The sequence below is a fragment of the Ochotona princeps genome, chromosome 2 (genome assembly GCF_030435755.1).
Source record: "Ochotona princeps isolate mOchPri1 chromosome 2, mOchPri1.hap1, whole genome shotgun sequence".
Taxonomy (NCBI): domain Eukaryota; kingdom Metazoa; phylum Chordata; class Mammalia; order Lagomorpha; family Ochotonidae; genus Ochotona; species Ochotona princeps.
Window position 1 is genome coordinate 125890861 of NC_080833.1, and position 71741 is coordinate 125962601.

The 71741-nt window shown below is 49.7% G+C and overlaps 2 pseudogenes; both read left to right on the forward strand.

The window, feature by feature from the left end:
- The first annotated feature begins 10534 nt into the window (after window positions 1-10534).
- LOC131479530 (SH2 domain-containing protein 5-like) lies at window positions 10535-15423 on the forward strand (annotated as a pseudogene).
- Window positions 15424-23048: 7625 nt separating this feature from the next.
- LOC131478222 (kinesin-like protein KIF17) lies at window positions 23049-41138 on the forward strand (annotated as a pseudogene).
- Window positions 41139-71741: the final 30603 nt, after the last annotated feature.

Genomic DNA, 71741 nt, shown 5'->3' on the forward strand with positions numbered 1-71741 from the left:
GCTGTGCCAATCCGATGCCGGGAACCAGGAACCTCCTCCAGGTCTCCCACACGGGTGCAGGGTTCCAAAGCTTTGGGCCATCCTCAACTGCTCTCCCAGGCCACAAGCAGAGAGCTGGATGGGAAGTGGAGCTGCCGGCATTAGAACTGGTGTCCATATGGGATCCCGGGGCACATTCAAGTCGAGGACTCTAGCCGCTAGGCCATGCCACCGGGCCCACTCTGCAGGGAATCTTACTCATCCAGTCTTTGAAGCTGTCCAGCAGCAGCAGAAACCATGCTTTCCTGAGGCCCAGGCTGCGTCATCCTCATGCGTCCATTTTCCTGATGGAGAGCTTTAGTTCCAATGAGGTCGCTTGCATAGCAGCATGACTCCTTTAGGTAACTTGGTGTGACTCAACCTCACTGAAATAGTGTGTCGAGTGAAAGCATTTTAAATTATGCAGAGACAGAATGAGTCCCTTTGCAGTGTTCACTCATCAGATACCTGCAGCAGCTGGGATGGGCTGCGTGGAAGCTGGCCCTGGGGACACAATCCAGGTCACCTTGTGGTGACATTAGATGGCAAGATGGAGCCAGGAGTTGGAGCTGAGAATTGAATCGATTTGAGTGTGTTACGAGTGTGTCCTACCTACTGGACCCCTAAAAGAGCAGCTTCCCATCAATTCCCACGTTACAGTTGACTTAATTGTGGTACACCACTCAGCCCAGTATCCTAACATCTCTGGTTGTGTGTGGTCCTACATGGTGGTCCATGGGATGTGTCATTCACCATCTGTGTAACTTTGGCTATCCACTTCATCACCCCAAGTCTTCACTTCCACATTTGAAAACAGTGGGCTCAAAATCCACAACCCTTGTTTGTTTGTTTTTTCAGAATGATCACTTAGAAGCATTGTGATTATTTCAAGGAAAATTGAACTGTATTGGTAACATTGCAGTTACTAACACACTGTAGAATCCTAGCAAAGACTTAACTTGCTCCTTAAATCATCGGTGTTTTGGGCCAGCATGTTGGGTCAACTGGCCAATCCTCCAGCTCCAAGCAGAATCCCATATGGGTGCTATTTTGTGTCCTGGCTGATCCGTTTCTGATCCAGCTCCCTGCTTGTGGTCTGGGAAAAGCATTAGAGGATGACCCAAAACTGGGACCTTGCATCTGCATGGGAGACCTGGAAGAAGCTCCTGACTCCTGGCTTTGCATCAGCTCCTCTCCAGCTATTGCAGCCATTTTGGAAGTAAACCAACGGATGGAAGATCTTTCTGTCTCTTCTCTCTGTAAATCTGCCTTTCCAGTAAAGTAAAATAATTCAGACAAAAAAAGCAAGGTTCAGAGAGCATTCCCATAAGAAAAAACATTTCTCTGAAAGACTGAGTGGCAGAAACCTCCTGTGAGCTGGCTGGTGCCCCAGGTGGCCACAACAGCTGGGCCCTGTTGGAGCCAGGAGCTCAGACCTCCAACCTGGTCTCCCACATGGGTGACAGAAATCAAGTCGCCATCCCCTGCTGCCTCTCAGGGTGTGTGTTCGTGGGATGACAGGATCCTAAGCAGTGTGGGGACGAACCCCCAGGCATTCAAATGGGGAACACAGGTACCAACTAGCAGGGTCTTAGCCTCCAAACCACAGAGCTTTTGTTGTTATAGTTTCTTAATGCTACATGCTTTAAAGCATCTTATCAAATTCTCAAAGCTACCTCAGAGTTCAGCAGCAAGTGAATTTAGCTAAACTGTCCCACAGTTAAAAGTAATAAGTCATGGACAAACCCAGACCTGGCTAAAACTTAGTTACTGCTCATCTGTCATTCACTCGTCTACCAGTTCTGTACACTAACAGTTAAAGCAATAAAACCTGGCAACAAAATACAAGAGGGCTGAGAGTTTTTTTATTCGGCGTGTTAAAAAATATTTTTTAAGGGAGGGGGCAGTGTATATCCTAGAGGCTAAAGTCCTCGCCTTGAACATGCCGGGATCCCATATGGGCGCCAGTTCTAATCCCCTCAGCTCCACTTCCCATCCAACTCCCTGCTTGTGGCCTGGGAAAGCAGTCAAGGATGGCCCAAAGCCTTGGGACCCTACACCCACATGGGAGACCTGGAGGAAGTTGCTGCATCCTGATTTCAGATGGGCTCAGCACCGGCCGTTGTGCTCACTAGGGGAGTGAATCATCAGATGGAAGATCTTCCTCTCTGTCTCTCCTCTCCTCTCTGTATATCTGACTTTGTAATGAAAATAAATAAATCTTTAATAATATTAATAATTTGTTTTTGCTTGAAAGAACCAGGGAGGACCCGGCAGCGTGGCCTAGCAGCTAAAGTCCTCGCCTTGAATGCCCCAGGATCCCATATGGGCACCGGTTCTAATCCCGGCAGCTCCACTTCCCATGCAGCTCCCTGCTTTTGGCCTGGGAGAGCAGTCGAGGACGGCCCAAAGCATTGGAACACTGCACCCGCGTGGGAGACCTGGAAGGGGTTCCTGGTTCCCGGCTTCGGATCGGTGTGCACCGGGCCGTTGCAGTCACTTGGGGAGTGAATCATCGGACGGAAGATCTTCCTCTCAATCTCCTCCTCTTTGTATATCTGACTTTGTAATAAAAATAAATCTTTAAAAAAAGAAAGAAAGAAAGAAAGAACCAGGGAGAGATGTTCATCCACTTTCACTCCTCAAATGACCGCAACAGCCAGAACTAAGCAAGAGAGGAGCAGGAGCTGCTTCCGGGTTGCCCAGATGGGTGGCAGAGACCCAAGCACTTTGGACCATCTTCCACTGCCTTCCCAGGGCATTGCAAGGAGCTGGTTGGGGGTAGAACAATTGGGAGTCTAACTGGGGCCCATTTGGAATGCTGGCTTCCTGGTATGCTGTGCAACTTTGCAAACCCCTACTCAGCATATTTTAAAATTAGATTTTTTTAATGATTTATTTGTTTATGATTACAAAGTCAGATATACACAGAGGAGGAGAGACAGAGAGGAAGATCTTCCGTCCGATGATTCACTCCCAAGTGAGCGCAACGGCCGGTGCACACTGATCCGAAGCCGGGAACCAGGAACCTCTTCTAGTCTCCCACATGGGTGCAGGTTCCCAGTGCATTGGGCTGTCCTCGACTGCTTTCCCAGGCCACAAGCAGGGAGCTGGATGGGAAGTGGAGCTGCCGGGATTAGAACCGGTGCCCACGTGGGATCTCAGGGCGTTCAAGGCAAGGACTTCAGCTGCTAGGCCATGCCGCCGGGCCCAAAAATTAGATTTTTTAAAGATTTTTATTTCAAAGGTAAAAGTAACAGAGATCTTCCATCCATGGTTCACTCCCCAAAATGGCCACAACGGCCAGATGTGAGCTGATCTGAAGCTGGAAGCTTCTTCTAGCTCTCCCATGGGGGTGCAGGGTCCTAAAGCCATAGCCCGTCCTCCACTGCTTTCCCAGGCCATAAGCAGGGAGCTGGATCAGAGGTGGAGCAGCCCAGGCTCTCTAGCTGTCAGGGAGATACAAATGAAACCCACATGGAGGTTTCACCTAATTCCAGTGAGATTGGCCTATATTCACAACTCTACTAATAACACCTGCTGGTGTGGATGTGGGGAGAATGGTACCCTCCTCCACTGTTGAGTGTAGATTAGTACAACCACTATGGAAGTCAGTATGGACTGAAATAAACCTGCCGTATGACCCAGCTGTCCTAGGAATATAACCAAAGGAAATGAACTCTGCATATGCGAACAGGATCTGTGATTCTGTATTCACAGCAGCACAGTCTGCAATAGCAAAGACATGGAAGCAACCCAGATGTGCGTCCAAAGAAGAGAGATAAAGAAACTGGTACATCTACTTGGTGGAATATCACTCAACCATTAAAAAGAATGAAATTCTACTATTCACAACCAAATTGTTCCAACTAGAGACCACTATGCTCAGTGAGATAAGTCAGTCCCAAAAGGACAAACATCGTATGTTCTCTGATATAAGGCAACTTTCATGCAAATTGTAAGATCAATAGCCTTTTTCAGTACTGTTTTTGCTGCAACCCATGTTTTGATATTTTTATTTTTCTTCAAAATAGTTCTTTTTATTAAATTCTTCACTGACTCATAGATCATACAGTAGCACCATTTTCTCCAAGAAGGGTTTTTTTTTTTTTTTTTGCATTTCTTCATCTACATATTGGTTATTCAGTGGCATGTTATTGGACTCCATGGTGTTGTAAATTTTTTTTTAACTTTATTCCTGTTGTTGATTTTGTTTTGTGGCTTTTCATTTATGTAACTATGTAATAGAAACTATCATATCCAGATGTGAAGATACAATGCAGTGTGCATCTCTACTTTCAAATCACAGATGGACTTCTAATAAAACTATTAAATATATCTTGACAATAGGATGGTGCACCTTTTGCCATTGTCCATGCCTGCAATACCAGGATACACTTAAATAGCAGAATAATGAACTTATGACTATATATGAAAAGCTGTAGTATTCTAATAATAGAAGGGCAAGCAGTGGAATGGGACAATATGAGGATACACTTAAACAGCAGAATGACGGACTATGACCTATTGCAAAGGACTATACTATTATAATAATATAGGAGAAACCATTGGGGGCAGGGAGAGGGATATTGGGAAGGGGCAAGGGAAATCCCAGGGCCTATAAAATTGTATCCTAAAATAAAATAGCATCATAAAAAAAGAGGAGTAGCCAGGACATGAACTGGCCCCCTTATGGAATGCCAGAGCTGTGGGCAGCTGATTAGCTTGCTATGTCACCACACTGACCCGTAAAATGAGGCTTTATGTTTTGTTTTGTTTTAATTGTTAAGGGCTTATTTGTTAAGAGAGGAGTGGAGAAAAAAAAAGGAAATAGACCATCTTGAGTTTCCAAAGCCAGGCCCCAGAGAAGAGAAGCCAGGAGGGTAAGAGGTGTGGACGAAGAGCCAGGCTGCAGAGAGACGGAAGGCACTTGATGGGTGGTTTTGTTTTGTTTCCAGTCTTCATTCAAGTGCCAGGGGCCATTCTCTATTCCTCTGCCTCAGCTGGATTGCAGGCAGCAAGAGGCCACCTTCTGGGCCTTCAACTGTACAGATAGGGTGGGGCTTGGCATGCCATTCTGTGATGGTAAAGATGGGCACCCAGAAAGAGCACTAGGGCACAAGGGCTGGTCCGAGGAAGCCCTGGGACGCTATCACCTGATCTCAGAGAGGGCACGTTCACTTGCAGAATGGGAGACGGTGCCCTTGGCCCTGACCCTTATGCAGGGAGAGGCCCCTGCGGTCTGTGTCCCTGCTGAAAGTGGCACTAATGGTGTGACCTTGGATAAGCACATAGTCTGTTGGCCCACCGGGAAAGGCAGAGAGTTGAACTAGAGTCTGTGGCCTGCCCTCTGGCTTGGACACTTGTTGACACTAACACGTATCTTGCGCCCACCCGTCTTTCAGGCTTGTTTATTGCAGATCAGATGTGTGCAGGCGCACAGCAAACCCTCACAAACGATCTCATTTGAATTTACCTCTTCAGGGGTGGACATTTAGACTGGCAGCTAAGACACCGGTCTGGATCATCTGCAGCCCACAGCGCCATGCCTGGGTTCGATTCCCAGCTCTGGCTCCGGACTGCAGTTTCCTGCTAATGACGTTGTGGGGGGCAGCAGTGACGGTTCCAGTACCTGAGCTTCCATGTTGGGGGCACTTCAAGCTGCCAGCTTTGGCTGCAGCTCAGCCCTGGCCATTGTGAGCTGGGGGTGTGAAGCAGCAGACTGCAAAGACCCCCTGCAATTCTGGTTATGTTACAACGTTAGGATCCTAATGGGAAGGATTTCAAAACAGATTTGGTGAGGTGATGACACAATCCAGTCTGTAACACTGACAATTTTTTAAAATCTCCATTCTAGGTCACTTATTGTGGGGGAGAGTGCTGGATGGATTGTAGGGACATCCATGAGCACACTTATGAGGGATCAGCAAGGGGTGCTCAGGGACCGGATGGGGTGGGGCCGCAGGGGAAAAGGAGATGCCAGCGTGTGCGTGTGCGTGAGGAGCTGCTCGCGTGCCAGGCCTGCCTGAGCTCACCCCCTCGGCTCCAGGTTCAGCGCTCCACCGGTGTCGCTGCCCACTCACCGCTCAGCTGGCAACAACAGAGCCAGATTCTGGGATTTGGGAGAAAGGATGTGACAGCAGGCTGACACCTGTGCAATTCAGTAATTGTCACTGACTCACCGGCCGCGCCTGCCTCCGCTGCCATCCCTTCCCTGGCGGAACAAGGGCGGTTCCTTGGGGCTGCCTACGCAAGTGAGTCATGAACCCCACAGCTGGCCGACCCTGCTCCCGGTGGCTCCTGAGGGCTGCTTTGGCATGGACAGGGGATAGGCATTGGGCAGCAGCTGCCAGGAGCTGGCTGACCCCCAAGGGCGGTGTGTACCTCCAATGAACTGTGAATGGGGCCACAGTCATGGTAGGGACTTGGAGTCACTGTGTGCCCCAGGAATTAGGTCCGCTGACTTCAGTCAGCCCAGGTAGTGGTAACATTGACACCTAAGTGACAATGAAGGAGTGAGCTTCAAAATGTCTACATGCACTTGGCTTGGAGATACTGTATTTCCAAGGAGGGGTGAAGGCCAGTGGAAGAAGCCCAGGGGTGGCAGCAAGGTCAGGGGGCAAGGTCACGTACTTGACCTCACACACAGTGCTCCAGATGTGGTTTGGAAGGCACTGTGTGTGTGTGTAGATTTCAATGTCTCTGAACCCCAGTGCATGCCCCCCTTGCAAGGTGGTCCTCTCTCCTTCAACCCATTGCAACAGAGGCACAGTGCCCCCTCTCAGCCTTCTCCGTCACATGCAAGTCCTTGGGCTTTTCTTATGTTGACCTGAAATTCCTGTCACTGTTTTAAAATTCTATCAGAAATGTGTTCGAGTCAGTATTTAAGTTTAATATTTGCTTGTTTGAAGATTTACGTATTTGATTCCTGTCACTGTTTTAAAATTCTATCAGAAATGTGTTCGAGTCAGTATTTAAGTTTAATATTTGCTTGTTTGAAGATTTACGTATTTGAAAGGGTGAGTGACAGCGCAAGAGACAAAGCTTTCATCTGCTGGTTCATTCCCCCCAAGGACCCCAACGGCCCTGGCTGGGGCCAAGCCGAGGGTCCGAAAACTCCGCCTGGCAGTTCTAGCATCAGCTAGCATGTGGGCGCTTGGAGCCAGGCCTCGCGTGGCAGGTAAGACTCCCAAAGAAGTGGGGCGCAGGGCGACTGCCCCACGCGGCCCTAGCCACACACACCCCAGGCCCTTGGCCCCCTTGCCCCTCGGCCCCGCACTTGCCTCTTGTGTGCTGGGCAGGTGCACGGGCAATCTGCTGGTTTCATCCACATGAGCAGCTTGGCCCACTCGGGTTTACTGTGTCATTTCTAGGCTCCCCCAGGGCACCTGGCTCACAGCACTGGTCTCCACTCCTACTACCTCTGCATTTTCAGGGAGGTGGGGCGGCACTGTCACCCCTCCTGCACAGAGCAGGCCCTGTGCTAGGAGCGGCTGCAAGAGATGAGGATGGGTCCAAACAGCATCGCTGAACGACCAGGGAGCTATAGGATGAGATGGGTAGCAAGCGAGGAGTCACAAGGGTTCCACAGAGTGGTGGTACGGGAAGGCTTCGTGGAAGAGGCGCTGCGGAAGCCAACGCTTGCAGGACCAGAAGACCCTAAGCAAGGGGGAGGAAGGAGTCAGAGTTCCTCAGGAGTGCCCTGGGAATGAGTCCTTGGGGGACTCAGGGCGCGCAGTCCAGCAACAGACTACCCATTAGGCCCTTTAAGCGGGAGTGTGGGGTGCAGTGGATGGGGATGGGCGGTGTCCAGGCCCCCAGCGGCCGCTGATTGGGCGGCGCGGGCGAGCGCGGCTCCACGGGCTCCGATTGGCTAGCGGCACTGGACACCGCCGCCCGCTGATGCCGGGGTCGCCTCTCTGGGGCACGTGGGACGCGCGGTGCTCGGGACACGGCGGACGCGCGTGAGTGCAGGCGGCGAGGGGGGCCGGGGTACGCGAGGGCCGCGAGGAGCGCCCGGTCAGCGCCGGGGTCGCCGCTTCGGGCGTTCTGCTCGCCCTCGGCGGTGACGCTGGGCTCCCCGGGCCCGCGCTCGGCGGGCTGCTGGACAGAGGCGCGGGCAGCCCACGCTGGGGAACCCGTGCGGCTCGGGCCGGGCCGGGCCTGGCGAGCGTCCCACCCCCGCAGCTCCGCGCACGCAACCCGCGCTCTTTTCTCCCTTGCGCGTTTTCTCCATCACTAACTCCGTCCCCCTCGCCCTCGACTCCAGCTTGGGTGCCCCGCGGAAGCGGGCACTTTGTGTTAGGGAGCAACCACAAGGCTGGCTGCTGCCACCCCAAGATCAGCGCATGGCAGAGAAACTGAGGCAGGGGGAGTGACTCGCCTGGGGGGGTCCCACCTTGTCAGACTCCACCTCCAACTGCTGCGCCCGGCTGCGTGGACCTCGGTCTCCCAGCAGCTGCAGGTCCGCTGGCGAGGGAGGCGCCGGGACCAGGCCGGGACGCAGCCCACTGCCACGGAGGACCCCTGTCCACAGGAGGAGAGCGCCAGCCAAGGTGCCCGGCCCTCAGGGAAGGGCCCCAGGGCGCTGGTTTTACTGCCTGCTGCACCCCATCATCCCCACATTTTGCTGCCAGCAGGTGCCTTCCCATACCTGAGTCCCACCCCACCCTTGGCCCTAGGCTCAGCTGTGTGCAGCAGAGGGGCCTCCGTGCCTGACCCTGGAGGGGCGCCCATCTGTCTCTGAGCTGGACCATCTGGCAAAGCCCAACCCTGTCCAAGTGGTCCCAGCCTGTCCCAGCCGCCCCTCCCCTCCAACTCCCCCGCCCCCAACCCCCCGTGGAGCCATGGAAGAGAAGGGGTAAGGGGGAGGAAGAGCATCTAATTTCAGAGAAGGCTGAGGACCAGAGCTTCTGCAGGTGGGGAGCTAGGATCAGGTGAGGGTGCAGGGGGAGGGTGAGCCCGCCCCCCCCTCCTGCCGCCTGGACGCTGGAGCCACCCAGAGCTCCCACTTGAGCCTGCGAACAGGGGCTGGTGGAGAGCAAGCCTACCAGTGTGCCTGGCTGGCTTGCACCCCCTTGCCCTCTCAGTGCCGGGGGTGGAGAGGGGTGTCAGCCTGAGGGTGGGGTTGGGAACCCTCCTGCTCTCCTCCCCACTTGGCTTCCCACCATCTCTCCCTTGTTCTCTGCTCCTTGTCTCTTTGGTGGTCTTGGCCTCTTTCGCCCATCCCAGCCCCCAGATGGGACTCAAGCCAGGGGGAGCCTGAAGCCCTAAGCCCCTTTTGTGCCAGCTGCACAGCTAACCAGTGCAGAAAGTGGGGGCACACTGGGATCTACATCAAAGGTGCCAGAGAGCAGGGGGAGGCCTTGGGCTGGGAGGGCCCCCCAGAGCGCTTCCTGTCGCTGGGCAGTGTAGTTCCTACCGTGACCCTGGCTGCCAAGACCCCAAGCAGCTGCCGCTCTTTGAAAGGCCCATGTACCTGCACAAGCTCCCAGGCCGGCTAGTGTCATGGAGGGTCCCTGTCAGATGCAGCTAAGGAGACCTGGGGAGAGACTGAGGGGAGGTGATTCCTGGGCCGCTGGGAAGACGCACTGTGCCCCTCGCTGATGGGTAGCCCACTGGTGTGAACACATTGGTTGCCCTGCCCTGACTCAGTGCTGGGGTGGCTGGAGGATGCTTGCGGAGGCCGCTTCTCTGCCCACAAGCGAATGTGTGTGAGGTTGACCACCTTCTCCTTACCCGGACACTGGGTGACTGTAAGTTCAGTTGGGTTCAGATTTTATGGTCTGCATTGGGTTCTGGGAAGGGCCGGAGCCAGGCCACGCCAAATAAGCCAGGGTGCCTAAATCAGGCTCTCAGCCTTAGCTCTCCCATCCAGCTCATGGCCACCCCATGGGCTGCCCTACCCCAGAACCTGCTTTGGCTCCCCACTGCCCACAAAGCAGAGCTCCCCAGTTTGGCACTGAAGACTGATTACATACCAGATCAGACTGCCACAGGGGCGGCTCTGCCTCAACCCAGCTGCCCACCTGCCGCCTGCCTTTACAGGCCAAGCCCGAGGCCCTCACACCCCTCGGATGCCTACAGTCTGCCCACCACCACCACCACAGCCACCACCCCCCGCGCTGGGAACAGAGGCCATGTGGCATTAGGCTCTGAGCTCTGTGCAGGTTGGAGTTGCTGAACAAAGTGAGCAATTGGCCCGTCCTCGCTCTGCTCCTGGCAGGGCCGGGCACGGCGCAGCCTGTCATATCACGAGGTGTGTAATTTGGTGTCTTTCTCCTCATCGTGATGTGAAATAGAGCGATCACTGCCTGCTAGTCTGTGTCCCCAGCGCCTGTGGCCTGGGGTATTGTTGGATGAGTGGACAAAGGACTGGGAAGGAGCAGAGGAGCTCCTGGGGGCCTCAGCAGGAGCTGCGCGGCTTGCCTGCCTGGAACCCACACTCCTCCCCTTCCCTCCCTCGCCCCCTACAGCCTTCATTCATGGGCATCTTGAAGCTGGGCATCCCAAGGCCATGCAGAGGGTGGAGGCAGGGGGCCGGAGGGCCTCTGACTGTGGGCCTGCCCTGTACCAACCCAGGTGCATCATCAAGTTTGCCCAGATGGGTGGGACTGCCCAGCCTGGGTGCCCTGGCATGTGGGTGGCCCTGTCTGGGTAGGGGAGGCTAAGGGTCAAGGAACTACTTCCGAGTCTCCCCTCAGTGGCTTTGGAGTGGGATGCGTGTGTGTGTGTGTGTGTGTGTGTGTGTGTGTACAGGTGAGGGAGGGGATCCACAGGGACATGGCAGAGCCCATAGCTTGCCTGACTGAGCAGAGAGTATCTCTGGGTCGGGGAGAATTGGAGAAGGGTGGCCAGGGGCTTGCGTCTGACCCCTGCCACCTTCCTTGCTCCCTGCCACGCCACCACTGAGCAGTACGTGGGCTCCTTCCCAGTGGACGACCTGGACACCCAGGAGAGTGTGTGGCTGGTGCAGCAACAACTGTGGCTACTGAAGGTGGAGGCGCTGGGGGTGCCCCCAGTGGGGGCCACGACTGGTGGGAGGATGAGCCCCTTCCGAGGCCAGCTGTCCCCTGGGAATATAGCTCCTTTGGCCCGGGAGCCCCTCCCTCGGGGCTGTGCGGGATCCCGCAGCTGGGAGACCACGGGAGATTCTCAGTGTGGCCCTGATGGGGATGGTCAGCGAGGAGCCACCCACTCTCCCCTGGCCCCTGGGGGTGGCAGAGCGGGTTCACGACACCCCGAGGCTGGGCTGGGCAGGTGATGCTAACTCCTGCCAACTCTCCACCCAGGACTGTCCCCACCGCCGGGCTGTCATCCTCAAGTTCAGGCTCCAGGGACTCAAGATCTACAGTGGGGAGTGTGAGGTAGGAGCTTCAGGGGCTCTGGGAGGGGCATCTACCCTGGGGCTGTCCTCAAGCTCTGCCTCCTGGGGTGCACATGGGGGTGGGTACAGGGAGGTGCTCCCCCAGCCCTGCTGAGCCTGGGGCCGGAGATGCCCACTCCTCCTCCTGGCACCCAGGGGCTGGAGACGGCCCACTCTTTCTCCTGGTACAGAATGGACTCTGACCATGGGTCACACTGTGCTGTGCTCCCCGTGACTGAGGGCCTCCATCACCTAAGGTCCAGGCACGTCATGGGGCTCTGCCTTCAAGCACTGAGCTGCCGGCATGAGGTGTCACCCACCACCTGTTTGAGAGGGACTAGTGTCTCCACACTTGAGCCATGTCACGCCAAGGCATGTGGAGGAGGTATGGCAGGGCTAGGACTTGAACCCTTGGCATGTGCCTCAGAGACCAGGCTGCAAGCCCGGGCCTGCGCCACTGTCTGTCTCTGACCCAGTGGTCCGTGCAAGTTCTGCCCTTGGGTCACAACCCCACCCACAGGCTGGCACATCCCAAGGCCATGGCCCCGAGCAAGATCCAGGTGGCTGGAACTGGTTGATGGAGGCCATGAGCACCCCTGCCCCCCAACCCGCAGGTGCTTCTGATGGCGCACGCCCTGAGGCACATCCTCTACTCCACCTGGTGCCCAGCTGACTGCCAGTTTGCCTTCATCGCCCAGAACCCACGGAGCCCGGCCAGCAAGCTGTTCTGCCAGCTCTTCGTGGGCAGGCAGCCAGGATAGGTGCCTGGGCCATAAGGCCGGCAGGTGGGGAGGTCATGCTAAGGATGGAGAAGGGGATGGGCCAGGCATCAGGTGGCCTTTCGGGCATGGCTGCCTGCAGGCACAGTGCCCCTGTCCACATGTCACCTTGGAGGCTCTGGAGAGCAGGTCCGTGGCCTCAGTGGTCCCTGGCGGCCTGCAGGCCAGAGCCTGTGCTTGGCTTCGAGGAGTGCAGCCAGCACCAGGCCTCTGCTTGTGCCGTGGCCTCTGTCCTGTCTCTACACTGTCTGCCCTTGAGGCTCAGCCTCCATGTTCCTGAGGCTCCTGCGGCGCCCTCCCCATCCCCATCCCTCTATCCATTTGCCCCTAATGATGGTTGCCTGAGTTCTTGGAGAGCAGAGGCCGGACCAGGCTGGGCTGCGTGTGCTCCACTGGGGTGGTGGGGACAGGGCCATCTGAGAAGCTCTAGGCGAGACAGCTGCAGAGCCCCAGGACCCCGGGGTCGGCAGGCAGAAGCTGAGGCTGTTGCTCACTGCTGCCGTGTGCGTGCAGCTCCATGCTGGATCCAGGCTGGCCCCTGCCCGCGAGCTGGTGCTTAGTCTTCCAGTGTGTGGCATGTCTTGCAGTCGGCACACAAGTCTGGGGCCTCTGCTGGGCCGCTTCATGAACTCCTCAAAGGATCATAGAGAAGGCCATGGTCACCCAGCTGTTCCTGAGGAATGGGGCCAGGCTTGGAACCCAGGGCCTGAACTCTTGGCGCCCTCTCCAGGGTGAAGGCAGGATCCCCAGGGCAGCCGCCTCTGTTCCTGCTGAGTGAGGGAGGCTGGGGTGGGAGCCTGGTGGTGAGGTTCCCGGGGCTGAGTGAGACAGCACTCCTGGTTGAGAGGCTGTGCACAACCGTGGTGATAACCGAGTGCCCCGTCCAATGGGAGCTGCTTCTGCCTGTCCTACATCCACATCCTGCACCTGTTACTCTGCCGCTTCTTCGAGCTCACCTATCTCCTGCAGCACCCTGAAGAGAGGGCATGACCTGAGCCCTGACAGGCCCCCACAGGGGATGAGCCCCGAAAGCCCGCAGTGGGCCCACCGGCCCTAGTGTGGGAACCCTTCGGCCGGGATCAGCTGTCACAGAACGTCCATACCTTAATCTCCTTCTGGCAGCTGCCAGCAGAGGGCCGGTGGGCAGTGGGGTATGCAGTGCCCCTAGCCAGGGGCGGGCAGGAGGAGGGCAGAGAACTGGGGGAGGGTTGGGGGCTGCACCCGGGTAGCTGGGGCCGAGTCTGCCTTCCCACAGCCTCTCCCTGCTTGTCCTAGAAGGAGCTGTCAGATTTGGAGGGCCGAGGGGGCACCCGCCACGGCCGCCTGGGGAATCCCTACTGCTCCCCAACGCTGATCCACAAGAAGGCTATCCGTAGCAAGGTGATCCTCTGTGGGGCCTACTGGGCCTGCACACATGAGGCTCAGCTGCAGCTGTCGGCACGTGAGGCCTGTGAGTTGCCCCAGCGCACTGGTGCCCATCGCAGGGCATGGCCAGCAAGGGTTGTGCTGCAGGGCAGTGGCTGCACCTCAAGACAGGTGCCTCTGTGCAAATGTGGAAGTACCTGTGCCTGTGTACCCAGTCTGAGTGCCTGGGGCTTGCACAGGTGCCGCTGCACAGCGGGGTGTGCCTGTGAGGCAGGGCAGGGAGGCTCTGGGAGGAGACCCATCTGGGATTCTGGGGCCTTCATGGAGGGTGGGCTTAGCGCAGGAAGGGGGAGACCCTAATTCCTCTGACCCTGAATGGTATCTCCACAGTTCCTGCCGCATGGGAGGCATGGCCCCAGGGTCCTGGAGGCTCCTTGTGCCTGGTGGAAAGCGAGGGCAGCCTGACGGAGAACATCTGGGCCTTCTCAGGCATCTCCAGGTTTGGGGGAGGGGCATGGGGTTTGGCCTAGTCTGATGCTTAGTTCTGTTGTGGGGATAGGGTGAGGGGACGGACTCCCCACCCTGGTGCTCTTACCAGCCCCATCTCTGTGCACGGACAAAGCTCCCCAGCCCCGCAGACCTTGGGCCCCCTGAGTCTTCTTAAATGTGAAATGAGATAATGAGACCTCCTTGGTGGCAGGGCTGTGGGGAGCTCCAATGACGGATCCCGGGAACATGGCCCGCTGCTGGCCCTCTTCATGGCTCCCTCCTTCTGCTGGGGTCCTGAGGCTAGCAGCAAAGGACAGTTAACCCCAGTGCCACTCCAAGCCCAGGACCCGTCTATTGCTCAGGGAGACTGCCCAAGGCTACCCCAAACTAGGGGTCCTGCCCACAGCCTCTCCCGCCCTCCATCCCCCAGGCCCAGTGCCCTGGCCCTGCTGTGGAGAGACGTGCTTGGAGCCTTCCTGCTGTGGCCAGAGCCAGGCACCAGTGGCCAGTGGTGCCTGTCGGTGCTAACACAGTACGGCGTGGTGCCCTACCAGGTCTTCCGCAACCGTGTGGGCCGCTACTGCCTGGAGGTAAGTGCAGGAGGGGCCTGGCTCTGCCCCATTGGTGGCCTAACCCTCATCACAGCGCAAGCTGGCCCTGCCCCTTATCTTGCCTCCCTTACCCTGCTCCCGATCCTTCCTTATTGGTCCAGGCCTGAGCAAAGCGCTCTTGGAGGAAAAGTTGAAGGCTTTGTGGTCACTGAGGGTCCCCAATCTAGAGGGTGCTCCCAGAGGGCACCCTGCATAGAGCTGGGCTGAGTGACACTTCACATTTCTGCTGGGATGTTGACTCTTAGAAATCCTGCTTCCCCATACCCTAGCCGGTGGGTAGCCAAGCGGAGAACCCACACAGAGGGGCATGACCTTGCCTAAGCCCGCACAACCAGAGTCTCCCTTTGGGTGTCAGCCAGGGTCAGACTGGAATGTCGGGGCTTTTCTGGACAGGTAGTGAGGGCAAGAGGAAGTGGTTTCTGGCCCTGCCCAATAGCACATGCCGCCTGAGCCCTAGGGTGCTGCGCTGGGTGCAAGCCACAGGAAGGTACCCCCATGCTGAAACCCCTTCCTTTGCCAGCACCTGCCGGCTGACTTCCCCAGCCTGGAGGCCCTGGTGGAGAGCCACTCAGGAGCCGAGCGCAGACTCTTCTGCCCCCTGGACATGGGCCACCTGAACCCCACCTATGAGGAACAGGACTTGGCCATGAGGGCAGGCCACCTCGGACTCTCCGGCCCCTCAGCCATGCCAAGTCGGAGGCAGAACTGCAGGGCCTGGGCTAGGAGGCTGCGGGGTCCAGGGCTGCTCCTCATTTGGGCTGCAACCTCCGCAGCCTTCTGCCCTTCTCATCTACACTGGCCAGCGGGTCCTGTGGTTGTTGTGTCCCTTGCGTGGGTCTTCTGTCACTTCCCAGCCCGTGGTCTGTGTCCTGCTGACATGCTTCTGTGAGGGGGCGGAACGCAGCACCCAGCCCTAGGGGCTTTGTCATCTTGTTGCCTCCGGCGTCCTGCTTGACTCCTGGCTTAGGAGCTTGCCAGGGTGGGTGGGGGGCCCTCCCTGACTGGGGTTTCCAGAATCCAGAATGTTCCTGACCAAGGCCTCCCTTCCCAGCTCACCCTGCTGTTGGAGAGGCATAGGCCGACCCATGCCTATGATTTGTGGCTGGCACAGCTGTCAGGACTCAGCACAGCTCACCAGGCCGGCCCCATGAGGTGAAGGAGATGGGTCTAGGTAGTGGTCCTGCTGACAACTGACAAATCTAGGTTACCCCCCTTTCTGCTTTGAGTGAACTTGGCAGGCCAGCACGGGTGTGCTGGTGAAGTTATGGAATACTTGGTTCCCGAGGCAGAGGCCCCACCACGCTAGCAAGCAGCAGGTGTGTCACCCTTCGGTGGCAGAGACAGCCACCACTCCCGCTCCGCTCAGGGCAGTCCTGGTCAGTGGCCTTGTCACTGTCTCACCAATCTAGTAACAAAAGGGAGCTGTCCACTGGGGTGTCCTCTGTTGGGACAGGCCATCCTGATCTGTGTCAAATGGGAGTGGGCAACTGGGCCTCTCTCCCAGCATCTCAACTGCAACTGCTCCCCTCCCTGGGCATGGGCAGTGGAGGACACCCTGTCCCCCTCCCCTCCCTCCCTCCCTCACTCCTTCCGCAGTCTCACATGCCTTTAGCAGGGAGAGGGTTTTGCGCTTTCCTGTGCCTGGGAAGACAGTCCATGAAACCTTGGAGTTGGCCCAAGCACCCCCGTGGGAGGAATGGGACTGGCTGCATGCTGGCAAGGTCTGGGGCCAGGTGCCCAGATGCCCTCCTGACAGCTTTTATTGGTTAGAAGTTACACCTAGGGCAAGAGTTTTGGCCCACAGGTGCTGACTTCTCAGTGTCCTAACATCAGAGCACAGCTGTGTGTGTGTGTGTGTGTGTGTGTGTGTGTGTGTGTGTGTGTTTCCAGCCTACATGATGTGGGCAGCCTAGCTGTGTGGACACAAATAAAGTGCATTTCCTCCCCTCTTCCGATACAGGCTCCTTTGAAAGGTGGGGCCTCTGTCCAGCCACTTGGTGCTGAATGGGCTCAGGATCTCTGGAAGGAATTGGGTAGGGGGTGTGATCAGCCAGGTCCAACTCCTTCATACCTTCAGGGGAAGGTGCTGTAGGAACAATGCTTGGTGCCTTGAGCGCTGGCTACTGGAGCTTGCTCTCTGCTCCTGTAACATGCCACAGGGCCTTGGCACAGCCCGGGTGGCCGCTGGGGCCTCCCCTTCCTCCTGGGCGGCCCTCATCCTCAGCCTTGGTGTTTCAACTTGGTCCCAGGGTGCCTGTGGCCCCTCTCCCGGAGTGGGAGTGCGAGCCTCCCTCTGCGGGTCCAGGTAGGTGTACTGGGTCTGTGCCGCTAACCGCTTTGGAGGATGTTGGCTTCCAGGGACAGTCTCCTTTGCTGGGCTGCGGGTTGCAGGGGTATCGTCCAGCGGCTCCCCTGGCCAGCCCTTAGGGATGGGCCAGACTGCCTCTGCCTGCCCAAAGGGTTTGACTCCTAAAGCTTTGAAAAGTGATGAGGTTTAGGAAAAACGAGGTGACATCTGGGGAAGGAGGGCCCGGGCTCTGGGCTGCCCCACACTGACTGATGCACACCAGAGCTGAGCTGTGGGTAAAGGACAGCGGGCACTATCAGCGTCTGGAAAAGGAATTGGAGTCCAGTCTGCGGGTCCCTTGGTGGCGGGGCATCCTGGAGTCAGGTGCTGGACCTGGACCATTCCAGGCAACGACGGACTGCGGGTGGGGGGCTCAGGTCGCAGAGAACACATGGCCTTTGCGCTGCATCCTCCTGTGACGCCACGGCCGTTGCCAGGCAACCGCGAACGCCTTGGCGATGTGTGCTGGCGCGCACGAGCCAGTGACTCCGGGGCTCTGGTCCTGTGGTGGCGCCAGCAGCTCGGATCTCCCCCCGTCCCCGCACCCCCTTTCCCCGCTGGGGCCCAGGCCCAGGCACGGGCGAGCCCGGGCTCCGGAGGAGGCGGCGGTGGTGCCAGCTGGGACCCTGGGAGTGTCCCAAGCGCCCCCTCCTCCCGCCGCGGCCCCGTCCCCGCCACAAGCCCCTGCCCCCCGCGGGCGCCAGCCAACCATGGCCGCGGAGGAGGTGAAGGTGGTCATGCGCTGCCGGCCCATGAACCTGCGCGGCCATTGCTTCATCCAGAACCCGGGCGCCGCCGAGGAGCCCCTCAAGCAGTTCACCTTCGACAGCGCCTGCCACACGGACCACGTCACCGAGCAGATCTACAAGGAGATCACCTACCCGCTGGTGGAGGTGCGCCTAGGGACGGCCCTGCCCCCAGGCGCTCGGGGTGGGCGAGGGGCTGGCAGCTGGGCACAGATGGACAGCAACCAACTTGTGTGCAGACAGGAGATGGCGTCCTGGGCTCCGCCATGCCCAATGCCCCTTCCTGTTCCTGCAGACTGAGAACTCCGCCCAAGGGTACCCCTGCCTCGTGGGATCCATGAAAGACCCATATGCTCCGTGTCCAGCCTCCTGTGTCCCTCCTCCTGCCCTTGGCCAGCCTCACCTTTGCCACTCTCCACCTCAGACTGTAGTGTGAGTGCAGCTGGCTCCTGGAGGCCCCGGCCCTAGCTCGGGGGCAGCCCCAAGGCTGTGAACAGGGGCTCTGCCTCTTGCTGCAAGGACCCTGGTGTCTCACTCCTGGGGACAGCGTGGCCAGGCTCTCCCAGTGAGCTTGACTGGAGCTAACCTGCTTCCTACCCTGTCCTCTGTTAAACACTGGCTCAGGTATTTGAAAGAGAGAGGGTAGGAGAGATGGTTTGCTCCAGTGGAGTAGCCAGGGCTGGGTCGGGACCAGCGCTCTGACATGGAATGCTGGTGTTGCCTGCAGCAGTTCCCTTGGCTCCCCATCTCTTGTGCCAGGAGTCAGTCCAAGCCTGGAATGAGCTGATATGGTCTGAAGCTCCCCCAGCCAGAGATGATGCCCCAGGCATGAGGGCCAGCTTCCTCCAGGCTTTGAGACTTAGCAAGGTTGTGCCTTGGCCCAACTCCACTCTCCAACTGGAAGGGCCCCAGGGGCTCACCTGACCCAGTTGTTGTTCCCTATTGGGTTCTCAAAGGCCACCAAAGTGAGGACCAGCTCTCCCCAGCACATCTGCTCCACAGGTGCTCAGGCTTCCCAAAGCAGCCCCTTCTGCCTTGTGGGAACTTGGGTCCCCTCCTTGGCCTGGAGCATGGCCCTGGGCCAGCCATTTGTGGGGGCCCAGGGAGCCCCAGCCCATAGAGGGAGGCAGACAGGACAGCCCTTCAGTTCCCTCCTGCAGCTCCTGGGCAAGGGGCAGCGTCTCTGTTCTTAGCAAGTTAATGAGGAACAGCAGCAAGCTAACAGTTGAGATCCAGGGTGATGAGTTGGCAGGGGAAACCCTGGGGACTGGCAACACGGGGATGCTCCCAAGCCTGGATCTAGGTGGGGAGAGGTGTGGATGGGAGGAGCAGGAGGACTTCCTGGGAGAGGTGTCACAGAGGCTGTGAGCTGAAGGCTGAGTGGAGTCAGCCAGTTCCCAGAGCGGTCCTCTGCGTGGAATCAGGCTGGAGCCGGGCGGGTTTAGTCTTCAAAAGAGCTGGGGACCCTGAAGACTGAAGAAATATGGAAGGAATTAGGGCTGGTACTGAGCCTGGCGCCAACATTCCCTGCCCCGTCCGGCTGCCTCCTGTTAGCAGGGCAGCCAGCAAGCACTTACAGCCTAGGAGCAGTGGTACTGGGCAGGCCGGGCTGGCAGTCTTGGTGGCTCCGGGGTCCTGTGACAGCCTGGACAACCTCTGCCCAGGACACTCCCTCTGGGTCCTCCGTGCTCCTCCCCTCCTTCAGATAGAGGCTCCCTTCCTGACCTTGTCACTGGGTGATATGTCACCTCAACTGGAAGCTGCCCACCCAGGACCCTCCTTCCAGCTGATCCATCTCCCCACCACACCCCATCACCACCTGGTCAGCTCAAGGAGCCCAGTCCCAGGACAGCCCCGAGTTAAAGAGTTGGTTAACCCTTGATCTCCCGGAAACTGTTTGGCCCTTAACTTCAGGGCTGTGGAGGAATGCTAGGTCTGACATGCGGACCTGCTCCATGGATGTACTTGTCCCATGGAGGTCTGTGAGGCCAGCTGGTGGGAGAGACGCTGTCTCCATGGAGATCTGGAGCTGAGCTGAGGGACCTTCTGTGACAGTGGTCGTGCTCCGTGGCTGCACTGTCCTGTGATAGCCATGAACTACATGGTGCAAGTGAGATGCCACTGAGTGTCACCCGGGGGCTGTATGTTAATTGTTCTTTTTAATGTGTTTATTTGAAAGGCAGAGGGACAGAGAAGGAAGGAGAGAGGGAAGTTGGGGGAGGGTGGGCAGAGAAGATTTTCTCCATTCTCTGATTCAATGCCCCAAATAGCCCCAACTGCCGGGACTGAGCCAGGCTGAAGCCAGCATCCTGGAGATCTACCCACGTCTCCTACATGGGTGGGAGGGGTGCAGGTGCTTGGGCCGTCTGCTGCTGCCTTCCCAGGCCAAGCTAGCAGGGAGCTGGATAGGAAGTGGAGCAGCTGGCACTTGCACTGACATTGCAGGCAGCGGTTTAATGCACTGTGCTGTGATGATGGCCCTCTGAATGCTAATTTAACTAGAAGTTTTGGTTTCTGAAAGATCAAGTTTTTAAAATTAATTAATTTATGTTTTATTGATTACATTGCATTATGTGACACAGTTTTATAGTCACTGAGTGCCCCCCCCCATGGTGGATTCCTCCACCTTGTTGCATTACCACAGTTCAAATTCAGTTGAGATTCTTTCTTTGCAAGTATCTACCAAGTGCAAAGTCCAGCATCTTGCTGTCCAGATAAGTTCAATGGTTTCTTGGGGAGACCATCTCTGGTCTGAAGGTAGAGCTGGCAGAGTATCATCCCATTCAATTAAAAGCCCCGACATTACATCAGTAACAATTTATAATGTTATGGAATTAGTTGACATGGTATTGAGTAACCAATATGTTAAAAGAGAAAAAAAAAGAATGCAAGTTCTGAACCACATCCTGTCACTTCTACATTGACATTTCTTTTTTTTTTTTTTTTTTTTTTTTTTTTTTTACATTGACATTTCAATTATTAGTTTATATACAGCCGGGTGCTATAACCTTAAAATAGGTATAGATTACTATTCAGCTGTCTCGCGCTGTTTTAATTTTAGTATTTAGCAGTTCATAGCGTTGAAGCATGATTTTGCTGAACCTGGCTGTTTTTCGGGTAGTCTAACTCCATAACTCTAACAAGACATATGTCAACAGTTTAGGTGAACAGTTTTAGGAGGGGTGTGCAGAGAAATCTTCAATACCCCAGTGAGGAGTGACTAATCTTTGTGTCCCACCCAGTGAGTTCTAAGTGCATCCCCGCTGACCATTTCCTATCTGTTTCTAAGCTGAAAGATCAAATTTAACTAAACCCTTGTGGCTAGCAGCTGCTGTGCTGCCTGGCACAGCTCTCGAGCCAAGTCTTCCTGTACGAATACCAAGTGAGCCACATTTTGTGAAGTGAAAGGAAACAGATTCGACTATTCCAGCTCATATTAACAACATATTGCTTCCCTAAGATGTAAATGGGTATTATCTTCATTGCATAATGTTAGTGAAATCTCTTACATCCTTTGTTCATACTATGTAAAATCCAGTGTATGTTTTATGCTAATGTCCCAGCAGTTGAATTGCAGGTGGGCGTTTGGTGTAGTAGTGAGGGTGCTGCTTGGGGTCACCATGCCCGGTATTGGCACTCCTTCCTGTTCCACTGTCTGCCGACGTGCATTCTGGAAGGAACAGGTGCCAGCCATCCTTTGTTAAGTTTCTGGATCCTGGCTGTTGTGGCCCTCTGGGGAGCGAAGCAATGGAGGGGAACTTGTCTGATGTCTAACCCCCTTCAGCTGAATTGAATACATTAACACAGCAGTGAAACTGTGGCTCCTGGAAGGCTATTTTATAGTGCTTAGGCTTTAAAATCTAAATTAATTGGAAGTTCAGTTTCTTAGTAACATGGGTGTCCCCTAGTGGGGGCTGGGAGCTGCTTGAGTGGGTGGGGCAGCCTGGCAGTGCCACTAGGATCCCTCCCCGTATGTGGGTGAGGCCACAGTCCTCCAGCTAAGTGTCAGGGCCACACGAGTTTCCTGGGATGAGGCTCCTGAGCTTCCAGTGCACCTGCTCTGGCCACAGGGCTTTAGAAGTGTGCTTGTGGACTGGTGGTCTCCTGCTCCTGCCCTGCAGCTGTCCACTCCCGAGTCCCAGCTTCTGCGGGTAAGAGTGCATGCTTACCCATCCTGTGGACAGCTGGGAACGGTGACCTTAGTCTCCTTGGGATGGCCACACCCCATTCTGTCCACCTGATGGGCCTGGGGTGTCATACAGGGCCCTGGGGCATGGCAGCAGCCCTCCAGGTCCACATTCCAACACTCTGTTCCATGGTAAATTCTAGAACGTGTGACCTCACGTGCTGTGTGTATGGTGGGTAGACAGATGCTGGCTAAGTAAAGAAAGTCCAGGAGATGGGCTGGTTCGCCCCCATTTTCCTGGGCAGCCTTGTCCCCTCTCCATCCTTCCCACACCTGCTCTCAGTTCGCACCTCTCCATCCGTGCTCAGCTCCCCTGTGACCTGCTGTGAGTCTTGTACCTGCAGCCCTGTGGGAACCGATACCTCCCTTTTGGTTCCTGATGCCCCTGGGAGACTTTGTCGAGTTCTTGCCTCCCCTCCCCACCCCCTTTCCCTCTTGGCCACCTCTCTTTGTGCAGTGCCTATCATTACTTGCAGCCACACTGCCTGCTACAGGTGTCAGTGGTGCTTGTCCTGCCCCCACAGTCCAGGGGGACACTGAGCAAGCGCCCTGTGTGCCTGCTCTCGGGTGCTGCTGCAGTGTGACTCAGTATGGTAGGCCCAACAGCAGGTGTTCTCTGTCCTTATTACAGATGGGCACACTGGGGCAGACCTGGCCATGGGCACAGGGCCAAAAGTGCAGATGGGACATGAATGCCCTGGGCCATATCCCCCAGCAGGCTTGTCACCCTCCACAGGGTCAGTTCCTCCCTCTCCTTCCCAGCACACCCCTGGCAGGGTAGAGCCCAAATGCTTGCTTGCTTTTTTTTTTTTTTTTTTTTTTTTTTTAAGATTTATTTGATTTATTTGAAAGGCAGAGTGAAAGAAACAAAGAGATCTTCCATGCACTGGTTCACTCCCCAGATGGTGAGCACGGCAAGGGCTGGGCTGTGTGCATTAGCAGGTAGGGGAGCCTCAGGCTTCAACTCTCTGAGCTCTCCTAGTCCCTACTGCAGCCAGGGCTGTTGTGCAGGAGGCCCAGGAAGGGCCCCAGTCTAGTGGGGGGAGCCTCACCGTCCACCTTGACCCTGCCCTGGACCCCTGCTGAGCACTGACTTGGGTTTCCTCCCACGCAGGGTGTCACCAAGGGCTACAATGGCATCATCTTTGCCTATGGCCAGATGGGGCAACAGAAAGTCCCTCACTATGCAGGGCCTGCCGGACCCGCCCTCCCAGCGGGGCATCATTCCCAGGGCCTTTGAGCACCTGTTTGAGAGTGTGCAGGTACAGCCTTGGGTGAAGGGTTTGGGAGGCTGCCCTGTTAGAGGCCCGCCTTGCAGGCCCACAGCTGCAGGGTTGGCACTGTTTTCTGGCCAGCTGGTAGAGACAAGCTCACCCTAGGATATTGGTGATGTTGGTGCCAAACACCCAGTGGCCCTGGCTTGGACCTGTCTTGAGCTTCAGTTTGGATTAAGCCATTGCTGCTGTCCAAGCCTGTGTGGGGAGCTCTTTGCCTAATGATGTCACCAAGCTTCGAGACAGACCCAGGGGGTAACTTAGAGCCCATTTCTGAGATGGGGGAGGCTGAGACTTGGAGACCCCAACGGCTGAGACAAGTCCTTCCCAGTGCCCGGGCTGTGGGGGGCCATGGGTGGCACTGGGTGGAAAGGCCCCCAATGGGAGATGGCAGAGCCTGGCCTGAGAGGGAGCAGCTGGGGGCTGGGGCTGGCTCGAGTCTCACCTGACCCCAGGGAGGACTTTATTCTTGTCCCTGAGGCATATGGCTGGCACCTTGGGCATAGCAGGTGGATAGAATGCAGCTTGGAGAGGCCTGGAGTCCCCGGGCTGGAGTGGCAAGGAGGGAGAGGCAGGGTAGGCCTCCTCCCAGCCTGGCCTCTCCCGCTCCCTGGCTGCAGAGGACTGTAGTCCAGGGCGGGCTGGGCAGCCAGTGGCTTGGAGTTCAGTCCTGTCTGTGCTTCCCAACCCTGCAGTGTGCAGAGAACACCAAGTTCCTGGTGCGGGCCTCCTACCTGGAGATCTACAATGAGGACGTGCGGGATCTGCTGGGGGCAGACACCAAGCAGAAGCTGGAGGTGGGTGCAGGGGTGGCTGAAGGGGGGATGCTGCTCCTGCCCCAGGGCTCTCGTGCCAGTTCACATTAGGTGGGGACTTTGAACTTGGGCTTTGGAGTGTTCTCAGTCAGGTTTCACTGTGCAGGGGAAGTATAATGGGCCTCCCCGATCATTGGGCGACGGAGAGAAGACTGGATGTCTCCCAGGTGCACCTGCTCAAATACGGAGTTGGTGATAGGCGTCATTTGACTAAAGCCTTTCTCTGCTACACAGGAGTGTCAGGGAATCTCCAAAGGCCCCCTGTGCTGAACAAAAGGCCATAGCAATGGTCACCTGTTAAGCACTTCCTGTCTACCGGCTGTTGGCAGCACATCCTCCTGCCTCCTGCTCAGTCACCTGGTTGGTGGCTGAGATTCCACGCTGCCAGCATGGGGAGGGGCTACAGAAACCTCCAGACTGCCAGCATGGGGAGGGGACGCGGAGATCCGGAACGTCACACACCCCATTTTATAGAAGGGTTCAGATGTGGGACCTTATCCCTCTGAGCAGGAGTCCCGCGTGGTCCCAGCTCTAGTGGCGGTGGCTGCGTTGAGAGTAGGCTGGAGATCTGTGATGGGGTGGCACTGCAGAGTGGAGCCTCAAGAGCACAGATCACTCAGAGCAGCCAAGCTTAGGGCTGGCTCTGTGGGAGGTCACTACACACTGCCTGTCGTTTGTCCCTGGCCTCTAAGTGGCCAGATGTAGGGGGCAGCAGAGGGATGTGTGTTACCTTCTTCCTGTCACCATACCTGGACCAGGCTGGTCCCTTGGGAACTCCAGTGAACTTGAAAGACCTGGCAGGACTGGGCAGCCAGTGAGTGGCCAGGCTGGCTCTGCTTGGGGTTGTTTGGCCTGCACTTTGGTGAGCAGCCTTGGTTGTGTCTCTTATATGGGGTGAGCCTGAAAGAACAGACCAGCAGTGGTGGGGGGAGGGGTGCTGATACAAATCCATGGCCAGAATTCTGGTGGGCTGTCCCTTTCCTGCAGCTCTGATGCTGCTTGTCTGGCCAGGCAACCGGGGCCCCCAGAGGCCTGTGGGTGGCCTAGGGCCAGCCCACCTCCGTGGGGAATCCTTAGTCCTCTAGGAGTAGCCAGCTGGGAGGGTGCTATGGAGACACTGGCTTTACCCAAGGGGAACAGACTCAGAAAGAGGAGGCGGCTTGCTGCGGCCACAGGGCTGGGAGCTAGACTCCATGCTGGACCTTGGCCATGATGCCCAGGCCATGCCCCGTCACTGCTGTGGGCTGGGGAGCCTGACTGGGGGTCCTGACTGGGAGGGTTCCCCACTCTGAAGTGACCCTCAGGGCCGTTCATGTCCTGCTCAGCTCACTCCTTGCTGCCTGCGCCCTGGGTTTTGTGGGGGAAGGTCTGTGAGTCCCGGGAATGGGTGACAACTGTGTGGCCAACTGAGCAGCCCAGGCCCAAGGAGGAGCTAGACAAATCCTCACAACGTGGAGCCACGCAGGCCCTTCAGGAACGTTCGTCTACCTGCTCCTGCCATCTGCACGACCCAAACCAGGACCCAGAGCAGGACCCAGGCCCTGCCTTACCCTGGCTGGCTTGTTGCTAGGCAGCAGTGCTCTGCCCTGTCTGTGTGAGATCCTTGGCCGCCCACCTGGAGCTGTGCCCTCCTTCTGGCTCTGGGTGCATCTGTCGCATGGCTCAGCCCCCAGGAAGGTGGGCAGGCACATCGGCTGCTGCTGTGTCAGACAGAGGGGTCTGGTTGCCCTGCCCACTTGGGAAACTTCTGTTACCCCGACTGCTCTTCCCTGCCAACCCAGACCATCCATGCCCTCACCCACCTCCTGCGGACCCAGGGCTGGGTGAGCTGGGCTGCCAGGAACTGCCCATGACCACACCCCAGGGGGCACCATGAGTCTGGCCCATGCCTTGTGGAGGACATGCAGGGGGACACAAAGGCACGGGTACTTTCTCATCCTTTGCCACAGAGAGGGGAACAGAGGTTCCATGCATGGCCTATACACGGCCAGCCGCTGCATAGCTGGTAGAGCAAGGCTGTGCCTTTTGGGCCGTGTGCTCTCGGCGTGGGCCCTGAACCTGCTTGGCACAGATCTGCCTGCAAGAGATCGGGGAAGCAGAGTCTCATGTCTGCTGCAGCCGCTAAAAACCTCCATCATACAACTCATGTCAAGGGCCTGCCTGCTCCCCCAACCTACAGATGTGGATCATGGTCCATCTCTGTCCCTGCCACTTCCCAGCTGGTTGTCATAGCAACCCTGCTGTGGCCTCAGCACAGCTGGGATGAGCAGTCACTGAGGAGCTGTGCACTGTGGGTGGCCACTTCTCAGTGGAGCCCTGCCTGGGGGGTGGGGTTGGGAGTTGCTGGGCAGGCCACTCCTTGGGGTCCCCTCAGGTGTGGGGGTGAGGAACAGAACCTCCTGCACCAATGATAGAGCATTGAGGGCCCCACATCCCTGTACAGGGCTGCATCTTCTGGGGCTTCCCAGGCCCATGTGACCTACCCCGACACAGGTGCGCCGAACTGCTGTTTAGACCCACTGTTGGCCTCATGCGCAGGACAGTCTCATGCAAGTAGAATGTGTCATTCCCATTTCACAGGCAAGGAGACTGAGGCATAGAGAGGCAGGTGGCATCACCAGGTTTCCAGTCTGAGTCTAAAACAGGGAACTGGTGCAGCTGGGAGCCGCTCTCACTGGACCTCTGTGCCAGGTGGGGTCCCAGCTTCTGGGTGTGGCAGGGATCACACCAACCACCCCTCCAGCAGCCCTTGAATGGTGTGGTTGCAGTTGGAGGGGCTGCCCTGCCCCCCACAACCCTGCCTCCTGCTTCTGTTGCCTATGCATCTCCTCCCAGGTCAAGGTCAGCCTTTTGTCTTGCTGAGGCTTCAGCCTGTCTCCGCCCAGCCCCTGAAGTCTCCCACTGCTAGGTCCCCACCATAGCTATGACCTTCAGCAAGCTGTTCAGCCTTGTGCCTCCTTGTGCCCCAGGTTCACTCCCTGGACTGGGCCCCTCAGATGGGAGGCCCTGAAGTGCCTGGAGCGAAGCATTGGCGTCTTCTGTGCTCAGGTTGGCACAGCTGTTGGCATCCCTGGCACTGTGGGCTGTGGCAGCAAATGGCCAGTCACCTGCTAGGGTCCCAGGAGTGAGGGCAGCTGCCAGGCTAAAACCCACCTTTCCAGTGGGGACACTGCAGCTTCGGAATGGCAGCTGGCATTTAGGGGACACTTGTCCTATGCCAGAGGCACCATGCCAAACCAGCAACACCCCTTATTTCATTGGGTTCTCACCATGTCTGGATGAGATGGTTCTCTCACACCTATTGTACAAATGTGGAAACTGAGGCCCACGCTGAGTCACAGACCCAACGTCCCACAAGAAGGAGGCAGGGATAGGGCAGTCTGGAATGACTGCCCAGGGACATGGGACGAGCCCACCGAGGCTGCAGGTGTGGTCTGGGTGGAGCTGGGTGCAACTGCACCCCCCAGGCTGGAGGCCCCACTCCTGAACAGTCCCTCCCGCCCGCAGCTGAAGGAGCACCCGGAGAAGGGCGTGTATGTGAAGGGGCTGTCCATGCACACGGTGCACAGCGTGGCACAGTGCGAGCGCATCATGGAGAGGGGCTGGAAGAACCGCTCGGTGGGCTACACCCTCATGAACAAGGACTCCTCGCGCTCCCACTCCATCTTCACCATCAGCATGGAGATCTACGCTGTGGGTATGTGGCAGGGCAGGCCCTGAGCCAGTCCCACTCCTGGGGGTGGGTATGAGTGCAGTCAGGAGCTAGGAGGGGGACCGCCAGAGGGCGCCCCCACGGCCATCACAGCAGCAGTCCCCTGGCTACTGTGAGCCCTCAGTCTGTGGTCATTGCCCAGGGACATGACATTCGCCCCACTCCCTAAGGCAGACCACTGTCCACATCTTCCAGGGTGGAGTCGAGGTTGCACAGCCAGGGGGTGTCCAAGCTGGGCTTCCATCTGGGGGCTTCCCGGGCGTGTATCACTGAGACCCTACCCTTAGGCTGCCCCAGGCTAGAGTTGTGGGAACCTCAGTGAAAGGAAGGCTGATCTGGGGCCACCCGCAGGTGCAGGTGCTGTGCCCTGGGTCCCACCCCGCAGCCCTGGGCTGGGCAGGCCCCATCCATCTGCTTTTACAGTGGAGAAGCTGAGGCTCACAGCCACCCGGTGCACTGCTTGTCTCAGCTCCTCTAGCCCAGGTGGAGCCCACGTCTTCCTGACACCCCAGCTCCCCTGTGACCCCTGCTGCTGCTGTCCCCAAGGTGGCGGGAGACCCAGAGAGTTGGGAGCAGACACCTAGCAGAGTCAGCACCTGGGGCCCAGGTCACCCCCCCTCCCTACACCTGCTGCTGGCTGAATGCTCCCCAGGGGTGTGCCTCTGGGGAGGGAAGGATCAACCTCAGCCTGTGAGGTGGCTGGGGGAGGGACAGGGACGGAAGTGGGCAGGTGGGAGGGTGGTGTCCCTCTGGAGGTTTGTAGGAGAGGGTGACAGACCATTAACAGATGTAAAAGCGATTACTGTTTATTTTTAATTGGAAAGGCAGATATACAGAGAGTAGGAGAGACAGAGAGAAAGATCTTCCATCCGCTGGTTCACTCCCCAAGTGACTACAACAGCCAGAGCTGAGCCGATCCAAAGCCAGGAGCCAGGAGCCTCCTCCAGGTCTCCCACACAGATGCAGGGTCCCAAGGCTTTGAACTGTCCTCTACCACTTTCCCAGGCCACAAGCAGTGAGCTGGATAGGAACTGGAACAACCCTGACAGGAACTGGCACCCATATGAGATCCTGGCACAGGCAAGGCGAGGATTTAGCCACTAGGCTATTGCGCCGGGCCCAGCGACTGTTTTCATTATAAAATATCCAAGCTCCACAAAGATAGAAATCGGAGGGGAAATGAACCGGCACAGCCAGCTCTCACATCAGAGCACACTCTGCTTTGCTCTTTTTTTTTTTTTTAAGGTTTATGTATTTGAAAGACAGAGTCACAAACAGGGAGAGACAGAGAGACACTGAGGGAGAGACACGGAGCTCATCCATCTGCTAGTGTACTCCCCAAATGGTTCCAGCCAGCGGGAGACCCTGCCCCTGCCTCTCTGCCCCCACAGCTGGGGCTTTGGGCCTTGTTTGCTGAGTGGGACATGGGCGCTGTTGCCCTCCTTCACGTGGGGGCAGTTATAGGGCTGCCCAGGGACAGGGAGCGACAGAGCACTCTCCAGGTGGGCACGGGCCCTGGGCAGGTCCAGACCTGGGCTCGGGGCACCTGTGCTGAGAGGAAGAGAGCAGGCTTTGAATCCAGTGGAGTTGTCCCCCCCAAGTGTCACAGCTACTGAGGGACAGGGTCAGCATGGGACCCTTTAAGTCCACAGCCCCCAGGCTACCTGGTGCAGCCCACCACGGCTGCTGTGCTACCGCTCTGCACGCCAGGGCTGTTGCACCCTGTGAATGTGCTGCTGCCCTAGCTGCTCCCATCCCAGCCGCTGACCCTCGGGGGGAGCTAGAGCTGCTCTCCTTGGCTTGGTGTGCAGAACTGAGGACCAAAGAGGTAGCCCGGCTACCTCCTCACCCTCTACCTCAGGCCTGGAGGAGGATGAAGGAGCTGCTGGGGGAGCCAGAAAGAACCTCTATCCCGAGAACAGCCTGTGCTCTGGGCCCTGTTCCCCGGGATTGGGCCACCTTGCGTTTGATCTTGACCCTAGTAGATCATGTGGATTTGACTTTGGTGAATCATGTGTTCTCTCTAGGCCCGGTGTCCTCCTTTGTCACTTGGGCACCATGGTGGCACCTCCCAGGGACTCCTCTCTCACTGAGTGATGACCCCACCGCACCTGGCCACTCTGTCTGCAGATGAGCGGGGCAAGGACCACCTCCGCCCTGGCAAGCTGAATCTGGTGGACTTGGTGGGCAGCGAGTGGAAGTCCAAGATGGGAGCCACCAGGGAGTGGCTCAAGGAGGCCACCAAGATCAACCTGTCGCTCTCAGTGCTAGGCAACGTCATCTCGACGCTGGTGGACGGGCGCTGCAAGCACATCCGTACCACAACTGGAAGCTCACCCGGCTGCTACAGGACTCGCTGGGCGGCAACACCAAGACGCTGATGGTGGCCTGCCTGTCGCCTGCTGACAACAACTACGACGAGTCCCTGAGCATGCTGCGCTATGCCAACCGGGCCAAGAACATCAAGAACAAGTCACGCATCAATGAGGACCCCCAAGGACGCGTTCCTTCGCGAGTACCAGGAGGAAATCAAGAAGCTCAAGGCCATCTTGGCCCAGCAGATGGGCCCTGGCGGCCAGACAGGTAGGCTGCCGGGCGGTGGCAGCCGGCAGAGGAGGCGGGAGCTTGCCCCTGATTTCCTGCCCCCACTTCTCCTGATTCCATGTGGGCACAGCTTTCCCTGTTTGGTTGTTTTGTTCATTTTATTTGAAAGAGAGATCTTCCATCCACTGGTTTACTCCCCAAATGTCAGCGACAGCTGGGCTTGGGTCAGGCCAAAGGGAGGAGCCCGGAACACAGTCTGGTTCTCCCTGCATAAGTACTTGAGCCATCACCTACTGTCTCCCGGGGCAAGCATTAGCAGGAAGCTGGCATTGGGAAGATAACCAGAGCTGGACCCAGGCACTCCAATACTGATGCAGGCTTCCCAAGCTCCCACTGTCTTACCTGCTGTCCCAGAGGCTCACTCCTGGGCACAGCTTGGCAAGAGTCAGATGCCGCCCTGGCTGGAACAGTCACGTGGAATGTGTCAGTGATCTAAGGAAGTGGCCCTGCTCTGGTATGTCCCACCAGCCACAGGCCCTGTCACCCGCTGCCTGCCCCACTGCACCTCCGTCATTCCCTCTGTGCTGGCTGTCCCCAGGGCAGTGTCATGGTGCTGGGCTGCATGGGTGCTGGCTGGCTGGCTGACTCCCCCACGTCCCACCTTGCTCTGAGTAAGGAGGATGTTGCTGCCATGTGCACCCCAGGTGCGTGGGCTGCCATTGGACAGAGGGATATCAGGCCATTGTGCTGAGCCGGGCCTGCCAAATGCACATGATCCACTAGGGTCAAGATCAGACGCAAGGTGGCCCAATCCCGCGGTACAGGGCCCAGAGTACAGGGCCCAGAGCACTGCCGGATCTGCTTCTCTGTCTCGGGGAAGCGAGTGTGCGAGAGCCGGGTCTGTCTGCCCATCTGTCAAGCCCCGTGCCATCTCCATCAGCTGATCTGCTCACGTGTTCTCCTGCCTGCCTTCTCATCCACGCCATGGTTTGTCCATTTCCTTCCTTCACCACACACCCACCTGCTCCTCATTTGTTCCACCCATGCAGTTACCAGACCCCACTGCCCTCCCAGCCCACCCTGCAGTCCATATATCCAGTCCAACCTCCTCACTCCAGTCCAACCTCCTCCCCCTTTCATTCATTCATCTATTCCCAGTTCCTGAGCTAAATGTTTTAGCAGGCCCTAGGGCAGACCCCCGCAGTGGGCAGAAAGGGGTGGGTGGCCAGGTCTGTGCGGGGTGGGGTGTGGTTAGCCCCAGCTGGCTTCACGGAGGAGACAGTGACTAAGCCTGTGAGGACGTGGGGCTGTGAGTAGCCGGTGTGCGTGCTTAGGGCTTCGAGGTTCCTCTGGGAAGACCCACAGGCTGCTAACTTTGGGCGGAGGGGGGGACTGGCAGAGTGTGGAGAGGGGAGGGCCTTGAACCCTCCAGGAGGAATTCCACTCTGGCCACCTGCCTCCCTCTTCTTTCCTTTCTCCCCTTTGCCCAGCCGCTCCCCGCAAGGGCAGTAAGTTGGAATGCTGAGAGGTCCCAGGAGTGGCTGGGGAGGCTGTGTCACTGGGTCCGCTAACACTGAGGCCTTCCAGGGTCGCTGCTCCGCGGCTACAGCGAGCATGGCAGTGAGGGCAGGTGGTGAGTGAGATAGCCAACACCAGCTCACCACCCCCCACCGGCTCCGCAGGCCCCTGGGGCCCCAGTCCCCACTGTGAAGCAGTGGAAAGCACTGCCCCAGGATGGCCGAGGCTCATGCTGCCCCAGTGTCCTGTTGCTATCCGCACCTGCTGATGGCGTTGCATGCCCATGGTTCTGGCACCTGTGGCTCTGGCACCCACCCTGTGTCCTGTCTGCGATGACCTCAGCCCTCATGGGCATATCCAAGCGAGCATGTGGTGACCCTTGCATGAGATCCTGCAAGCTGTGTGTGCCTCCCTCTCAGCTGCTCTCCCCTGTTCTCCCAGCCCTACTGTCTGGCCAGGAGCCCCAGAGTCGTGGCCAGGGTGAGGAGAAGCTGATCCCATCTGTGAACCAGCATGACGCTGAGGCTGAGAAACAGCTCATCCGGGAGGTGAGGCCCGAGCAGGCACAGTGGGGAGAGGGATGGGGATTGGGAGACGCCGCCTCCTCTCCATAGGTAGCATTCCTCCTTCACTGCTGTCGCTATCCTCTGCACCTGCAGGCCCACTGTGTGGATGAAGTTTCGAGATGCCATGACTTGTCCAAGCTCACGTGGCTACGGAGGGCAGGTCCCAGGATTTGAACTTGGGGTCCTGAGTCCAGCCTGCAGGCCATGCCACTTCAGAGCCTGCATGGGAGAGAACAGCAGGGTGCGAGGCTCCTCCAGGAGCCCTGGGGATGGAAGCAGAGAGGGCCTCCTAGCTGTGGGAGAGGCCTGTGCACAGGCTGGGGCGTCCAACAGAGCAGCCTCTGGCCAGTGGATGAGGGCAGACTTAGCCTCTGGGGACCCAAGGGCCTCCCAGCCTCCCTGGGGAGCTGCGGGGCAGGGGTCACTGCCACAGCCTCTCGTCTCTGGCTTTCTGGACACCCCTCCCTTTCGAGGGCTGCCCCTGAGACCTTCATGTGGGGAACTGGGCACCACCCCTCCCCTGAGCACCCTGACTCTTGCAGGGACAGTTTGGTTCCTGCCACTCAACATGACCTCAGTTGGGGTTAACCCTCAGACCCTGAAGTCTTTCAGGCTGTAGGGGCCAGGGGCCCCCGGTTGGGGGAAGCACAGTAGGTGATGCTTAGGGGAGCTTGAGGTTCTGGGAGGCTGGCTCCTGGGGAGGGCTCCCAAGGAGGAGGCATGATGAGTGGCAGAAGTCCACAGACAGGAGAGGCGGGGCATGGTAGCAGCAGCCACTGTGGGACCTTGTTCAGCCTTTTCCATGTAGAGTGGCTGGCGCCATCTCGTGGTCAACCTGGAGAACAGCGCTGCTGCCAGTCCACTGCTTAGGAGAGATGGGGCAGGAGGCCAGAGAGGGGAGGGTCTCGTGCCTTGGGCATGAACCAGGCTGCCTGCCATCCTCCAGCACAGCACGTTGATAGCAAGAGCCCCCCCGCCATTGCTGCCTCGCCACCGGGATTCAGTTGACTGCCCCAGGGGTCTCTCCTGGGAGCCCTACTTGGAAGAGTTGGCGATGGGACTTACTGGGGGCTGGGCTTTCCTGTCCATTACAATGTAAGCAGGAAGCACAGTCCTAGAAGGCACAGGTCCAGGGAGGAGGCGCAGGCCCAGGGAGGAGGCCTCTCGGCAGGGAATGGTGTGGTCAGGAACGAGTCAGCTATGAGTTCGTGTGAGGGGTGCTCTGACCTGTATGGACAGGATGGGGGAAGGGCAATGAGAGTTGACCAGAATATTCCCATCTTGCTGTCTTGTTTTGTGGCCTGGCCCTGGCAGGCTCTGAGACCCTGGGCAGGCTGCTGGTGGGCATGGCGCCTCTGGGCCCTCACCTGTAGCACACACAGGTGCCCGGCAGCTGTCCCACAGCTGCATGGGGTGGGCAATGCGACATGTGGGACATCTCTTTTTGGGATGTGCAGTGAGGACCAAGCAAGAGGAGGGGGAGGTGTGCTGCAGCCCCTTCATCCTTAGCGTGTTCTGAGCCTGCTTGGCATGAGGCCTGGAGGGGCGCATGGAGCCAGGAAGTTGAGGTTTTGGTGCTGGAAGTGAGAAGTGGGCAGGTGGACGTGGTCTCAGGGAGAGAGGTTGAGGCGTGGGAGGCAGGTGGGAGAGCATCTTGCCTTTGAGGCAGGCTGGACGCCAGACGGCTCATCCAAGGGGAGCGTGCGGGCGGTGGAGCTGCAGGTGGAGCTGAGGGGCTGTTATCTGTGCAGTAGCACACAGGAAATGTGAGGCAGTGAAGGTGCCAAGGCAGAGGAGGGGGTGAGGGCTGGGGGTGGGTCCTGTGATGGGAGCCCTGCCTGCAATCTGGGGCCTACGGTTAAAGGTGAGGAAGGATAGTGGTGCTGCTGTGTGTGCATGAATACATGTGTATTCGTGAGTATATGTGCATGTATGTTTGCATGCTAGCACGTGTTAGCATGCATTGCACACTTACTAGCATATGCGCACCATGCATGCATACACACATTGCCATAAGCATCGTGTGCTGATTACGTGTGTATGCGCAGGTGTTGTTCTGTATGCATCTGTGTCCATGTGTGCACCTGCCAGTATGCATGTGCAAGTGTGCATTTCTGTGAGTACTGATACATAAGTGTGTGGTCTTGCATGAATATGTGCTGACAGCCACATACACCTCTGGGTCTTGCTAGGGTGCAGGTTGGGGTGGCTGAGCCTGGGTTACATGGGCTCACGGATTGAGGGGTGCCAGATCTTGCTGGGACAGGCAGGAAGTGAGGGGAGAGGCTTGGTGAGCCACCTGGGCCTCTGTGATGTGGCAGGTGTGACCACGAGGCTCAGATATGCCCGGTTATGGCGTCCACCTCTCTGTCCCCTCTCTCCCTCCTGAGAACACAGCCATGCGGCCCGCTTGCTGAGGCTGTCCCCTCGGGAGGTGTGTCAGAGCCCATGTCTATGGCTCACCCCCTTCCTGGGCTGGGCATAGGACTGCCCTTGCCTGGGTGGGGCCTGGGTGTTGCGTTGGGGAGCCATTGATGGGCCTTAGGTAGGGAAGTGGTGGGGAGGGGACACGGTCTGCTGGACATGCAGGGCGGCTGTGGGGAGAAGGGTCTGGGGCAACAGCAGAGGCGGAAGCAGGGGCCCCAAAGGACTCCCTGGGCGAGAGCTGGTGATGGCGCAGTGGTGTGGAGGAAAGCAGGTGGACAAGAGCTGGTTTTGTCATGATGGGCTGAGTACCTTTGACCACAGCGTGCTCCTGTTCGTGTGGAAAGGCGCTCAAGGTGTGTTGGCAGGTGGGGAAGATGGTGAACCCGTCCCTGGACGGGGGGTTGTTCAGTGTTGGGTGGGGGATTGTAGCCTCCTGCTTGTGGCTGAGGGACAGGAGGGAGCACCGAGGGCTGCTCACAAGTCATCCACCCCCAGGAGTACGAGCAGCGCCTGGCCCAGCTAAAGGCCGACTACGAGGCAGAGCAGGAGTCCCAGGTCCGGCTGGAGGAGGACATCACGGCCATGCGCAACTCGTATGACATGAAGCTGTCAATGCTGGAGGAGAACCTGCGCAAGGAGACAGGTGGGTGCCCAGGGCCGGGCGGGGGGCTGACTGCACAGAGCCCTCCCTGGCCCAGGCCTCATCCTGCTGAAGCCTCGTGGCAGCCTGCCAGGTGGGTGCCATGGTGACCATGGCACAGACAGGGTGAGTGGCTCATGCAGGTCACACGGCGCCCTGGCCACCTGTTCCAGCGCCACAGTCTCACCCACAGTGCTGGTCCTGGCCCCCACTGGGCCTTGCTTGAGGCTGACATCAGGGTACAAAGTGTCACCTCCTTTCAGAGGCCAGTCCCAACCCGGGGTTTGCAAAGTCTCCTCTTGCTGCTTTGTTGTGACTTGAGAGGCAGGCAGACAGGTGGAATTCTCATCCTTGGGTTCTCTCCCCAAGTGCTTGCAATGACTGGCCCCTGTGTGGGTAGCAGGGGCTCAGTTACTCAAACTACCAACTGTGCCCTCCCCCCCCACCAAGATTTGCACTGGCAGGAAATGAGTCAGGAGCCGGTCCCGGGACTCGAACCCAGACATCTTAACTACTAGGCCAAATTCCCACCCCTCCGCTCCTGTCTGTTACCAAAGCAACCACGTCCCATCATAAGGCTGTCAGCCCTGGTGAGAACTTGCACCTGGGTCCTCACACATCTGGTTAGTGCACCTTTGCCGCTAGGACACTGTCCGCCGGCTCTTGCCCACCTGCATTGAGCCTGGGGTGGTGGTGGTGACCCAGCCGCTCATGCTGTGCCACCCTCTGCTGGCACTGCTCAGTGCCTGGCACTGTGGGTGCTTTATATGCACCCGCTGCCCAGGGAGGTCAGACTCGGGGGTAGGGAGGAAAGGTCTCGGCGTGCAACCTGTTGACCAGGAGCTTCCAGCCTGGGAGGCGCTTGGACCCATGGGAGCCTGTAAGGTGGAAGAGTGGTCCCTAGTCAAGGCGGCTGGGGAAGTCCTGGGCTTGGAGGAACCTTGGGGCTGGTGGAAGGAAGGCTTCCTGGTGGAGGTGGCAGGTGACAGGCTGAGCTGGGATCGGGGAAAGGGCAATGGGGCAGGTGAGCAGGCCAGTCTTCTGGCCTGAGTGGCCTCTTGGGGGCAGTGAGCATGGGCCCCCTTTTAGCTTTCGCCTTCCCTTGGCCTGACGGGGACTCTTGGTTGCACAGAGGCCATGCTGAAGGCAGAAGTCCTCCACAAGGCTGAGGTCATGTCCAGGGCCGAGTTTGCCAGCCGGGCAGACTTCACTCCCGCCTTCCAGTATGAGCTGGTGGGCAGGCCCAAGGTGTTTTGCATGCCCTGTGAGCCGCCCCGGATGCCCACGCCACGGTGGAAGGCTCCGCCTCCTTCGAGGAGCTGCCCAAGGCGGAGGCCTCCAGGTCCGAGATGTCCTTCTGGTCCAACTAGTTGTCCACGTTTGAGGAAGAGGTCCTTCCTGGGCCCGTGGAGCCTGTGCACGGGGTGGAGTTCCCACCCGAGATGGAGCCTGGGAGCGAGTACTTCTCTCCCCAAAGACTAGGGGCTGGGCCATGCTCTGGTTGGAGGACGCTGGCTTCCAGGAGGAGGAGCTGCCGCTCCTGTCCCTGCAGATGCTGCCTGACCCCTTTGCTGAGGTGGAAGCCAAGCTGGCCTGGCTCTCCTCGTTCACGGCCAGGACGGATGAGCCCCGGAGCACAGGGGCCCAGGTCCTTTCGCAGGTAGTGGCTGTTGGGCACCTGCTGAGTGGGCAGGCATGCTGGGGCAGCGGGGGCAGAGGCTGCCGTGCGCATGCGCAGAACTCGTGGCCTCTGCTGTCCAGCTGCACTGCCCCCGTGAATGCTGTGGCTTTGGCATTGCTTTCCGCCTCAGGGGCCCTGGCTTGGGCATGGTGGGGGTTGGGGGGAGCTGTTTCCTCTGCTGCTGTGTCAGTCAGCAGGGCAGGTGGGTGGAGACACCCGATCTGCCCGGAGGAGGGGCCTGCGTCCCCTCAGCCATCCTGCACCTCTGGACTGGAGAGAACGAGGAGGGAGGCAGTGAGCTAGGTGGGCTCTGTGGGATCCAGCCCTTGCCAGGGACCCCGGCCCTGACCCGCTGCTCCCCCAGCCTGTCCTCGTCCAAGGGCCTCTCCCTTGGCCACCTTCTTTCCTTTTGTGTCCTCTGCTGCCCTTTGCTTCCCTGGGTTCTTGTGTGTGCACATCTGCTCATGCATGTGCACGTGTGTGTGTGTGTGTGTGTGTGTGTGTGTGTGCGCGTGTGTGTGTGAATGCAGGAGCAGTGGCTTTTGTATCATACCTGTGTGGATTCTGTCCCGCTCTGGCACTCACCTAGCTGTATGGCCTTGGACATGGCCCCCTGGGTTCCCCTCTCCCGCTCTCCCACTGCAGCTGTTGCTTCTCTGGACGGTGGCAGGTGACAGGAGGCTGAGCAGCCTTGGGGAGCTGAGGCACGGGCAGGTCAGGGGATGGAGGCCGATTCTGACTCAGGCCACCCCTCCCAACTCCTTCCCACCCTCCCCCAGCTCCCCTCTCCAACAGAAGTGCCTGAGCCCAGTGACACCAGCTCCGAGCTGGCCAAGGACCCCCCGCCCAGGATGGTGAGTACCCCCAGGGCTAACCTCTGGGTGGGTGGCTCTGTGGGCAGTGACCTGGGCTTTCTCATCCTGGAGCGAGCCCAGACCCCTAGTCTGCCCGCACAGCCGCACAGCCGCACAGCCGCACAGTGCACATCCGGGCATCTGTCGCTCCCCTGAGGGCTGACATGGCCTAAGCCCCACTGTGCCCGAGTCCCAGTTTGAGCAATGTGGCCATGGGACCCACGCTTCCACTTCTGTTGGAGACAGCACAGCAGGCCACAGGGAGGGCAAGGAAAGCGGCGATGGTCTCATTTCTGGAGAAGGAAGTCTGCCAGCCTCTGGACTGCAGCCTAGTGTGTAGTTGGCACTCGGCATCTTCTGAGGGTAGATGGGATGTCCTGGCTAGGAAATGACACTCAGGGGGACCCAGGCAGCAAGCAAGGAGAGACAGCAAGTACCAAGGTCCTGTGGCCAGCAGGATCTTGATTTTCTCATTGAGAATACCCACAGTCAGGGTGGCAGTGTGCAGGGCTGCCTGGGGGTGGGTGGCAGCAGAAAGCTGGAGGGGGGAGCTGGTGTGGAGGGTGTGGCAGCCAGGGATGAAGCTGGATTTTCCTACAGGTGCAGAGGGAAGTGGCAGGTGTTCTGTTTTTAAGGGGGTGTGATTTTTTGTTAAGATTTATTTATTTTTATTGGAAAGTCAGATAGAGAGGAGGGGAGATAGAGAGGAAGATCTTCCCTCCAATGATTCACTCCCCAAACGGCTACAACGGTTGGGGCTGAGCCAGTCTGAAGCTAGGAACCTCTTCCGGATCTCCCAAGCTGGTGCAGGGTCCCAGGGCTTTGGGCCATCCTGCTCTCCCTGGCTGCAAGTAGGGAGCTGGATGGGAAACAGGGTAGCCAGGATTAGAACCAGCACCCGTATGGGATTCTGGCGCATGCAAGGCAAGGACTTTAGCCACTAGGCTACCGCGCCGGGCTCAAGGGGGTGTAATTTTAAGAAGAGTGTCCTGGCATGGGAGGTGAGAGATGAAGCTGGGAGGTTTGGAGAGACAGCTGAAGACACTGCTGCCTGGATACCTGTGTGCATCTGCTGATCAGGCCTCAAGAAGGACCTCGTCTCCTGGGCGTGAGTTTGTCCCCGAGTGGCCTCTTCTCCATCTCACTTCTTTGTGCTCAGGAGGCTGAGCTGGCCCTGTCCATGGCCGAGGACGTGGAAGAGGTGATGTCCATGGCAGGCCCTGGGGCGTGGCTGGAGGCTGAGTCGCAGGTGGCAATGACGGCCCCAGCGCGACCCCTGCTGGCCACAGCAGGCACGACAAGGGAGAGTGCGGACGGGTTGGCAGTGCTCAGGGAGGACCTGCTGCTTGCCCATTGTGGATCAGCAGCAGGTGCTCGCCAGGTAAGCATGGTTCTCTGCTCCTGGCTGGTGTGGCCCGTGGCCGGGGGGGAGGAGGAGCCATCCCAGGACCAAACCCTTACACTCACCCTTCCTCCTCCCATGGCTCTGGTCACCTGGGGTCTCTCCCCAGGACATTGGGGGCTGGGAGTGGCTGGAGTTGCCCCCAGAACCTGGGCTGCCTCAGACTCCAGTCAGGCACCTGCTGGGCAAGAAGAGAACAGGTCAGTGCCCACCTGTTCCTGGTACAGCTCCTGGGTACAGTCAAACCCTCCTGAGCTTTTCCTGTGGGAGGACTTGCCCACCCTGAGACAGGCCACCCCCCTGGGGACTGCCAGGGGAGCTGGGCTTGCCCCTAGCCCCGTGGCTGCGCATAGGCCTAGCTGTCACTTCTCTAAGTGATGGTTTTGCTCACCTGGGGCGCCTCGGCCATTCACACATGAGCTGAGTGACTAAGTGCTGAAGCCTGCATGTATGGGTGGAGCAGGGGCCACCTGGGCCTTCAGGGGGCGCCAGGCTGGGACATTTGTGAACGGCCCATTCGGAAGGGTCCCGCCGTCCTCTGCTTGGGTTCTGCTGGCCTCTCCTGTCAGCAGCTCTGCCATCATGCGTTGACTCTGGGCCTTAGTGGGTCTCTCTGTCCCCTGGATGACATAAGCTGCAGCTGGGGAAGGTCGTAGCAGGTGTTCCATGTGGCTATAGCTGCTGAGGCGGCAGTCCAGGGACAGGCTCCCAGGGTGCACAGTGTGGCTATTTAAAGATCAGGAAGGGCTTCCTGGAAGTGGGGTCTTGAGTGAGGTTTGCAGAACATGGCTGAGTGAGGAAGTGCGAGACCAAGGGCCTGGAGCAGTGAGCGGAAGCTGCCGTGCACATGAAGTGGTGAGGGGTGGTCTGGGAGGGATAGAGGAGGCATTAGGGGCCCTGTGTAGCCCCTCAGCACTCGGCCTCATCCCTCCAGGGGCCACTGGAGGAGGGACTGGATGTGGCTTCTGCCCTGGCTGCTGTCCACTTCCACAGCCATCTTTGAAGTTACTTAAAGCTTGTCCCTTGGAAGACAAAACTAAACAATGTGGCACATTTGGGATGCAAAGACATTTAAGATGGATTTTCCCTGCTCCTGGTTGATTCCATTGTGCATTTCGCACAGTCTGGCTCTTAGTCTCCTCATGGCAGTGTGGTCTCCAGAGGCAGCCGTGAGCTCCCAGTGGCAGGGCCCTCAGGCCTGGGAGTGGTGGGGTCAGGGCTCCAGGGGTCAGCTGCGAGCCATGGGGGACAGAGATTGTGGCCAGCAGGGCTGGGCACACCTACCCAGCTGTTAAGCACACAGGCATGAAGTTGGGTGGATCTGGGTGGATCTGGGTGTGGCCCCCAAGCCAGCAGCATCCTGTCTGTGAATCTCAGTCTGCCTGTCTATGAAGTGGGCCCACTGGGAGGATTTGGTGAGCACAGTGGGGTAGGCGAGCTCATGGAGTGGGGGTGGTGGTGACAGGTGCTGTACCGTTCCCCCGCTGTGGGCGGGCAGGCTGCAGCTGCTGGAGCAGCAGGTGGTGGGCGGGGAGAAAGCCAAGAACAAGGCCCTGAAGGAGAAGCACAAGGGGGGCAAGCGCTATGCAAATGAGCTCCGGAAGAAGCTGGTGGCCGCACTGCAGAGCACAGACGAGGACGGCGGCGACTGGGTATTGCTCAACGTCTACGATTCCATCCAGGAGGAAGTGAGGGCCAAGAGCAAGCTGCTGGAGAGGATGCAGAGGAAGGTGAGGCTGTCCCCCTGCACGGGCATCTGTGAGGCACTTACTGTGCACACCCTGGAGCTGGCAGCCTGAGGCATGTCCCAGCCGTTAGGGCGCTTCTATCTTAGTGTGTGTACACATATGTGCATGTGTGTGCCTGTGCATGTGCGATGGGTGACGTGACAGAGGACCAAGCTGAAGAATGGCGAAGAGTGAGGAGCATGGTGAAGGGGCTCAGGGCACGAGACCAGATTTGTCTGCTTGTTTGCCGAAAGTGCCTGCAAGTCACACATGCACAGGGGATCTCAGCACCCACATCAAGAAGCTGGCGGCCCAAGGACCGCAGGGGTGTCCGCATGGAGGGGAGCCTGCACAGGGGACCCCAGGAGAGTCAGTACTGGGTGGAACCCGAGACAGGTGCAGGTGACAGGGCCAGCTCCAGGAGAACTAGGGAGGGGCCTGAGATGCCAGCACCATGTGAGGATCTGACGGCAGAGTGAGTGGCGCTGCTGCCTGCATGCCTGCTCTGTGAGGTCTTGGCCTTCCCCCAATGCCAGCAAGCTGGGGATCATGCCAAACAGGGAACTGTCTTCCCCTCTCCTTAAAAAACCAAAAAACAAAAAAAAAAAATTGAAAGGTAGTGAGAGAGAGTAAGCTCCCCAGATGACTGCAGCGGCTAGGGCTGGAGCTCAGGCCTGGTCTCCCATGCTGGCGGTAGCACACCAGGCACCAGCCAGATCTCTGCTATGGGATGCTTGTGCTGCAAGCAGAGAAAGCCCACCGTGCCGCACCGCCAGCCTGTGTTGCTTGTTCTCCCTGCGTGATTTACAGCTTATATTCTCGATTCCAAACCCTCATGGAGGACCCTCCCTTATTCCTCTTATTTGTGTTTTTGGACAGTTGTTGGTCCTCATGAGTAGAATGCACCTTAAACTGCAACCCGTGAAAGACACCTGCAGAGAGAAAATGGAGGGTTCTGTTTATCCAGAGCCAAAGCAACAAAGATAAATTTCATTGCGATTTTTAGCTCCATCCCATATATTTTACCGCATGGTGTTTCATCCAAACCCACTGGGGTACATTATTTGAACCATGAATTTGTTAACAACCATGAACACTTTCACGGAATATCAGGCAAGAGAAAATGTGATGTGAAGTTCTGGGATTCTGTTCTCAGCTCCTGGTCCTGGCTCCAGCAGCTCCAAATATGACAGGCACTGGGGAGTGAACCAGTAACTTTCTCTCTAAAATAAATAAACACATATATATTTATTTTTAAATTATTTATATAATAAATATTGTTACATTTATTTATAAAATATTTGTTTATTTATATGCTAAATATATTTATTTCTAAAAATATTTATTTCTAATAAATATGTAAAACAAATATAACTATGTAACAACTATATATCAAGCTAGTTAAAATTGTTATTATTTCATATCTTAAACAGATTTATTTAATTATATTGGAAATTCAGATTTATAGAAAGATCTTCTCTCCACTGGTTCATTCCCCAAGTGGCCACAATAGCCAGAGCCGAGATGATCTGATGGAGCCAGGAGCTTCTCCTTGGTGCCCCACACAGATGCAGGTTCCTAAGGCTTTGGGCCGTCCCCTATTGCTTTCCCAGGCCATAGGCAGGGAGCTGCATGGGAAGCGGGGGAGCTGGAATACGAACCAGCGACCATATGGGATCCTGGCACATACAAGGGGAGGATTTTAGCCATTAGCCTTAGGTTATTATTTCCTTCTTGATTGCAGTTTGAATGGAGAAGAGGGGATGGACTAATTTATTATATTTCTGATGGAAAGATGTGGTCCCTTCAAAGAATGATTTAGAAATTTCTAATAATGCTGAAGATGAGAAGCATAAACCTTTTGAGCTTACCGTTTCAGTTCTGGGATATTCTCCAGGAAACAAATCACACAGGTGCAGAAAGATGTTTACAGCACCAATCTTTCATGATCATAAAAATACAGTACAGAGCAAAACACAGGCGAAAGGTTATTCATGAAACATGTACTGTACTGTATATCTCTATAAATGAAGACGTTATAGCTATGCTTCTCAACTGAGGCATTCAGAAGCAATAATATTTGGTGAGAAAAAGGAAAAAGTCTGTGAACTCCATGGCATCAATTATGTAACATTGGAAGTTTCTAAATGTGGCTTAGTAACTATAATAATCTTTCTGGAAAAATGCACATACACATGCTAGAATAACATCAAGGAAATCCGGAATCATGATTATTTCAATAGAGAAATGCAGAGAAAAAAATGGGAATCAAGTTTTATTCAAATGCCACAAAGTGCTAAAACAAGCTAAATTATAGATGTCTACAATGCACACATTGTAGCACAACATTGTCTGATTATATTTTCTCTACTTTTTTGTTTGAAAAAATTTGCTAAGCATCTTTATCAGCATATAAGCTTTACTTATTACAGATAAAATGAATGAAAACATATGCAAAAAAGCTGGTATGCTGTTAAATAAAAATATATAAAGCTATGGAAAGCAACAACAATTTCTGGGCCCACAGACACATTGTTCATTGTTCTATTTCCTGTTTGATCTGTTCTTGGCATGTATCCTGAAACTTGAATTGCAGAAGCTATTTCAGGTACCCCTATAAAAGTATCCTCTGGGGTCGGCGGCGTGGCCTAGTGGCTAAAGTCCTCGCCTTGAAAGCCCCGGGATCCCATAGGGGCGCCGGTTCTAATCCTGGCAGCTCCACTTCCCATCCAGCTCCCTGCTGTGGCCTGGGAAAGCAGTTGAGGACGGCCCAATGCATTGGGACACTGCACCCGTGTGGGAGACCCGGAGGAGGTTCCAGGTTCCCAGCTTCGGATCGGCGCGCATCGGCCCGTTGCGGCTCACTTGGGGAGTGAATCATCAGACAGAAGATCTTCCTCTCTCTCCTCCTCTGTGTATATCTGGCTGTAATAAAAAAAATGAATAAATCTTTAAAAAAAAGTATCCTCTGCTTTTATTTCTTACAGGTTTATTTATTTATTTGAAAGGCAGAGCAACAGAGAGATTGAGAAAGGATAGACACATAGCAAGATAACAAGATAAAGAGAAATCTATTTGAGACTCATACCCTGCACAGAACCAAGGACTCTATCCTTGTCTTCCAAATTGGTGTCAGGGACCCGAGCACTTGAACTGTCTTCTGCTGCTGGTCCAGGTGCATAAGCATGAAGCTGGAATGCAGGTAGAGCAGGTGGTATGTGAACCTGCACTCCAAATGCCAGCATCATAGCAACTATACCTAATTTACCACAATACCAGCCTCCTCTTTCTCCTCTTCTTTCTCTTCTTATTTTGCCCTGTCTCAGATGTGTAAGTGAGGCTGCAAATGTTTTTCAACCCACAAGTTGCTTTTTCATTTGAGTATTTCTTTTTTTTTATTTTATGTTATAATTATGTAGACTTTGAAATTTCCCATTCTTTCCCAAAACTCTCTCCCTCTCAGTGATTTCCTCTGTATTATTACAATAATATAGTCCTTCCTAAGTAGTCACAAGTCCATCATTCTGCTATTTAAGAGTATCCTGACCCAAACAACTCTTTGGTCAGATTGTCTGTTTTAGCATGTCTGCCACCAAATCATGCCATAGTATTGAAACCATTATTCCACAGCTTCCTAAATAATGATATCACCACAGTGATACATTTTAGCAATGAAGGGAATATTTCTGCATCCAAATAGGATTCACATATCTGATTCCAAAATAATTTTTATTCTGCCTTAATGTACATTATTTTGCAACTTTCATTTGTAATGATTTCTCATGCAAGCTTATTTTTAAGAAAAAATCTGCAATTTTAGCATCTATTTCTTATTTTTCATAATTTCCTTCTTTGTGATTCTGTATCATTTCATTGTTAGGCTTTGACTGTAACTAGATTTAAATAAATTTATGACATCATTTGAATGATATAACATTGTAAAATATACATACCTTTGTATTTTAATATATTTTTAAAAAGTCTACATATCTGATTATTTTTCCCAATAACACTTTTGTGGAATTTTTGAAAATACTATCATTTAGCTTTTCTCATATGTATCACTCATATTTATGTCAATTACATGGCTTTTTCACAATAATTATTGTGAAATGTGTTTTTAAATAGGAACTCAGCAAATTGTAGGACAGGGAAATGGAGGTAGAAGCACACATGAAGTAAATGACTGGAGTTTGATCATGCATGTTATTTAGAAGGAATTCTTAGTCAACAGTCAGCGAAGGGAGTTACTCTTCTCCCTCTTGGCCTTATATTTAGTAATTGGCTCATTATCAAAAGTAGTGAGTGAACAAGACACAGAACTCTTAGACAAACATGAGTCATAAATTTGCTTGACAATTTTCTTAATTTAACTCAGGTGACATCGCTCCCCGAATTGTCCGATAGTCTGAGCAGGACTGACGTCTGCCCACGTAGGAACATACGCGCATCTCTTCAGAAGATAATATCGTATTCATATTCAAAAGGTAAAGTCCCTCCTTCAGCAGGTGGGCAGAGGAGCACTGTCGGACCTCTGTCTCCCTGCTCAAACCCAGTACAGTGTTTCTGCTGTGCTGAGTGGTCTGTCTCTACTTCGTTGTCCTCACTAGCTCAGAGCCATGGCTCCCAGTCATACGTGTTCCTTTCTAAAGCTGGTCATTGAACAAACACTGACACCAGTTCTCCAAGGAAAGAACAAGTGCTACAAAGTAGCAGGAACACAAAGACTTTCAGAACACAGACAGTATGAGTTAAAAAGAATGACGACTGTTTCATGCTTTCATTTCTCTTTATTTTTAATTTTAGAAAAAAAAACTTTTTAAATGATTTTTACATAGTTGATAGTGCTCAAAGGGTCAAGGGCTACAGAAAAGTGGATAAGACCATTGTTTCCACTTTCTGTTTTATCCTTCCTGTATCTGGGGGGAAGGGGACAGACAAACCAGCCTCCCAACCATCCCAGGGTCCCTGGTATAGGGCATGCTCCGACGGCACTGCTCAAGTGGTTTTGATAGTTCAACTGTTCTGAATTGCTGCCAATCTCGGCATCCCAAACACGATGAAATCTCTTCAGAATCCACTGGCTGACACAGTCCACTTTAGCGTCTCCACTTGCCCAGATAGTCACTGCCAACACATGACGGGGGTAGATGATCGATTTCTTCTGTCCTCTGTTGTGGTACCAGGTGTCCTCTGCAGGCTCTAATGTACTGTCATATCCTCCATATGCAGCTGCATATTCTGTCCACTGCTCACTCTGAGCCACTGAGGAGGCTCAGCTTTGACACATGCATTCCACAGTCAGACCATGGAACCTGCAATTCTTTTCATGGTTGAGGTTCTGAGATCAGCAGTTTGATTGGGGGCGTCCCAAAGAAACATCATCTGAAGTGATCCCAGACAATATTCTTGTGTGTGCTTGCCAGTACAGGATCCAGCACAGACCATCGCCTTAATCAGCCTATGCATATGCTGGTGGGTGCAATTGCTGGGTCAGGTCTGCCTTCAGCCCCATCTGCTACACAAACCAATGGGTGTTGCAGCCCAACCCAGTCCTGCCCACAACATAATCCCAACTTGAAAATAAATCATTGGATTTTCTGAAATCACAAAGATCTTTGGTTTACTTGTATGCTATTCCTTCCCCCAATATAAAAAGGAAAGCACAGGACAAAGGAACTAAATCTGTTCTTAGGCAGGAGTCTGTTCAAGCAAGAACTTCAACTCTTTGTCTCAAAAATGTGGTTGAGACATAGTTCACAAGCTATAGTGCCGGTGAAGGTTTATATCTATATCTATATCTATCTATCTATCTATCTATCTATCTATCTATCTATCTATCTATAAAATGTAAAACATATCTATGTAGGTCAAACGATAGTTACTGCTTAGATACCAAATATCATTTACACTTTCACTACTTGGAGTTACAAGTCATTCTGACTACCATTGGATCTTCTATTGCATTGTTAATTCATTGGCCCACTTATGTGTCTAACAGTAATTTTATTTATTTTTATTTTTTTAGAGTCCAGCATCTTATTGTCCAGTCAAGTTCAACGGCTTCTTAGGTATACCCTTTCTGGTCTGAAGACAGAGCCAGCAGAGTATCATCCCAGTCAATTAAAAGCTCCAACATACCATCAGCAAAAATTTACATCATTATGGAATTAATTGAGTAACCAATATGTTAAAAGTAAATGCGAGTTCCTAGCCACCTTCTGTGACCACCTCATAGACATTTCAATTTTTAAAGATTGATTCTCTTGGAAAACCAGATTTAGAGAGAGAAGGAGAGACAGAGAAATATCTTTTATCAGCTGCCTCACTCCCCAGGATCAGACCTGAGCCGATCTGAAGTCAGGAGCCAGGAGCCAAGATTCTGCTCAGGTTTTCATGGGCATACAGTTTTCCAAGGCTTTGGGTGGTCCTCTGCTGCTTTCCCAGGCCGCCAGCAGGGAACTGGAAGGGAAGCAGAGCAGCCAGGACATGAACCAGTGCCCACATGGGATCCTGGCAGTTGCAGGTAAGGATTTAGACAGTGAGCTATCTTGCTGGACCCTTGTTTAATTTTTTTTAAGATTTTTTAATTTTTATTGGAAAGGCAGATATACAGAGAGGAGGAGAGACAGAGAGGAAGATCTTCCATCGATGATTCACTCCCCAAGTGACTGCAATGGCTGGAGCTGAGCCAATTTGAAGCAAGGGACCCGGAGCCTCTTCCGAGTCTCCTACATAGATGGAGGGTCCCAAGGCTTTAGGCCATCCTTGACTGCTTTCCCAGGCCACAGGCAGGGAGCTGGATGGGAAGCAGGGCCACTGGGATTAGAACCAGCACCCATAGGGGATCCTGACACTTTCAAGGCGAGGACTTTAACCACTACGCTATCGCACCAGGCCCTGTTTTATTTTGATAACTACTTTGGGTATACCTTCTTTGAAATTTTGCATATTTTGGTGGATGCATCTGGAAACATGATTGAGAAAAAATTTTTTTCTTTTTAGTTTCTTTTCAGTTTTCCTAAAGATCCAGGATATAATGAATGTCAGTTCTTCCATTAATGTCAAAAACTAAACTTTCACTGTAGGAAGAGGGAGGGAAAGAAAAGAACATTGAATAGAATTACACCAAAGTTTAGAAAAATTGGGCTGGCTGTTTACCTCGTCAAAAGCAGACAGAAAGTTACACAAAGAGCAGTAGACACAGTTAACATCTTATCTAGGTGAAGAGAGATTCTAATAGTACATAGGATGGACATAAGGCAGACATGAGCGATACATACTAGAAAAGTTAACCTAGCTCACTTACATTTCTCAATAACTAGAGATTGCTCACAAAATCAATCAGAAGACATCCCAATAAAGCTAGATGTTAAACTAGTAAACAACCTAGTTACTGCAACAAGATGCAAAATTTAATGAAAGATAAAAACATATTTGTCATTATTGGTTACCGTACTGAATACTCACCCTAGTAACAGGAAGGAAGAGAAAAATGAAGGAGAAAGGAAAATAAAAGAGAAACAAATCACACGGTCCCAAGGAACTGGTTTAATTTAGAAAAGGATAGCACTTTTTTGGAGGACATTAACTAAAATAAGTAAACATGTATAGAATTCTCAATATCTTAAAGGTACTCACCAACTCTGCATATACTAATGTAATTCCCATAATGTGACTTGAAAATTGGTCTTGGAATTCTTAGAGAATGCTAAGGAGCAGTAGCAGTTACAATTTGTCAAAGAAAATTAAAAAACATAAAAAGCAAGTTGCTATTAAGAGAGTAATTCAGGGGCCTGCACCTTAGTGTAGCATGAAAAGCTAATATCTACAGTGCCAGCTTCCAGTATGAGTGCTGGTTCAAGTCCTGACTGCTCCACTTCTGATTCAGCTGCCTGCTAGTGTGCCTAGGAAAGCAACATAGAAAGCTCAAATGCTAGGGTAGCTACACTCATGTGGAAGACCCAGAAGAACCTGGCTTCTGGTATTGGACCACCCCAGCTTCAGCCATTGTAGCCATTAAAAAATTAAGCCATCAGATTAAAGATCTCTCTTTCTCTCTTTTTATTTCTCTCTGTCTGTCTCCTCCATGCCTCCCTCTCTGTCTTCATCATTCTGATTTTCAAATAAATAAATAAATCTTGTTTTTAAAGAGAGACAGAGAGTAATTCTGGTGGGATGGGGGAGGGTTGCAGTATTGTAAATGTGGTACCCACCCATCCATAGAGAATAGAATAAAAAGAATAGGCTAAATATTTGCATGTCTATCAGTAAGAGAAAGTGCGAAGTATTCAAGCAAACCTGGAAAATGGTCTACACATACAGGGAATAACAGAACTTTAAAAAGTGTAAGTTGCAGAATCAATAATAATTTCCGTAGAAAAAGTAAAACTATAGATTGTGAAGTTTCAGGTTAAGAAAAAAAAACCTGACAAGATGCATAATTAACATGAGTGATGACTTTTGCAACATTGGAACTGAATTAGAGTAGGTTCAAAGAAAATGTTTAACCATGTAATATTCCATCATAAAAGATATTATGGAACCACTGAACATCAAATGGCTATTAACTACAATTACAAATTTAAAAAGAGAGAAAATTATCTCATATGATAATGATAATACATATTCTTGTAAGGGGAACTACCAAACTGCTGTAATAGTAAGACAGGAACAGTGAGATCTATGGAGAAGAACTGTAAATACACCAGAAGTCAGTGGTGTCGGCTTGTAAAGATTGCTTTTGATACAAAAACATTTGGAATCATATAAAGATAAGAAATTCAACAAATTTTCATATGCAGCTAAAGCTAAAATACTTTCACAAGGAAATATATCACATGAAATGTTTAATTTAGCAAGAGATTTTTAGATCAGATTTTTGCAGCTTAAGAAACTAGATCAAGAAGGGTGAATTAAAGCCAAAACAAAAAGAGTGAAATAATGAAAACCAAGATCAATAACCAATGTAATTAAAAACAAAACACAGCAAAAATAAATAAATAAAGGAAGAAATGAAATCAGACACTGTCACACTAGTAATAATTACCTCAACTAACACAACATTGCCATTATATCCTATTAGTACAAATAACAGTACGAATGATATAAAATAACAGAAAATATAAATGAACTACATCAATTTTCATTCTTTGGAAAGAACAATAAAAGTAATACTTCAGCCATATTTAAAACATGGAAAATACAAATTATTAATAGCAATGGTAAGAATAGAACTATGGATCACAAGGACATGAAGCAGATAATAAACTACAAAATATCCTTTGCCAGTAAATTTAAAGCATTTACATGAAGTGCTTAAATTCCACGGTTAATTATATTCTATAAATAAAAAACATGTAACACAGAAAATTCCTGGTACAGATGGCTCCACCCACTGGTAAATCATAGCAAATGTTGAAGGAAGAAGCAACTATAAAAAAATTACAGAAAACATAAGTACAAGAAATACATCTCAACTCATCTTATGGAGCTAAGATTGCCCGTAGTATCAAATCTAATAACATGCTAAGAAAAATGTTAGATAGAGTAATATTTGTTCCAGGATATTGTTTCAACTCAGAAATTTACCCCATGAATAAAAAACTCATATAATTGAGCAGAAAATACTTTTAGCAACATTCAACAAATCTTCATGTTAAAACTCTCGATAAATGTGGAAAAAAGATAATTTTCTGAAGCTAATAGTGCAAAACCTATAGATAACATTATGTAGAGCAGTGGGGAAAAAAAAAAGGATGTTTTCTAACACTGTGCCCAAGTCACCAGTGCTGTTTGGTACCATCATGGAGGCTCTTGGTTTTTATTGTTTTTGTTGTTGTTGCTGTTAAGATTTATTTATTTTTATTGCAAAATCAGATATACAGAGAGGAAAAGAGACAGAGAGGAAGATCTTCCACTTGTCGATTCACGCCCCAAGTGACCGCAACACTGGCCGGTGCGCCAAACCAAAACCAGGAATCAAGAACTTCCTCCAGGTCTCCCACATGGATGCAGGGTCCCAAGGCTTTGGGTCGTCCTCGACTACTTTCCCAGGCCACAAGCAGGGCGCTGGATGGGAAGCGGGGCGGCCAGGATTAGAACCTGTGCCCATATAGGATCGTGTTGTGGGGTGAGGAGTTTAGCTGTTAGGCCAATGCACCTGGCCCGGAGGCTTTTGTTAATGTGTTAGGGCAATGATAAGTAGCAAGAAAAATCATTTACATTAGAAAATATGTCATTTAACACAAGAGTGACATAGTTGTCTTTGTAGAATATCCAAATAACCTAAGCTACTGAATTACTTTTGCATAGCTACATGAATGTTGCCATGTAAACTACTCAGTATACGTTTAAAGTCTGTTCCAGATCCTGCAAATTAAATACTCCTCCCAGACAGAATGGCATCCTTTCCTTTCCTCTCATTTAAGAGTATTCATCACGGCCCAGTGCAGTGGCCTAGTGGCTAAGGTCCCTGTCTTGAACACTCCAGGATCCCATATGGGCACCGGTTCTAATCCCGGCCGCTCCACTTCCCAACCAGCTCCCTGCTTGTGGCCTGGGAAAGCAGTTGAGGATGGCCCAAAGCCTTGGAACCCTGCACCCGTGTGGGAGACCTGGAGGAAGTTCCTGGCTCCTGGCCGTTGCTGTCACTGGTAGATGGAAGAGCTTCCTCTCTCCTCTCTGTATATCTGATTTTGCAGTAAAAACAAATAAATCTTGAAATAATAATAATAAAAGTATTCATCAAATGTCACAATGTTTAAATAAGTTTCTTATTGGGCAAGTGGTAAAACAACTTCATTTTAAAAACCAATTTCAACTAAACACTTTCACCACAACTAATATATTTAGGATGCAATAATTCCCTCGAGCACTTTGCTAAATTTATCACAGGGATTTCTGTTTTCGCTGTCAAAATAACTAGTCAGGTGGCTATGATTAGTAATTGGCTTTTTATAGCTCAGGATCCCCGGGGTCCAGCATGAGTAAGTGTTCATCGCGAAGTCACACTGGAAGTAACTCTCGGGTCTGAGCTCAAAACCCGAAAAGGAGTGGGCAGCTCTACACTGGGTCTCATGCCAATAACGTTTCTGTGGCATTAATGTCAATTCCACAGCACACTGAGAATTCAAAATTATCTTTTCTGTTTGTAAAGGGAAGAAATTCTAGCTTTGACAAGTTAATAGATAAGTATAAAATTTTGTCAAACGGAAATGAAACGTATTTTCCCACCTAAGTTTTTGTATCCTTGTTGATTTAGGTTGACGTCTAAACCCAGTCGTCCTCAAAGCTCTCCCGCAGGCCTATCCCTGTGCGGAGGAAACAGGCCCCTGTGCTTTGGCCATGGTCACTTGAGAGCAGCGAAATCAAGGGCCCCTACTACAAGAATAAGGCAGCGTCTCCTGGCCTTGTCCCTTGTTCTCTCATCCCCGACAACCTGATTCAGCAGAAAGTTAGATCCTGGTCAAAACAACATGGCACCATCACTCCTTCCTCAAAAGCAATACTTTTGAAAATAGTTAAATTCTCTATGTAAAACAGAAATATTAAGTAAATACATGTTTGAAATCTTTCATGAAAAATATTTTATTGATTCTAAGACTGCAGGCACATTTACAATGACAAAAAACATTCCTTAACATTCATACAAACGTAAATGGATATCCGCATCTCTCTGACTTGCTAGGACAATGGAGGCTCTAAATAATGGAGAAGTAGAGAACTTATAATTTATTCATAAATTCCCTAGATTTTGCCACAGTTGTATTTTGCTAATGAAGGGCTGATGATGTGGGCTCTGAGATGCTAGCATCCTGACTTTGAGGAAGGGTTCAAGACCTGGCTGTTGTACTTCTGGTCCAGTTGTTTGCTAACATGCCTGGGGAATCAGTAGATGGCTCACCTTTTTGTTCTCCTGTCACCTGTGTAGGAGACCCAGATGGAGTTTCAGTTTCTCCATTTCAGCTGATCCAGCCCTGGCCATTTGGGGTTTAAATCAGCAGATGGAAACTCTCTCTCACTTTCTCTCCCACTCTGTTTTCCCCTCTCTTTTTGTAAATATATCTTTCAATCAGTGAAGTAAATGTCTGTGTGTGGCAGAGCGATGAAACACAACCTGGGACATGCACAGCCCTGTCTCCGGTTGCCTCGTTCAAGTTCTGGCTCCACTCTCAATTCTAGCTCCACCTGGGAAGCAGGAAATGATGGTTTGAGTAGTTGGGTTTCACTCCCCCAAGTAGGAGACCTGGATTCAATTCCTGGCCCCTGAGTGACCTGGTGCAACCCACATTTTTGTAGGCACTGATGAAATGAATTAATAGAACCATCTCTGTTTGCATCTGTCTCCTGCCTCATTCTCCTTCTCTCATTTCTAAGCCTTTTTTAGATTAATAAAATAAATAAAAAAATGAAAAATAAAAAGATATATCATTTGAAGACAAAAGAAAATATAAGTTTACTTTGCTACTCCCACATGCAAAATGAGGTATGTAAACTTGGGGTTATTTATCCATGATTTTAAGTAGATACAAGATGGTCATTATTGCATGGCAGGAGAGCTGAAAGATTGTCTTTCAATAAACAAATGGTACCTGTTATTGAAGTTATATGTAATAGCTGGCAAAGTATCCCTAAGGATGCTTTAAACAAACATCTGTCCATAAACTGGTAATATGGGCAGCGCAATCCTTTTGACTCTGATGCTTGCTTTGTATAATATGATTTAAAACTGTGTTCTTGCAGTTGACTTTTAGATCCTCAATCAGTCACACAGGCTAATGCCTCTACTATTTTCAAGAATAAATCTGATGCCATTCATATGCATGTAATTTGGTATTTCCGTTTGAATACTGTAAATAAAAACACTAAAAACAAATATTAATAATTTGGTGCTTGAGAACCTGGAAGAATTAGTAGAAATGATTTATTATTCACCTAATTTGGTATTAATCTGATCCTGTCATGGAATTTGATTCAGTTTAGGAAGGTATTGTATAACCACAAGCAAAAATGTATTCTATTTTGAAATTTACCTAGGAATATGTGTTTTTGAACAAGTCTTTTTATTCTTTATTAGTACAAACCTAATGAGGAGTCCTCTAACAGATTAATACCTCTCTCTGTTGGGTTTACTCCTAAAAATGAAAGATAGAAGAACAAATGTCCACAGAATAAAACCAAAGGTAAGGCTGATGAGTTCCTGAGTGGAAAGCAAGTGCAAAGATGGTAAGAAATAATTATACAGTCACATTGGAAGCTCTCATATCCCCAATGAAAAGGGCTATATAGCCCAGGGCAGAAAGGGTAAACCTTAAAAGCCTTGGTTTTCAAATGCCCTCCTTTCCATCCCAGTGCAACCAAATCTCAGTTATTCATATAATTCAACTTCATGTCTTTATTCTGTATATCTAAGAAATGACAAGTGAGTAGGAGATTGGGAGTTTAAAAAAATTAAAATAGCTACAAGATAAAGATGCCTTTTGAGAAACAGTCGTTTCTCACAAACATCACAGCAGATCTAAATATGTGCAACACCCTCTGACTTCTGTCTGTCGTTTATGAAGGGGCTTCAAAGTTCATGGAAAATTTGAATTATCTTTTGACGTAAATTTATTTTGTGTATTTGACATGAACAGGGAGAAAGCGAGAAAGATGATAGAAAAGAGATCCCTCATGCTGAATACTCCACAAATACCCAGAACACTTAAGAACCAGGACCTGAACCTGAAACTCCATCTAGGTGGATGGCAGCCAACAATATCTTTGAATCTGGGTTAGCAGGAGGCTGGGATGAGGAGCAGAACAAGAACTGGAACTCAAGTCCTCCAGTATGGGATGTGGGAATCCTAGGCACAGAAAGATAATTTGCATTGGCCGGATTACTCTGAGGATCCCTTCAGTAGCAGGTGCTGGGGCAGGAGCTGCAACCAGGACCTCAATCTTAGGTCTCCCTCACAGGCGCAAGTTTCCCAGCTATTGGCACCTGCCTTTCAGAATCTGCATTAGCAGGAAGTGGGAGTCAGAAGGGTTATCAAACATTCTAACATATCCTATCAGTATCTTAACTACTAGGCTAAATTTCTATCCCTGAAATGTTTTTGACATTTATTTATGTATTAAAAAGCAGAATTGAAGAGAGAGAGGAGAAAGAAGCAAAAAAAAAAAAAAAAAAAAAAGAGATTGTCCATCTGCTGGTTCACTCAACACATGGCCACAATGGCCACAATGGTCAGAGCTGAACCAAACTGAAGCCAGGAGCCAGGAGCTTCATCCTTGTAACCCCTTTGAGTCTCAGGGGCCCAATTTCTTGGGGGAGGGGAGCATTTTCCACTGCTTTACAAGACAAGTTACCAGTGTACTGGAACAGAACCAGTACAACCAGGATATGAATTGCTTCCACAAGGCATGCTGGTATTGCAGGCTCTGGCTCAACGTGGTTTGCCACAGTTCAGGTACTTACGGCATGGTCTTTTAAATCCATTCTCCACCTACTTTCTGAAACCCCCTGGAGTAAAAGTCTATGTTCTAACTCTAAGATGACACTGTGGGAAATGACAGGATCTGACCAGAGCACTAGAAGTGCATTTTTTCTTGGACCATTGTCTTTCATTGTAAGAAAAGGCCAATACATTACTAATTGTAATGTATAAAATAGTTTCATAGAACGTAAAGAATAAACAGTAAAGAGGGGTATCATGGCCAAATCTCAAAATGTTCAGTAAACAAAGAGGTTGTATCTGGTGGAGTCAGTTGAAGAACATCAGACTCAACATGTTCTTCTACCTCTTCTCAGCCGTCCTCTGTCCATTTCTCATGACAAAAGGTAAGGGAACATAAACCTCCATGAATAGAGTGGGAGAAGACGAGGCAGCCAAGTGCTGATATCAGCAAAATTATGGAAGGCAGAAAATAAGATGAAACTAGAGAAACCAACTTAGCTAAGTTCAGAAAAGTTGGAAGACTAGGAAATGCAGCCACAGGAGGAGGAGGAGCATAAGCATGGAAAAGGCAAGACATTTGTTTTCACAACAGAACTTGAAATATGCCAGGAAACAGGAGGCATCCTGCGGCTGTCAGACACGAATAGGAATTATAAACAAGTGGTTGAAAGTCGGTCAATACTTCCTACCCTGATGCAAGAAACTATTCTGACCTCTTTCCTCAAAATATTTTTAATTGTTTACCCTCTCAGAGAATGAATCAGAGGGAACCTTGTTTGAGTGACACTTGACTCTAATTACTGTATATAAAAAAAGGATCAGATAATTCTAACAGTCCCCGAGTCTTTCCATACTTCAGTCTCAGAAAACTGATTGCTAGCTTATAACACCAAAACAGGAATTTGCAAAATTTATATTTGGAAAAAGCAACCATCCACCCCATGAAAACCCACTTCGGTGTCTGCCACAGTGGCTAAATCCTTCTCTTGTCAGTCAGGGGTAAAGCCATCACTCGTGTCCCACCAGACACAGATGTTTCCTACCAGCTTCAGTCTCTTCTTTATGAACTTAAGTGGGCAGCCAAAACTTGATGAATAACTTTAATATAAAGGCAAATAACTTCTCAGAAACAACACATCAATAAGAGAGAAAACATTAGAGAATATAGTCCATATGGGGCAACTAAAGAGAATATTATAAAACTGTATCACATCCTCAGAAATATGAAATAATACACTGCATTCATAAAAAACGACAAGATATGGCTATAAAATAGATACACTCAGAAAACAAGAAGGAAGCTCTTGAGGATTAGAATACAAACAGATACAAAAACGTGTGAAATATGTAGCATATCAAATGGAGAGAATGCACTGTACTTAAAATATTAAAGCATGAGAAATTGGATAGCAGATAAGAAAATTAAAGTATTAATTCAGAAGGTATAAAATACAACTATATGAAGCTTCGGAAAGAAACAATGTAGAAAAATGGAAGAAAAATATGTGTGTGGGGAGATAAAAGGAATGAATGTGAACTGAAAAATACAAAAGAAAATCATGAAATATAAAAGGGGTGAAAGTATTCTAAGTTCTTATATTGCCAACTGTAAACAAAACAGACAAACAAACAAAAAAGCACAACAAATTGCTTTTCCTTCCTGCCTGAAGAGCATTGTTCTATTCCCTTGGCAATTAGATGTGGCTTGTTTCATTCCTATGAATCTTTTAGCTAAACCTAAACAGTTTTGACTGCTCAAGGGAGATTTAATGAGCGTTGATCATCAGCTAGATCGTAAGGCAAGCCTAAAAATGGTAAATTAAGAGTATTGTCTGACACCATGGAATTAGCTGATATTAATTTACAAATCAATGAGAAAAATATAATGTAAATTGCCCAAATGTTGAAAAGCAAACATTGAGTCCTATACTTGTCAATAGCCCAAGAATGAAAGATTAACAATTAGAAAATAAATGCTGATAGGAATATAAATTGCTCTGTGCCAAGCAGATATTAATGCAAAAAAATCAGTCTTGATCTTTATACTACACATGAAAATCAATTTGGATATAAGAGTGGATCCTGAGATTTTTGGGAATGATCATAGGGTGGGAAACTATTTTGTGAGGAAAGCAAAAATCACAAAAGGTATAGTAGAATAACTTTATTCTATTAACATTAAGAAGAGTTTGTTTTTATCAGAAGGCAATATTAGGAGAATAAAACCACAAGCCTCACACAGTGCTTGCGTTGTCTGTGACACAGAATTCGCACATTCAAACATACTGAGTATTCCTGTGAGCCTACACTCCTGGGAAACAGCGATCTGGCTGCTTTTCACCTGTTGAATGCTATAGTAAGTGGTGAATACAACTACAATTCTGGAGTGGATTGAAATCACATCTTCTCAAAAATTAAACCACAAAATGATGGGAGGAAAGAAGGGAAGCTATGGAAGGGAAGAAAGCATGATCATCTTAGAATTGTTTCTATGAATGTATATACATGAAATATACAATAATAACCGTTTTTAGCAAATAAATCGTAAGCTGAACGCTTTCAAACAGGATAAAATATTTGGGAAGGCACTTGAAAAGGCATAAAGAAAAATATGTAAATGCCCAGTGAACATAACTAAAAGAAATATGCAAATTAATAATGCAAGTGATAGCGTCATACTCTCCCTACAATAGTACAACTTTGATGACTTCAAGTGTTTCAAGGACTGGAACGCTATTATATTGTTAGTAGGAGTGTCAGCTATGCCAAAGTTTTAAAATGTTTATCATTTCTAATACAAAGTGAAATTTAAATAAAAGAAAATGAACCAGCAAAAATTTCATGGAAAACATGATTTAATATCATGAATGCAGATTTAAATACAGCAAAACAATATTGTGACAGTGTTCAGAATAGTAATTGCTTTTGGAGACAAACATGGTGCTCGAAAAACCATTCTATGTTTAATGATCTGGATGCTATTGACAATGAAGAGCAAATTTACTAAGGTGGAAATATATCTTAAATATACATTACATGTATGCACTCTATGCAATTGCAGATACATGCTGTTCTACAGCAATATAAATTACTGTATATTATACTTATCTAACATACATATCTGTATATGTACATAAATTACTATAATAACTAAAATTAAAGGGAAAAATCTATTTTTGTAACATTTGATGATTTAGAAAAGGTCTTTAAAAGATAGATTTCTCTGAGAAATTAAAGTTATAAATCATAAAGAATAGAAGTTAATACTATTAAATCAATATTAGCATGTATTTCATGCTATATATATCAATAGTAAAATATAAAGATAGGACCCTGCGCGGTAGCCTAGTGGCTGGGGTCCTTGCCTCACACGCGCCAAGACTGGGCACTGGTTCTAATCCCAGCAGCCCCGCTTCCCATCCAGCTCCGTGATTGAGGCTTGGGAAGGCAGAAAAGATCAGCCCAAAGTCTCAGGACCCGGCACCCCCATGGGAGACGTGGAAGAGGCCTGGCTTCAGACCGGCTCAGCCCTGGACTTTGTGGTCACTTGGGAGGTGAATCAGCAGACAACGGATCTTATTCTCTGTCTCTCCTCCTCTCTGTGTATCTGATTTCCCAATAAAAATAAATAAATCTTTAAAAAAATATAAAAGATAATAAATGTGCCCCTATCATTAACTCCTGTCAAACTTTAAGTTTTTGTCATATTTGCACCTGAGTTTATAAACAGAATTTAAAAAATCATGATTAAAAGTAAAACAACTTGAGTGCCAGTAGAGGACTTAAGGCCTCCAGCATCTTGACCATAGTAAGTAACTTTTTGAACAAATAATTTTACAAGTTTTTCTATATACAAATAACAAACTAAAGAGCCATGCTTAATCGCATACATCAAATTTTATATGCTTTAAGTTTTATGTCAGTGGGACATTAGAAGCGTGTTAAAATGTTTTCTCAGGTGCTGTTAGTCGAGTGTAGAATGTATTTATAAATGTAAAATCACTTCTAAAATAAGCATTAAAAAGAACATGATGGGACACTGAATTTTCACAATGAGAACTAGTGTAAAGATTTTCAGAAAATTAGAAGTAAATTTGCATACATAGTCCATGGTATTTTTTTAAAAATATTTGTAGTTCTAACATATACTTTTATGTGTTACAATGGCAAATACAGAATTCCTGTGTTTGCTTCTTTTAATCCAGAAAAGAGAGCATAATATACATCTGTACTAAATTATCTGGAATGTATTTATTAATTCTCTTTTCGATGAACACTTACAGCTTTTTCTAACGAACATCTCATTGTATTTGTACGTAACTGTGAGATGCACATCACCAGTTTCAGTAACTTATGCGTTAAGAGTCCTGATGTCTTTTAAGACCGCGTCAGTTTAGTGTTTGTCCTTTGATTGTCAGACCCATGTAATTGCATCCTCTCCTTTGACAGGGATCTGATGCTCTTTCTATTGATCTGAATCGGAGACTGCACATTCTTCAAATGAAGCCCCAGAAAAATTCCATGCTAGATGGATTTCTCTACATGTAGCAAGGATGGTAAGCTTGTATCTGTCAGTTGTGAAGCTGTTAAATGAATTTCAGGGAAAGAAATGAGCCTCTGAAGCTGTTACTAGCTTACCTGAGTAGACAGCTTGAAGCAGATTGTTCTGCTATTGGGAAAATCAAGCTGAAGACATGGGTGTACTGTGTCTGGAATACCATTGTTTTAAGATGGAGAATAAAAATACACATTTTATATTCACTCCAGAGAGAAGGTGCCCAACTAACTTTGTAAAAATCTTTGTCCACTAGAATGGGGTGAGAGGGGGAGAGTGTGAATTCAAAGAAAATAAGATCATGCAATTGTACTTTCTTATCGATGGACCTTCTTTTCTTTCCTCTAGTTCTGTGTAACACCAACCTCAATTGTTTAGGTCTCATATTTTTGTGTTTACCAATAAATCCCTTCTGGAAAGAAAAATTCACAATCAACCATGCATCTAACATGAAGTATTTTTCATCACTCCAGAAGGTTAATAAATGCTTCATTAAAGTATATTGGAGTAGCCTGTTTACCGGGCATGCAGCAAGAGCAGTGGACTACTCCCTAATCTCTCTGTCTCTTTAATGAACTGTGGTAGGACTTCCTGGGTAAACAACTCTAGGAGGTCAAATGTTGCATTCATCCTGTTTTTCAGCATGTAATGAGTTTGCCCTGAGACACATCTTCCTGCCCTGCATGCAAAACATGATCTATAACTTAACTGGAGGGTCCGCAGAGAGAGGCATACGGTCACAGTGTTGTTGGGTGAGAGTACTATTGGGACCACCCTTCTGTCTGCCCCTTTCCCTACTCTATACAAGCTTGTAACTCTTTCGAATAAATGGACATACATTAACAGTTTGTCTCTGGTGTTTCTGTTACAGAAAAACACGGTCACCTCACCGCCACTTCCCTGTCCCCCATAATCTTGGGGCTGCTGAACAGAAGACCCCCAAGAAATTATGATAGTTTTATATATTAATTGTAGCAAGGTTTAGTCACATGTATGCTTATACCTACATTCCTCTAAATAACTCATGTGTAAAGATTATATTTTATGATAGATTGGCTATGTCTAGTGGAAGTTATGGAAGCAGATTCAGTAAGGTAAATGCATGCACTGAAAAAATCAAGTAGTGAGATGATAGGAGAATATCAACGCATCCCATCAAAATGTCCACCAAAAAATTCCTGTGATACCAACCATTTTTTTCAATGTACTCAAATATCTATTTGATAGTTTTACTCGTTTTTTTTTTGTTTGTTTCAATAGATTTTTCTTAGAATAGTTTCAGGTATACAGACATATTCCCTGGAAATACAAATTTCTATGCATACTTTATCCCCCTCCCACTAGACACAACTTCTTCATTATCATCTCCTTACACTACAGTGACACATTTGTTAGAATAGCTGACCTACACTGATGTATCATTACCACTGAAGTACATAGTTCATATTAGGGCTCCCTTTTGATGTTGCTTTTATTTTCATGATACAGTTCCATAGGCTCAAGGATTTTTCTTTCCATCTTCCCCATTTCATCAACCCCACATCACTGTTGCCCCCTATATTGACAAAGGGTGCCACATATCAACCATTGTAATATGTAAGAAGACAGAATCTGTAGAAAGAAGGAAACCTCACCAGCGTAAATCTGTAACCAACTGGAATCTTTTGTGAAAGCTCCAATAACGCAGGGAAAAAGGCTTGAAGCAGTCATAATGGCAAAACATGGGCATCGGATCTGCCTTGTAGGAAGACAATTGATTAGGGCAGGGCAATCAACTGTCCTGTGTGAAACAGTAACTAGCTGTAATCCTGTGAGAGAGAAAGCTCTGGGAGCTCAAGGTAAAGGTCCTGAGGCAGTTGGAATGGCAAAGCATGGGCACAGGATCTCCCTCATTCTCAAGCTTTAGTAACAGATCAAAGAGATTTTTTTTCTTGTTTCTTTCATGCGTATACTGTATACTCGTAGCCTGCTAGAAAAACACATTGTTCTCTGATTGACCTCCCTTAAATGTGCACATGTAAATTACATCCTGTTGTAAACCCTCTCTCCTGATGCCTGTGTGACCCTCAGTCTTTAAATATTAATCAATGTTGGCTGTTGATCTCTTTCTGTCACGTGCAAATCTTTCTTTTACACATTAAAAGTGTGAATTTATTTTTCTTCACCCAAGAACAAATTTCATCACCTTTTTAAAAACAAGGTCCTCATGGTGATTTCTTGGCTTAATTTTTACAAGTCTGTTACACATGTATGATATTAAAAATTTTAAATGCCTATTTAATATTTTTAAAGATGTTTTACTCACCCAATCTATGAAGTTTAAATTGTCTTTTTAAAGTTTCAGTTATGCCAACCACAAGCATTCCATCTAATCAGCTCTGCTTAAGAAGAGAAATAAGTGGTGCATATTGTACCAGCAGGAAACTTCTGACTTGATTTTCAACCAGAACTTTAACTAACTCCAAAGAAAGGAAATAACTGAGCTCTGTATGACTTACTTGCCCATGATAAGGGAAGATATACAGAAAAGTTGATACAAAGATGTCCAAACCTGAGAAGAGAGAGAGAGACAAAAAGAGAGACAGAAAGAGAGAAACAGAACAAATGCCAAATTTTGAGACTCACCGAATCATTCAAAGATGCAGACTCGTGGCTGAGGAGAGGAGCAGACAGCCCTTGTTGAGACACTGCATGTAATTCTGATTTTGAATCCAGGACTTCTTGGCAGTCCATCTATAGACTTCTGAGTCATTTGAAGCACACACTTTTGTATAATGGCATGCAGAAAGAAACATTTTCAAAAATTGGGTGAACATCTTGACCTCAGCATGCCATGTAGAAATTACAATAACATTTTAAAAATACAGTTACTCTTCAGTATCTACAGGGGAGTGGTTTCAAGATTCCAAAGGTCACAAAAATCCATGAATGTCCAAGTCCCTTGTATAAAATCATGTAAAATTTGCACTTGGCCTACAAAAGTTTACCTGGTATGACTTGAATCATCTCTAGATTACTCAGAATGAGTGACCAAAAATGCTATATAAATAGTTGTTCAACTGTACTCCTTAGGAAATAATGACAAGGAGGAAACTTTTCACACGTTCAATACAAAGGCATTAAAAAAAACCATTTTTTTTAAATCTCTAACTAGTTGAATCCACCAATGTAAAACCCACAGATATGGACAATCAACTGTTATTAGTTTCACTTGGAAATACCATTTGATGAAAACAACTAGCTTTGATGGTAGTGTTATTTTCTTTTGATTTCTGGAAATAATACATCAACAAGAGAGATTTCGACACTTTTACAAACATTATGAGCATGTCTTATAATCCTAATCTATCATGAATAGGTTCATATCAATTTCCATCTTTGAAGAGGCTGTGAGAAACTTTTTAATATATAGGGACTGTAATTCATTTGCCAAGCACTTCATAGACAATTTTCTGGAAATTCATTTCTTTTTCATTTTAATTCAATTTCGCTAGTATAATCTTAAAGACATTCTCTAAAAATAAACATAGAATTTGATTAAAAAACCAACCATATGTGGTCTATTATTACAGATAATCCAAATGATATTTAATCAGGATTTTTCACAGTGGAAGTGGCACCTGTGAAGCCAATGGCAGTTATGTGAAAACACACACACTCACTTTTGCTCACTGATAGGAAATTTCTACTCACGTTGATTATAATGTACAATAAAAGAGAACAGATACAACATGTAAGGCTTTCAGAAAGTTCATGGAAAAGTCATAGTATGAAAAACTGAACAAGGACTTTTTTTAATCACACCAAAATAAAGACATGTCTTAATTTCATTTTTCTACGAATGTTTGGGTATATCCCTGTATTCTTACATTAAAAGAACTATGACATGCCATTAAACATCACCTCTGTTTTAACCTTAAAGCTGTCCTTCAGGGATACAGTATTTATTCATTCTTAGGCCTTTACTACCTTGTTATTATGGTGTCATGATTTTCGCCCACTATCCTTGATTCTGTTTTATGATGATAATAGTGTGGGAGGTTTTCAATTGAAACTATCACTACAATTAGTCCGTTCTTATTTTCTTTAGTCAATTTATTAGAATGAGGTCCAATAAAGTAGATATAATTCTCATAGTATATAGTCAAGATTAACAATAGAATGCATGCTTTATTATCTTTCTCCTAAAAAGAATCAGACAGAAAAAAAATACATTATCACCACCGCTTCTGTGGAAGGGGGCTAGAGCACCTAGGAAGAGAAGATGTGCTCAAGTTGGAGAGCCAGTCCAAGTTTTCCTGAAGTCATTCTTTCCTCAAAGCTAGGGATAGTTTCACATTTTAATTGTTTCCATTTGATCTCCTCCTTCAGGGACTGGAACTGCAGCCTAGTAGTTTAAGCCTTTGTCTGAGATGTCAGTTCAAATCCCAGCTGCTCCATTTGCGTTCCAGCTGGAAAACAGCACAGGATGACCCAAGTGCCTGGGACCCTGGGGGAGACAAAAGCAGCTCTGGCCTCTGGCCTAGCTGTGCCTGTTGTGGCCATTTGAGAAGTAAACCAGCACACATAGGACCTGTGTCTCCTCTCTGTAATTCTACCTTTCAAACAAAAGTTAATCTTTATTAAAAATTCTCCTCCTTCAGAATATTCTCTCTGTTGCTCAAAAATGGTAGTAAGATTTGAAAGACATAATTTAGTGATCGAGTCCACCTTCAAAGATCACTCTAGCCTTTACTGTGTGGTAAACAGAGTATTCCTGATTCTACCTTTTGCCTTTTGTGACACTGTCCTTGTTCGTTTCACCTACCCATATGCTATCACCAGCAAAGATGCTTTTACTGTCGCTGCTTTAGACAGACTGTTATTGTTATAGCAAAGCATTAAAGCTAAAATATTTTTATTTTCATTTATTCCTTTGATGCTTCTCCCATTCTCATGCAGAGACAAGTTTCCCAGTTAGATTGTTTATCTTCTGCCTAAATAACTTGTTTCCACATCTTTTGAATGTTTGGTGCATTGGTAACAAATTCCCAGTTGGCACTTTGAGTTTGGGATGTATGCCAGTATGTTCTTAACAAATGGTACTTAGAAAATACAAGAAACATGTTCCCTTTATATTAATAAATTTGGGGAGCAAACCAGCACAGAGAAGCTTACTGTTTTAAAAGATGAAGAAACCTAAGAGACAACCAAGGTCCAGGTGCTTTATAAACACAAGATGACCCATGGTACATTCTACTGAACAGATGAAGTGCTTGGTTATTGTCTATTTAATACACTAGAGAGCAGATCTGATTGATAAAATCATGGATACAGGGACAGGTGGTGAACTGCCATTCTTGGTAAGCAATCACATCAAAATATTAGAAATGTTTAGAAAATAGTGTTGTAGATGTTCACATTTTGAAATTGCCTGTGTTTTATAGCACTGTATGGTTTTAAATGACACAATCTGAAATGGCTTCTACTTTGAGAAAGAACATTGATTGATTATCTAACTTTAATAAACTGAGGAGTACTTGAAATATGACTGAATGGTATCCACCAAAATCTGAGGGTACTAATTTGAAACCCTGTGGTTTAGATCCCCTTTGTTTCAGCTTAAAGCTTCTGTGTTGCACACAAAAACAGTTATAGATATACTTTGTTCTGTTCTCTTTTTGCTTGACGAATGAGAAGTCCACTAAAATTCTCATCCACTATAATTCTTCCTTTTTCTCTCTTCAACACTGTAGGATTTTGCATTTGAATGTGATATGCCTACTTGTAGGTTTGCTTTTAGTTTTGTTCTTTGTTAATCATGCTTATTGCTCTCTGAGGTTCCTAGAGTTGTGGTTTGGTGTATGTCATTGTTTTATAAAAGTTTAGTCATTATTAGCGCAAATATTGTTCCTGCTTCATTTGCTTTTTTCTCCTGCTATTTCGGTTATATTTAACTCAGGGCTTTTGATATTGTGCCAACATTTTCACTGCGCTGATCTGTGATCATCTGTATATCTCCTTCTACTGCTCTCTCTCTCTCTCTCTCTCTCTGCCTTTCAGTTTGTGGAGTCTCTATTGAACCATTTTCAATTCAAACTATTTCTGTTTGGTTTGGTGATAGACCTCTTGAAGCATTTTTCATATGCTCGAGTGTTTTAACATCTAGCATGTCCTCATGGTTCTTTTTTGTCGTTTCCATCTCTCAGTGGTAATTATCAATCCAATAATCCAGTCATGAAAGTTTTCTTCTTCTTCCTTTAGAAACTTGAACATGTTAAAGCTATTTTCTTTTCTTTTTTTTTTGATAATTCCACACATACATCTGATGTGATCCTATTTCATGATTTTATTTTAATCTCTTCATTCTTAAAGCTATGTGTTTCTTTGCATTTTGAAGCTTTTGTAGTTTTCTTTGTTGTTGTTGTTAAAAGCTGGGCATCTTGTATCTGTAACATGGACTGAGGTCAAATTGATCTCTTGTCAGAATTTGGTCAGGATTTGGGAGTGTTTTATTTTGATTGTGGCTAACAGGTGCAGAGGCTGCACTGTGATCCAGTGGCCTGATCTGTGTTCCAATCATCAGAGAGTTTGGATTCAGCAGCTTCTTGAGCTACAACCCATTGTTATCACAGGACCAGTGACTCCTCTTACTTTATTTTATTTTAGTAATTTTTTTTTAGCGGGGACAGGATAGGGGGTGGCATTGGGAGGATTTGCAAAGAAAGGAAGCTTTCAAAACACAATGACATTTCATTGTTTTAGTGGGCCTGTGACTTGGACTTTGGCCCTTCCTAACGTTTATGTACTTTACCTTGGAATGTTGTTTTCCTTGATGAGTCCCTACTCTCCTGGTGATAATATTCCAGCTCTGTTTCTTTAAAATCTGTACTTTCTTGACTATGGATCATTCTTTTGTGTTGACTACCTCAGGTGAAAAGGAAAAGTTGTAATCCACCTCCTGTTAGGAGAATTGCCAATGTTGTTCTCTGATCAAGTAGACTTGTATGTGAAATAGGTCTTTACTATGGAACAAAATGCAGGGGAGATTATACAATGGCTAGTTTTCCTTTCCTTACACCAAAATCATGAGGGCATATTTCATCGTTCCTCACCGTAAGATCCTGACAGGGATAGTGGGAGGAAATCACACAGTCACGTGAGCTCTCCCTGGGAATGACAGTGGTACGCACTCAACCTCCAGCAATTTCCTCGGGCAACTAGTGGTCATACCACAAATGCCAAAGATAAGCGGCTCCTTCTGCTTCACTGGATCACCTGCCCTTCCAAAGTAAAAGCTGCTGTGCCCAGCAACTCCAGTTCTTGGCAGAATCATCAGTGTGTCACTGTGGTAAGGACAGAAGTGATGACCCAGAGGCCTTCTACAGCTTAGAAGCAAAATAAGAAGTGGGCAACTTTTTCCCACTGCTTGGTAGATTTGGTGGCCTTATTTCACTTATTCTAGTACTGCTGAGCGTCCAGTAACCATAATGTTTATTTTTAAGTGAAAAATAAAGCTATCGATACAAGTTTTCCATAAAACAACTATTGGAATGCATTCCTGTCTATGGCCATACCACCCTGAATGTGTGCCCAATTGCATCTGGGATGGATTCCTTACAGAAATCAAGGTCACCCTGATCTCAAGAATGAACCAAAATGTGTCGGTGCCACTGACAAAGCTAGGTCCAGGACATCCATAAGACATACAACTGGAAAGAAAGAGAACAGAACATTTATATTTATAAGAACCTACAGGAAAAAAGTATATATGATTATGAGAGAAGCAACCTTTTTGGCATGAATGAAGTGAATGGGAAACATATTCTGAAATTCAAGCTCAGAGTTATGTCTGAAACTGCTCAAGAAATTAACCGTTCCCAGTTGTCAGAGGAAGTTTCTATGAGCACTATCTCCTTCCACAATTTGAATACCATACCCATTATTTATAATTTATTACTATGGGCACCAAATAACTCAACCTAAGAAAAGTTCCAAACCATTATAGGAAGTCATGAGCTACTTTTGTCCTCATGGAGTCTTCCTACCAACTACATCATCTGTAGTAAAGCATGACAAACTCAGCAACTAATAACGCCACATCCACTGATAGCAAGTTTGAGAGCAAGACGTATATTTGGGTAGGCTCAGTGTTCAAGGTATTACAGTGCAAACATCAAAGTGTTAGCTGGATTGAATTCAGAGAAACTAGTTCCGGACTCTGTCAGCAGAAGTCGAGTGTCCACAGTTTAAGACTCAAATCACTGCTTCCTTGCTGGCTGTTGACTGGAAGTTACAGAACTTAGGAATTTTCTCTGATCTCTGGGTGTAGCCCGACTGTCTTCAGGCCAACAACAGTGGGTCAAGCTCTAAATATGCTTCAGAGTCCTCTCACTTACCCTCCACCTTCTACCAACCAGAGAAAGCCTTCTTGTTCTATTTTTTTATTGTATCAGGCACGCCTAGAAAATTCCCTTGCCTTAAATTAAGGTCTACCATGCCATAATAGAACCAGAGGCATGATGGTTCAGCTCATTACACACTCCAGGGATGAATACATAGACTATTCTGTTTCAGAGCACTTTAAAAAGGTCATTGATGATGAATATTATGAAACAAATAGATGAATTTGAACACTTTTGCACCAAAATAACTTTTTAAAAAATGATTTATATATTTTTTATTGGAAAAGCAGATTTTCAGAGAGAAAGAGAGACAGAGAAAAAGATCTTCAGTTTGCTGGTTCACTCCCGAAGTGGTGGCAACAGCCAGAGTTTAGCCTATCTGAAGCCAGGAGCCAGGAGCTTCTTGTGGGTCTCCCATGTAGTTGCAGGGACCCAAGGCTTTGGGTCATCCTCTCCTGCTTTCCCAGGTCATAAACAGGGAGGTGGATGAGAATGGGAGCAGCCAGGAAACAAACTGGTGCCTATATGGAATCTCAACACTTGCAAGGCAAGGATTTTCCCCTGAGTCATAGCTCTGGACCCCATATTAAACTTTTTAAAACTCAAAATTCCATAAATGCTTTAATGAATTCTGTTATTCTAGAACATATATATTCAATATCTTACATGCTACTAGTAATACTGAATTGATGACAGTTTAATTCATACCATTCCAAATCACAGTGATGCCAAAACAATATGCATTTAATAAAAACTATAGCATAAATTCTAAACATTGAGTGGCTGGTGAGGTGGCATATCATGTCAATCCCCCACTGCAGCACCAGCATCCCACATGTGCATTGCATCAATTCCTTTCTGCTCCTCTTCTGATCCAGCTCCCTGCTTATGGCCTGGGAAAGCAGCAGAAGATGGGTCACTTCTGATCTAGTTAACAGCTTATGCTCTGGAAAAACAGCAGAGGATTGCTCAAGGCCTTGGGCTCCTGCACCAACATGGGAAACCTGAAAAAGCTCCTGGCTCCTGGCTTATGACTGGCAAAGCTCCAGCCATTGTAATCATTTAGAGGGTGAACCAGCACATGGAAGTCTGCTTTCTCTCTGTCTCTCCTTTTCTCTTGAAAACGCTGCCTTCCCAATAAAGATAAATAAATATTTTAAATTAAATATTGATTTTTTTCTGATCCAATGATATGTGATGCTCTCTGGTGATACCGCAAAGTGATCACTCAGCCACAGTCCCCAGTCAGTGCTAACATCATAAGAAGAAACAATTGGGTCTCCAGTGTGCTGTTATGAACCTGTGGTGCTTGCTAGGTGTGCTGAATGTGTTTTCAATTTACAATATTTTCAATAGATATAGAGTTTATCAGGGTTTAACCCCACAGCACTTCAACGAGGTTCATCAGCACTGGGTTTTAATTGTTGTAGGATAACAAGTTGCAGAATTCCACTGAGGCTTAGTAGATGTAGAAACTAAGTCAGAGGAAATTAAAGTTACTGCCAGAAAATTCAAATACCAAAGCAGGCACAACCTGCTACCAAGGAGCAGAAACTAGAGGAGAACAAAAGCACTGTACTAGTGTTCATGGAGAACAATCCAGAGACCTTTAAGACATGTGAGCCAGGAAGGAGACTGAAATCAGATGCTTTGAACACTGCAATGTTTAGGAATGGGCCTTTCTTGCTGCCGGACTCTGTTCTTCATAGGTGTGCCCCTAAGTTACACTTCATGAAACAGGGGATACGCAACACTTGTTTAGCCTCTGCTAAAATATTTTTACCTTTCATTCTAGAAACCAATTCATTATGTGAAATGCTTCATAAAAATATTCTGTCCCAGTGTAAAGACAATTTCCTCACCTTAAAAAAGTACTATCAGTGGGCCAGGCATGGAGCTGAACAGCTAAAGTCCTTGCCTTGCACATGCTAGGATCCCATATGGTACCGGTTCATATCCAGGCTGTTCCACTTCCCTTCTAGTTCCCTGCTTGTGACTTGGGAAAGCCTAGAGGACAGTCCAAAGCCTTGTGTCCCTGAACCCACATGGGAGACCCACAAGAAGCTCTGGATTCGGGTTGGCTAAGCCCTGGCTGTTGCAACCACTTGTGGAGTGAACCAGAAAGCTGAAGATCTCTCTCTCTCTCCTCTATGTATAGCTGCCTTTCCAATAAAAATAAATAAATCGTAAAAAAAATACTGTCAGTGGGTATTTGTTGTGCAAACAACATCCACCCTTCTCACCAAAGGTCAAATGGTTGTCTTAGGAAGCCTTCCCTAGACTTTTGAACAGCAGTTCCTTGGTTTTAAAGGCCATGCCTTTAAACAACTGTGCATGCACCCTCTGTCAAAGCAGTGGGACCGGGAATGGGAACACCTGTCAACCTAATTGAACAAATGACCTGGAGAGAAATACGGAAACTTTGACTGCAAGTTTAGAAGCAGGGGAGGCATTTCTTATGCTGTTTACAGATAAGTGCGTGTAAGATAAGGATGTGTTATTGCTATGAGTTGGGCCAATCCAGGGGTAAGGCTATCATGTAGAGAAAGTAGTCAATGAACCTTGATAGACATATAGAACTGAAACCCTTCTGAAACCATACTTGAGGTCTGTCCTAGCAGTGGAGTTAGCAATAACACTTGCGCATGATCCATTTTCTCTCGTTTTCAATTTAAAGCATCTTGTGTGACATAGTGAGGCATATAAAATAAAATAAAATAAAATAAAATAAGATAAGATAAAAACAGTAAAGTTGTGAAATCTGTGTTTAAGTGTCTCCTTGCATCATGATTATAAAGTATTGTGGGTTCTAACTATGCTTTCACTGGAAGGCAAAACACCTAAGGTGAAGAGTATTCCGTGATAGCAGAACAAAGGTGCTATGAAATTAAGTTTGAGAAAGAAAAAGGAGAGAAAACAAACTCAATTTCTTAGTTCACTGCAGGGGAAGTAATTTCCATTTTCATTTTCTCAATTTTTCCTCATTATATCTGATTTATTAGCAATGGAAAAAACTTCCATTTTTCCAAATTCTCTGTAAACTTTATACACCATCCATATAAGTCAGTATCTTAGCACTAGTAATAAAGCGCTTGCAGCCCACGAGAACACCTACATAATGTTTAAATTGTCCTCCCATTGGGAGAGCTTGTTTCTGCTAGTTGCTAAGTTCAGATTTCACACTCTTCAACTGGTGTAATCACTTTCTTGCCTGGAGAACTTCACCAACGCCAATCAGCAAAACCCCTTGAAGACACAATGACCAATAGGCACATAGCATGGAGTACATACATGG